This window comes from Zalophus californianus, chromosome 3 (genome assembly GCF_009762305.2).
Source record: "Zalophus californianus isolate mZalCal1 chromosome 3, mZalCal1.pri.v2, whole genome shotgun sequence".
NCBI lineage: Eukaryota > Metazoa > Chordata > Mammalia > Carnivora > Otariidae > Zalophus > Zalophus californianus.
In genome coordinates this window covers 58,922,756-58,977,497 of record NC_045597.1, presented here as the reverse complement: position 1 = coordinate 58,977,497, position 54,742 = coordinate 58,922,756, and the positions used below count along the sequence as shown (strand labels likewise).

At 38.3% G+C, this 54,742-nt stretch overlaps 1 protein-coding gene across 2 annotated transcripts; it reads right to left on the bottom strand.

Moving 5' to 3' along the window:
* Positions 1 to 3,681: 3,681 nt before the first annotated feature.
* Positions 3,682 to 53,684, bottom strand: CDADC1 (cytidine and dCMP deaminase domain containing 1). Of its 2 annotated transcripts, XR_003519016.1 has the most exons (13): positions 53,498 to 53,684; positions 52,660 to 52,757; positions 45,786 to 45,860; positions 34,681 to 34,858; positions 27,986 to 28,555; positions 22,978 to 23,027; positions 19,561 to 19,730; positions 17,578 to 17,767; positions 13,160 to 13,220; positions 10,996 to 11,181; positions 7,530 to 7,656; positions 5,970 to 6,134; positions 3,682 to 4,095 (listed from the first exon to the last, which is right to left on the bottom strand). XR_003519016.1 is itself a non-coding variant. In XM_027588625.1 (10 exons), the coding sequence occupies exons 1-10, from the start codon at positions 53,577 to 53,579 to the stop codon at positions 11,108 to 11,110; spliced, it is 1,548 nt and encodes a 515-aa protein (XP_027444426.1). In that variant the 5' UTR covers positions 53,580 to 53,684; the 3' UTR covers positions 10,071 to 11,107. The 2 variants fall into 2 exon arrangements, 1 of the variants encoding a protein (XP_027444426.1); XM_027588625.1 differs by lacking the exons at positions 3,682 to 4,095; positions 5,970 to 6,134; positions 7,530 to 7,656 and having other exon boundaries at positions 10,071 to 11,181.
* Positions 53,685 to 54,742: the final 1,058 nt, after the last annotated feature.

Here is a 54,742-nt window from a genome sequence, read left to right as displayed (position 1 = left end):
CTGCCACTGGTCATCATCACAGATGAAACCAGTTTGGCCAGAGGTGGTGGCATGCTACACAGGAGCCTCACTGCTTATGAGCTTAACATTCTTGAGATTTCATGGCATTAGGTACCCACAGTATCTTTGCATCTTCTGGTTTAGCTCTTGCTTTCTTTTTTTGAAACTGTGGAGATTGGCCCATCAGACTGTACAAGGTACTTCAAACTGCTCAAACCACCTCACTGTCTCCATTTATTAGGAAGAGCCAGCTCTGATTCCATGTTCTCTATAGGCAAACAGTCTCCTTACTCCACCTTGTGCCCTGGGGATACAACCCAAGCCGAGCATCTTTTTTTTTAAAGATGTATTTATTTATTTTCGAGAGAGAGAGAGAGCATAAAAGCAGGGGGAGGGGCAGAGAGGGAGAGAGAATCCTGAAGCAGGCTCCCTGCCAAGCAGGAAGCCTGATGGGGGGCTCAATCCCAGGAACTCAAGACCATGACCCCAGCAAAACCAAAAGTCGGCTACCCAACCGACTGAGCCACCCAGGTGCCCCCCCACCCCCGTGCTGAGCATCTTTAGGTGTGGGTGTCAGCATTGGGAGGGATCATAGCTTTTCCTGTTTCAACTTGGCCTGGACCCCAATTTCTGAATGTAGAAGCTTGCAGAAACACAATTGCCTTAACATCTAGAGTAGCTGGGAGAGAGGGGGAGAGTTATTCCAGAAAAGTCCTGGCTCGTGTCCTTCTGAAAGACATGTGCTTTCCCTAACAAATTACTTTGTGCTATATCACCAAAGAGCTTCTGTACCAACATGGACTCCCCTTATTTCTTTCTCCTCCTCCAAAAGCTATATGGGTTTAGAAATAACATTTAGGAAAATGAGAAGCAATGCTCATGTATCTTAGTGTCACTAATGATAGAATTCATGTTTATAACGAAAAGTGTTGGCACAGAAATAAAGCCAACCAAACCGAAAAGATCTGGCAGATAAAGGAAGGCAGGAGAGGTTTTCAGGAACAGTAACTTGCTGGGTTATAGTCATTCTTATAGAAATGAAAGCTATAACTCTATGATGTGGTAAATTAAAATTAAAAACAGCTACATATTGGTAGATATATATACTTGCTAGTCTTTTGAGTTATTTCTACCACCACATAAGGAAACTCAAGCTTGATGGTATCATTGTAAAAACAGACAACATTTCACTGCTTTTCCATTGTGCGTACTCATTACAAATCACTGAAATTCCATGAATTTGTTGCATACTGAAACTTCACTCGAATATCTCAGAAACATTTTTTGAAATACTATAGCACTCCCTTGACAATATTTTCCTTTTCGTATTGTGAGTTGTTGTCTAAAGTGTTCATAAAGTAAATGCTCAGGCTTCAGGGGAGGTTTGGTACCCAGGGTGGATGGTTGGGAGGTGCAGGGTGAGCCAGCCAGAGTCTGAATCAAACTGGAGCCTGAAGCCACCTAGAGGACCAATTCCAGCACAGATCAGAGTTCAACACTAGAACCAAAATGAGAAATCAGAAATGACAAATGGAAATACGTCCAGATGCTACAGGGATGGCGAACAAGATTTGACTCTTTATCCCCAAAGGCTGCTTTTAGGAAATCTTTCTCAGGTACTCCTCATCTCCGTCAAGTCTTAAAACTAGCCCTTGGTGGAAGAACACACACTGCTCTAACACAATATCTTTGGGGTTCATCCCCAAGGAAAAGATGTAGAATGATGTTATGGGGTGGCTATTGGTACTAAATATATTAGTGAAAAATATTTAAAATGACTGTGGGAAAGGAATTTGATGGTTAAAGCCAAAAATGATACAGAAAAGACAAAAAATGGAGATGGGCACCTATGAATTTACCTCTATTTTTCTTCACCAAAATCACTGAAATCAAAGTAAAGGATTTTTGTTTTAGTTTAAACATAAGCTTGCAGGACAAAAAGGATGGAGGAATAAACAGCAACATTTTGGAAGCTGTGCCTGTGAAGGTGAGGCCCAGGAGCCTGCCGCTCTGCATGATGCTCTGCTCTCTGTTCTACACTGTTCCAGAATATCTGGTGCTGAGGAACGCTAGTTTCCAATAAGTTTCCAACCCAAACCTCAAAACTCACTCTAGTAGTGTAACGAGGATCATGAAACAGTGCCTCCCAATTTCTATGGGAAAATTATTCCCAACCTACAATTCTATACCTAACCAAACTATCAATTAAATGTGAAGGTAGAATAAAGAAAGATACTGGCAGATACCCACTCATGGTATCAAAACTGCTCCTCATCAATAGTCTTATCTGACAGTCATCCTGCTACCATGTACCCTTTCTCAGGAATCTTCTGAAAACTATGCCCCACTAAATAGAGAAAGACATGGGTTCCTAGAAACAGGGAATCTCCGGGGATAGTTGTGAAGGGTGGGTCCCAGAAGACGTACCTGTGCAGCATGTCTAGTGAGCAATTGGTCCAGACTGGAGGTGGACAGAGGCTCTAAGAGGGATTTCTTCAATAAGAATTTTTTTAGGCTACCCAATGTGATTGAGTGTATTGAGAGAAGTTTACACAACTTCAGGACAAGTTTGGCCACAGATTAGTAGTAAAATAGAAAACCAAGCCAAAAAAAAGGCAATTTTTTTTTTTTTTAAAGAGAGAGAGAGCATGCAAGTGGGGCGGGGAGGGGCAGAGGGAGAGGGAGAGGGAGAGAATCTTAAGCGGATTCCATGCCCTGTGTGGAAGCCCAGTGCGGGTTATTGGGCTCCATCCCACAACACTGAGATCATGATCTGAACCAAAATCAGAGTCAGTTGCTTAACCAACTGAGCCGCCTAGGTGCCCCAAAAGGCAATCTTTAAATTCAGGAAAATTCAATAAGGAAAGGAAAAGGAATCCTAGGGCACAACAGGATGAACTGTGATTAGCATTTACATAGTCATAATAACAGTGAATACTGGCGCAACCAAAACAAAAATGTAACAGTATCGAAGATGGAGAAAGGGAAGTATGTAGAGAGGGGAGTGAGGAGAAAGAAAGCTCTTCCTTGATGGAAATTCAAAAGACAATGCCTAAAACTGAAAACTAGTAAGGGACAACACAGGCATATTACTGGGACATATAGAGATAATGCAAAAGAATCAGTTAAAATACTTAAGCCTGGTTGCCTTTGTGGAGGGGTGATGTATAGGATAGGGGGAGGCTATTGTTTTGAAGTAAGGCTTATAGAGCTATTTATCATTTAAAATTGTAGGTATAATTTTACTAAAAAATGACTAAATTGACAATAATGGGAGTCCTTGAATTTATTATTGTAAAATCAACCAACATGTCAAATGTGTGCTTACATTAGAAACAAAACTGAAAAAATGGGGGGGGGGGAAGTCCTGACACTGTTTGACTAGCCCCTTGAGACATTCTTTTTTTTTTTTTTTTTTTTTTTAGATTTTATTTTTTCTTGACAGTGAGAGACAGCGAGAGACGGAACACAAGCAGGGGGAGTGGGAGTGGGAGAGGGAGAAGCAAGCTTCCCATGGAGTGGGGAGCCGATGCGGGGCTCAATCCCAGGACCCTGGGACCCTGACCCAAGCCGAAGGCAGACGCTTAACGACTGAGCCGCTCAGGTGCCCCAGCCCTTGAGACATTCTTAACTAGTATTTAAGAAATCATTTCACTTCCCAGACTCTCCTATTTCCAGATTTGGAGAGAGTGTGCTACACAGAGATCTGAGTTCCTTTGAAATTTGAGTCTATTTAAATGCAATTCATTGAACACAGTAAAGACATTTATGGACCAGCTTCTACATATTTTAATGTAGGATGTTGCATTTTAAATGGGCCTCATTTTCAACGGGTACTTACTAATGGGGCTTGTTTTACTCGGGGACAGGATATTAAAAAGATCAGCCTAAATGATAGAAAAGTTCTGTACAGTATTAAACAGATCCAGCTATGACCAAATCCCATCCCACAAGTGAACTTTTGACTGACTGATGACTAGCCCAGCTAGGTGTAACTCTGTAGATATTCCATTACCTTTTGGATAACAGGTGGAAAAAATTATTGCAGGTTGAAGGTTTACAAAATGGTCTGGCTGATTCATATGGATCAGTAATCTGAAAAACGAACAAACAAAACCAAGCAGAAGCTATAGGTTATAATATTTTCCCCTCTATATTAAAACTGGAGAAGTAAGATTACAAACTGCTTTTGATTTATTCACCCTACAGCTAAGTTCTTTAAAAGATCTGAAGATGATACAGGGGGATTTGTCATCTTTAAATTTGGTACCTGGTCATAAAAATGGCCTCAGGTGTCAAGGTTTTACTAGATGAAATGATCCTTCCATCTGATATAGTAAGGCATGTGTAGTGAAATACACACTTTCACTTGATGGTTTATGTCAGTGGCTTGCAGCTGGGGGTGACTTTATCCCCTAAGGAACACCTTTGATTGTCTTCTGGATGGGGAGTTGTTACTGACATCTAGTGTGTGGAGACCAGCACCACAGCTAAATGTTCTACACCGCAGGGGACAAGCCCTCACAGCAAAGAATCACCTGGCTCAAAATGCTAATAGCACCAAGGTTTGAGAAACCCTCACCTACGCTAATTTTCTGGTGTTCAAAAAATGAAAGACAAAAATCTAGCGAACCTAGTGCCACCTTTCTAAAATATCAGTAAAGGGTTTTCTGGTACATCATTCAGGTAGAATTTTGAATATAACACACAGCTTTATACTTGTGCTTAGAAGTAAAGTAAACGGTCAACTCTGGAAAATAAAGATTATGCATTCAGTCTGCTGCTGAACAGATTCCTTAAACTTCTCAAAATTTAATGTTATGATTTTTGACAGTGAAAACTTAATTTCTTCTATTTTAAAAAGTGTGCAAAGCAAATTACACCGTTCCCATTGGGGGTGGAGAATCTCACATAGCGTTTGGCATGTAGGTGCTCAGGAGATGAATAAATGGTAGCATACATCTACATGTTGGCCTGAGATAACAGAGGCCTAAGTTCCAGAGTCAGTAAGTTGTAAGGTGGCCTGAGCTGTAACCAGGAGTCCCTTCTTAGGGTGGAGGAGGAGGCAGCCATCCATAATCCAAGTTAGGACACTCCCTTGACTGTGTTAGCACAACGGCCACAGTTTAACTGGTAGACCAGTCTGCTCAACTACAAAGAATTTAGAAAACCCACAAAGATTTGGGCCCAATAAAAGCCTTCTCTGTGAACCAGAACTGGGTTACCCAGGTTAGTGCAGCTAGTTCCCTTGTGCCAATAGGAAAAGTATCACAGGCTAAGGAGAATGAAGAAATTTGACAAAGGATAATAAAGTAAATGAAAGAGGCTGGCTCTAAGTCTTTCTTAGAAGGAGGCATAATCATAGCTCTCTGGGTAATGGTCCTGGGAGGCTCTCTGGTTGGCCTTTAGAACAGTGCTGCTCTGGCAGGAAGCATGAATGTTCTTTCAGGAACCCACGATGTGCCCTTGAAACCAAATGTAGAAAAGATGTGTAAGGAAAGAAAAATTCTCCCTTCTTCCCTTCTAGGTTCTTTGGCTGGCCTAAGAATTTAAGCATTAAACCGACTTAAGACAAATTAAGAGGAGAAAAACAAATTCTGTACAAACAGGAGTGCATAGAAATATGAGACTCAAAGAAGTGACCAAGCAGGCAACATTTATACCTTTTGAAAAACAAAGAAACAATGACTTGTGAAGAACTGACAAAGGGGCTTGGGGTTGGGGTAGCAAATTAATGAAGAAGCGACAAAGCGGTGTATACAGCCTTCTCAGTTCTGAGTTCCCCTTTTGGGTGATGAGGGTCCTTTTACCCTCTGGGTGCAGGGAGGGTCCCCTTCACATAGGGAATTTATTTCCTGCTTTCAGGGGGACCAAAGAGTGTCCTTCTTGCAATGGCTATTTCTTAAATAATTTTAATTCAACATAATCCATATGCCAAAATGGCATATTTTGCTCCCCTTCAGACCCACCTTTGAAACTGCAAGAAGATCATAATCCGGAAGCTAAGTTGGTAGATTGTTTTACGATTTCATTGAATTAATCTCTAAGTCTTGAAAATAGCTCAGTTCAGTTAAACAGTTGTGTCTCGTTTTAGGAGGTGTTGATGTAACTGGGCTCCCCACATTAGGCCTATACTGTGAGAGAAATTAGGTGTTGAATAAGGCATTTCTATGGAAACAAACAAAAAAAACCCCCCAAAGGTTAATGATTAGAACAAATTATAAACCAGCTTCTGAGCCCAGGGGCAGCCAGTCAAGAAAATTTCTAGAAGTCAGGGTCAAAGCATCTTTTGCAGTCGGAATGTCTCTGATAACATCACCAGGTATTCAGGTGAACTTTCTGAGTGGCCCACACAGCAGCAGGCATGAAGACTGCCTAAACATGAGTTATTGTGGCCATTTCTCTTAAGTTTATATCAAGTTGGTCACCTTCAGTTTGCCAGGCTTGGGGGAAAGGGCAGTTTTTGTTCTTCACGATTCCAAGTCAAAAGTGGGAGAAAATTGGAAAGGTTTGTTTTGAGAGCTATAGCCAAATATTGGAGGAAACTAGAATTCAGGATCCAGTGGATCTTTCCATCTTACAGGTGGAAAACAAAACCTCAAACTAATTAACAGCTCTAGAATCTGATATTTCTATAGTGTATTACTGAAACATAATTTTTCGGTCTATCAAAGATAATCACGGTAAGACTAATTTGTTTGCAAATTAAATCTAGTTTCAATACATTTGGCCCATTTATGTAAGTACAGCAAGAATAACAATTGATGAGATAGGCTCTTCTAAATCTGCTTTGCTGAAATTTTTCATAAGGAATCTCAGATGGAACTCTTAAAAGCTTCTCAAGGCTAGGAAGCCAAGCCAGGGACTTGCCATCAGACTTCACCTGCAATACCTATAAATCTGGGTGAATTCCTCTCTTCTCAAGGTCCCCAAAATATCCTGAGGTTCCTGAGTCTGCCAGGAAGTGACCTTCCTCACTCACCTAGTAAGGTTGCTAGGAACCCTGTAAGCAAGGTACTAAAACTCCTTTTCCAAGGGGCTTTGTTGTTTATCGGTTCTATAAAGTCAACCTTAGTTTCTTAAACTTGTCTGGTCATATCTGAGTCTATGTATAGCTCTCAGATATGACATTCCAGTCAAAGCCTCAGTAATGTAACCAATGTTTCCACTCATGCTCATTATAAGAATAGATTCTTATTGAACTTATGCAAATAACTGTATTTCCAAAAAAATAAGAATACTCACTAACAGTTTTTAAATTATGGAGGCATGAGGTAGGGAGAAAAAGTAATTGTTTCAATTCTGCTTATAAAGGAATAATAAAACAAATTGCTGTAAATCACAGATAACTTAAGAGAAAAGAGAAGTTTTCCCGAAATCTGGAAAAACCAAACATTAACAAAAACAACAGCAATATCCAAACAAAAAAGTCATAAACTATGATCATCTTCCTCAGTTGATTCAGTCCCACGTAATTAATATTCGTTCTGTTTGAATCCAGTTTTTCTGTTAGTTCTGGAAATTCTTACCCAGATCAGTTGGATGCTGTTAAAGTTATCTACAGTACTTGTTAGAGTCCATTCATGAATTCCCTTGAAGATGAAGCACTTTTGCAGGAAAACTTTTACAAAAGCATCCAAGTGAAACAATAACTGTCTGTAAATGATAAAAGACTTAAAAATGGCCATAAAGATCTGATAGAGTTCATTACAATGCAATTGACAAGAAAATCTGATTATACCCGAGACATACAACATTTTAAGATAATAACTAGGATTAGAGCAATAACATTATCCTGGACATCTGATTTCTAGGAATTTCATATAATTTCTGAAACACTTGGATACCTGTACAAATACAACATAAAGAAAGCTTGGTATTTCTTATTTGACAACACTTCCCATGTAATTTAGCGTATCACATAAACCAATTCATATAGCATCTCTCTTTTATAAAGAAAGAAAACAAATCTTTTCAGATGTTTCAGGGACCCCCTGGAAAATTCCAACTTACTTTCCTGGTCAAAAAAGTTTATTTAGAAATTGATTTTGAAAAGTTTGTCAAAAATATCAAAAGATTGGGACATTTGACTAAATAGGATCACAGATAATTTGAAATAATAATTATCTATTTAACCAGTGACAAAAGATTTTAAAGGCAAATACAAAAGGCTACATCGTTTTAAGGAAAATTCAGCTCTTAATGTTAAGACTCAGTTAAGTAATCAAAGATCTGATAAAGACAACATGAAGTACAGGAAATTAGTACAACAAAACATCTTTGCTTTCCAGGCAGATTACTTAAAAGGTAAAGAAAACCATTCATTATATCTTATCAAGAGCAGACTGAAAGTCCAAGAAAACTTTGTTCTTTTAGCAAATGAAAGAAAATTACATTAGCAAGCTACTAAAACAAAAAAGCAAGTTTATTATTTTTAAAAACCCTTATAACAATTCAATTTTTAACCAACGTGACTACAAAAAGTAAAATTTTCTTTTTTCTTTCTCTTTTTCTTTCTTTCTCAAAAGTTTTTTCCTTCCTTCCTTCCTTCCTTCCTGTCTCTTTTTCTTTTCCCAACTCCTATGTCTTTAGTTTGTCCTTTATTTTTCTCTTTTCCATTCTGTAATGACCATTCTGAAATAACCAGCTTTAGTTTAGGACAAAATTTACTTTCTTTTCCCTTAGCTAAAACACATCTCCATACCTCATACCTTTTCTTAGCTAAAATCATATCCTAATTTCCTTGCAACACAGAGTTGTTATTATTTCTAGTAGCTTTAATTTACATATATTAGAACCTTCCTATAGCGGCATTCACAGGGTGGTTCTCAACCTCTAAGGTTATCAGAAGCACCTGGAGAGCTGTGAAAACACAGATTGCTGGGCCCCATGCCCAGTTTCTGATTCAACAGGTCTCAATGGACCTTAAGAATCTGCATCTCTAACAAGTCCCCGGGTGATGCTAATGTTGCTGGTCCAGGGACCCCACTGAGAATCAGTCTCTATTACTTGGTTACATGCTTCTCTCTTCCACTGACTGTGAGCTTCTTCTTATATATCTCATCTCCAGGGCCTAGCCTGTGTCCAGCAGTCATTCAATCAATCAACAAATAACTTATTGAATGCCTATTATGTGCCAGACACTATCATAGGCACTGGATTCATCAGCTTAAAAAATTTATATATTTTTATATATATATAATATTTATATACATATAACTTATATGTATATATGTATATACATATGAATGTGTGCATGTATATATATATATGTATGTGTGTGTGTGTGTGTGTGTGTGTGTATGTGTATTCCTGCCCTCATAGAGCTTTCCTCTGGTACTACACAGGAATTTCTTAATAAATGTTGAAAACTGATCAGTTGTAAAGAAGGAAATATGGCATTATCACGAAAATTTTCATAGTGCTTGGAAATATCAATTTTCCCATTTCCCAATCCTAGTTTCCCCCATTTTAGGTCTCCCCCTTCTGATATCACCCTCAACATCCAACACATAAATCCATAAACCTGACAGTATACCAGGCTTTGGGGTCTTAAGAAATATTTGCCGATTGATTTATAAAATATTTGATGTGGATGACATATCAGTTAAAAAAACAATTCTAACATGAATTTAAGCCCCTTGTATAAATTATATATGGAAGCAACTGGGAGGATGTAAGCAAATCTCAGTATTTTCATATTGATAAATATTTTAGAATACTTAACTACTAGTTTTCGAATTAGCCTTAGTTATCTGTAAGGATATCTTTCCTCCCCTCTCAATATTTATGGCAGTTCTCGAAGGCCTGGTATGAGGACTTTGAACTCCCAGTGGACCTAAGTGGACTGCTGTACAAACAGGGACATCAGCCAACATTTGGATTGTCCTGTGAACAATTCTGAGAAACTGGCAGGGGGCCTTGTGAGGCCATGTGGTGCTGTGGAAGGGTTGGGAATAACAGCAGAGGCAAATCTGATTATCTCTACATCGCCAAGGCAGGTGCTCCACAGGATGTCCCACCCAGGCCCGCGTGGGTGGGACATCCTGTGGAGCACCTGCCTTGGCGATGTAGAGATAATCAGATTTGCCTTTGGACTAACTCTCTGAAAGTTTCTCTGGAAATAAAAACGAGAGGTCTCACAAATAGCAATTTGGAATGTAAAGGAATTGATCATAATGTTTACTTGAGATTTTCAGTATTCTTAAGGTTTACGAATATTTTTAAAGATCTTCCAAGCCGCGAGACACTCTGTTAACTGTACGAAGGGAAAATGGGCAGCATTTATAAACGGAATTTGACAAAGGGTAGTTTCAATATTCCAGACTAAAATATTTCCTCACTGTTAACATCATAAGCAAATTTGGTGTTGTTAGTGATTTCAAGAGTCAGTGATATCAAACAGCAATACTGCCTCAGAATAATATGCTCTTTCTACTGCTACCCCAAATCAGTGATTTAACACCCTAGTCCAACAAATCACTGTTAGTTCTATATATCGAAAGATTTTTTAACAAATTAATAACGCTGTTAGGAATATACTTTTATAATGGGGATCAGGTATGCCAACTTCATTTTTTATGATTCAATCCTAATTAAATTCTGATTATTAAAAAGCTTTAGATGTAAAATGTGAGCTTTTGGTGAGCCATATACTGACTGAAAAATGGCCAGGTTATCATTTATTTCCCTGCAACAGTTTACTAATTATCACCTTTATAATCTGAAGGAATTAATATTTTTTAAAAGGTGTATAAGTTTCTGCTGAGATGTGACCTCCAGTGAACCAAACCCTTTAAAAAAACTGGCTAATATAAAGATAAGACAGGGAGAAATTAACCTCTACAGGTGATTAAATTTGTCTCATTAAATCATTGCTACCTCATTTAATGTAATAAAAGAGCACACCACCATATTCTGGAAAACACACAAATCTAAACTAAAGATATTCTCATTAACATCATCCATATGGTAGTAATAACTTATCTTCCTTACAATTTTTCTCAGTTATTCACAAAATCCACCCTTATTTTCTGAGTTAACAAGGTTGAATTTTAAAAGTGCAATGCAAATTCTCGAGGCCTCACTCCAGTTTAGACAGGACTTCTTAGTGGTTTCCAAGACACAGCTTTTTGTTTTGGTGCTGTTCTTCACCCGAAGGTAAGGGTCTCAACACACCATCTAGTGTTCAAGAATAACTTAATATTAGGAAAACTTCACTTCAAACACATGGGTATTAAAGTCATAGCGGTTGTAAGATCAAAATAATGTTTAAGTTAAAAAGGAACATTCGTTATATTTCATCTTCAAATTCTCAACTGTTGAAGAACAGATTCTAGATAACCCTGGCTATCTAGAATAGTGTCTGCCTATTAAAAAGTGGATTCACTCAACTCTGAAATCTATACTTTAAAAGGGCAAATTAATGATATATGAATTCTATCGCAACAAGGCTGTTACAAAATTGAAAAAGAGATAGGAAGATTTTTTGTTGCTATAAAACATATGTTCAAAAATATATACAAAACATGACCTTCCAGTTCAGTGAACAGTCACAGAGCAAACCTACATTTGACCATCACCCAGGTCAATAATGAAAACATTGCCAGCAAAGCAGAAGCCTTCCTCTTGCCCTCCCCTTTCACAACGTCTCCTTCCAGTCTCAGGACTGCTAAGGGCAGCATGTCTTCCTTTCCTTAGTGACCGACGAACAATAAGCCCTGGATACGCATCCTTTATTGATTTTAAGTGGCAAATATCTCCTAGTCTACAGCTCGCCTTTGTACTCTTTCAGTGATATCTTTTGATGACCAGATGTTCTTAATTTTAACATAGATAAATTAATTCATCCCTGTATGGTTAGTGCTCATTATGTCCTTTCCCTAGCAGCAGGGAATTATTAATTGACCCCCTCAAACACTGTTACTGAAAGCACATTCTTTAATCAGATCCATATATATTTTTCTTTCTATTTTTTCACTTTTTTTCCCTGATTAATTTTTTCAAAAGATGGAGTAGGTAGGTATTTTTTTTTCCAGATGGCAAATAAAAAAACATACTACTTGAATAAATAAAGCTAAATTCAGAACACAAAAAAATCAAGGTATCTATATGGAAACTATAGAATAGAAATTATTTTCGTAAAGACCTCTTCATTTCCTGATTTTTCAGGGTAATCAAATCATTGTTATCAAAAACTTTTTACTTATTATACTAAACTTCCATTTACCTAGAATCCAAACAGATAGATAACACAGCTTATATTTAAATATAATACTGTGGGGGTGCCCGGGTGGCATAGTCGGTTGAGCCACAGGTTTCTGTTCAAATCATGATCGCAGGGTCTTGAGACTGAGCCCCATGCAGGCCTCTGCACTCAGCACAGAGTCTGCTTAAGACTCTCTCTCTTTCTCCCTCTGCCCCTCCCTCCCCCCTCCTCCTGCCCTCCCTCTCCTTCTGCCCTCTCACTCTGGCCCACCCTCCCCACCCCGCCTCTGTGCTCTCTCTCAAATAAATAAATAAATCTTTAAAGATAATACTGTATAGCAATAACTAATGTTCAAAATTATATACCTAAGGAATTGCAAGATCTCCCCAAGATGACATTACATTAAAAATATCTGTTAATATGCAAATAATAAAGCTTTGAAGACTAGTAATTCATTTATGGTAGCCATGATGACTTTAGTTAGATTATTCAAATAACCCGAGGATTTCCATTCTCTGACCCTACAAATCTCTACAAATATGGCTTTACACAAATAAAACATCCTCTAATTTGGCCCTATAGCCATCTGTATTAATTATACACATTTTTCCTTTCTAACCGTCCAACAAGTTTTAGTTTGGTATAGAAGAGCACTGTTGTTTACTGTTTCATATACATTTAATTTATATATTCAATGTGTACATGATCATTTGTATTAAACTGCAGATTCTATAGGACTGATTATAAACCAGCACTTTCCATAGAACCTAGCATATAGTAGATACACAACAAATGTTTGTGAACAAATTGAATGGCAAAAATCTAACCTGCGAAAAGAACATGCTTATCTACGACCACAACAATTTCCAACACCTGATCATTAAAACTCGCTATATGTCCTTTCTTCTCAACAACAAAGTTAAGCTTAATAAAAGACTTTTAAATACTTACTCTCTTTGCTTTCAGGCTCATTATGTTCATGAACACAAGTTCCCGATGGATTCAGCTGCCACTGTAAAAGGGCAAAAAGATTTTATATGTATGTTTAAGAAGGATTTAATAAATAGCATCTTAGCACCCTGCTGTCAAATATTAAAACTTTTTTTTAAATGTAAAGAATAAAGAGTTAGCATGTTCATACCAACCAAGCCCTAATAATGACCCTGAATGATAGGACTTCTGGGATCAGAATCAATATTCTTAGAGAAGGAAGGAACTTTAAAATCCTTTACCTTCATTTTAGAGGTAAGGACGTGGAAGACCAGCGAAGTATAGTGACTTGCCCAGGGTTACACACTGAGGGCAGCAATAGAATTAAAACCTGAGTCAGCCTGTGCTCAACACTATAGGATTTCCACCATTCCACATTCCATCTCCAGGTCCTACAGCATCTTATGATAGCTACAGAAGGCCTAGATATTAAAGAATGAAAATATGACCCAGATTATCTTGCCTTTTAATATAGTCATATCACATCATAGATCATATCATATCTCCTCTGATTTCAGTTTTCCGCCTCAACCATTCAGAAGGAAATAGGGAAGCTTGAGGGTTCTCAGGGACTACCGAGAAGCCTGGAGCAGCTGAGAAGAAAAACTATGTGTAATCAGTACCTCAGGGCACAGCCCTTCCTTTCTCACTTGGCTGGAAGTCCCCATCATCAGAATCACTAATAACTTGACTGAAAAGGCCTCATTAGGCACTATCTCTAGAGAGGCGCAATTCAGTGTGCAGTACCCGGAGTCTCTTCCGCAAGCACCAGTGAGTTCAACAGATCAACTAGCTAATACCATGATCCCTGGGGATGGAATGAGATACCAGACAAACATTTCGCCGTGTGTGAAAAAGTCTTTGGAAAGGAAGGACATCTAGAACCGGCTGGTCGCCTACAGAAATGTGGGCGCCAGAAAAAAGAGGATTTATACGGGGTGATTATGTATAAACTTAAAAAAAAAAGACATGTTTCACAACATGTCAAACCACTAAAATCTATTAATTTGGGCAAAGTAAGAACTAATAACCCTGAATGTATATTTAAGGATAATCATAAAAAGACTATTTCTAACTGTAAGAGACTCAGAAACCATTTTAGGGAACTCACAACAGGGGAATGGGTAAATAAGTTATATTATATGTTAGAATATTGTTGAATCATTAAACATTATTTTTGAAGAATTATCAATGACACAGAAAATGTAGCAACATGTTAACATTAGTATCTATGAGTTATCAGAGAATATTTGTTCTTTTTTATGTTCCTAGTCCTCTACAATGAGCATATATTACTTTCATAATAAGAAAAAAGTAATATGACCTAATAGAGAAAAATCCACATGTATTAACAGGAAAAAAAAGTTTCTGAATAAATGGACATGGGCCTACACTGGTAAAATCTACTCTTGAAAATACTGTTGCTCAGCCCTAATCTAGTCTGCAACAATCCCACAGAACAGAACCAACTATCTCAAGGTATGTGGTAACACCTCAAAGAGAAAAGCAAAACTTTTCAAACAAAATTAATTTCAATTTGCTTTAATCTTAAAAATATCAGTTTTGGGGGGTGCCTAGGTGGCTCGGTCGGTTAAGTGTCTGCCTTCGGCTCAGGTCACGATCCCAGGGGCCTGGGATCAAGCCCCGCATCAGGCTCCCTGCTTAGCAGGGAGCCTGCTTCTCTCCTCTGCCTGCCGCTTCCCCTGCTTGTGTTCTCTCTCTCTGACAAATAAATAAATAAAATATTAAAAAAATATCATTTTTTGGACACTCCTATACTACTCTTGACAATCTAAAAATAAGTATAATCATTACTGACATTCAAATTTAGAATGAATATTAGTTCATGTTAGTCACTGGTATTTACAAAACTAGGCATTTAGCGAAGCAGGTAGTTGAAATCATTTACATAATATTGCGAACCAAGCCAGAGGAGGGAAAGGATGGGAAGGTGGAGAGAGCTAACTGTCACTGGAAGGAGCCCTGAGAAGAACCATGTGCACCTGAGAAGGGTACTCCTGGCAGGTCTTGGCTCATCTCTGCCCAGGGAACTCATTCCCTCTGTTTCTGTCACTGTATCTTCCTTCCTTCCGATCTCTTCATGCTCTTTACAGTGGCAAAGCTACTCAAATCCACCAGTAAGCAACAAATTTCAGAATTCACTTAATCTGTCAGTCACAGTCCTGAAGAGCTAGATCATTTAATCTTTATGGAGAGAATGTGAAACACCTATTTCTTCCCACTTCTCAGGAGGAATGAAGACACACAAAACAAAAACACAGAACTGGAGATTTCCCTTTGACTAGCTGGATGTAAGCTTCTGTTTACTTTTACAAAAGAGGCACCTCTCCCATCTCTCCTTTCTTTCAGGGCCCTCTTTTTCTTTTAAAAATCATGATAAACTTTAGGGGCGCCTGGGTGGCTCAGTCATTAAGCATCTGCCTTCGGCTCAAGTCATGATCCCAGGGTCCTGGGATCGAGCCCCACATCGGACTCCCTGCTCGGTGGGAAGCCTGCTTCTCCCTCTCCCACTCCCCCTGCTTGTGTTCTCTCTTTCGCTGTGTCTCTCTCTGTCAAATAAATAAATAAAATCTTAAAAAAAAATAAAAATCATGATAAACTTTAAATAAAACTGGAAATAAAAAACCAAAAATCAATGACAAAAATAAAAAAGGTAAACATTTATGATACTTCACACACACGCAGAAACTAGACAATATGTTTTATAATTTTAAACTTTTAAATATAAATTAAAAATATAAATATATAAGTGTATGTATACATATATAGAGACAGTTTAAAAAATATCTTTTTGGGGGCGCCTGGGTGGCTCAGTTGGTTAAGCGACTGCCTTCGGCTCAGGTCATGATCCTGGAGTCCTGGGATCGAGTCCCGCATCGGGCTCCCTGCTCTGCAGGGCGTCTGCTTCTCCCTCTGAACCTCTTCCCTCTCATGCTGTCTATCTTAAATAATAAATAAAAAATAATTTAAAAAAATATCTTTTTGGTGCCTTATGTGTTCCAGGCACTGTGGACTCAAAGCAGGAATGTAGACTGGAAATTTTTTTTAAGATTTATTTATTTATTTTAGAGAGAGAGAGTGAGTGGGGGGGAGGGACAGAGGGAGAGAATCTCAAGCAGACTCCCCACTGATGGCAAAGTCCAACATGGGGCTCAATCTCATGATCCTGAGATCATGACCTGAGCTGAAATCAAGAGTTGGTTGCTTAACCAACTGAGCCACCCAGGTGCCCCAGTAAACTTGAAGTTCATAAACAGTTATATGCCTTTTATACCTACTGCAAGTTCTTGTATATAAGTGTTACATTAAATGCCAGAATTATTATTAAAAAGCAGCATATGATTCTGGGCAGGATCCTTTTGCTCTATAGAACACTGGGACAACTGGTGAACTTTGAAACCTGTGGATGAAACAGCAGTAATGTATCAATGATAATTTCCCGAGTTTTGTTGTTGTATTATGGTTTTGTAAGAAAATCTACTGTTTGAGGAAATATATAACAAACTATTTGAGAGTGATCTGGTTATCGTGTCAACAAGCTACCCTCAAAGGTTTCTGGGGAAAAAAAAGTTCTTTGTAGCATTTTTGTAACTTTTCTGTATGTTTGCAATTGTTTCTAAAAAGAAGTTTTTTTTAAAAACCTACATAGTGAAATAAAGTTCTAAGTTTCCCATGAACTATCTTAGTACTTTTTTTAAAATATCAAATATTAAATCCCTTCTTTCTCTGATTTTTTTCCATGAGAGATGTGTGTCATGAGTGCCTGCGTGTGTGTGTGTCCTTGTCTTTTGGGTAATCCTAAACTATTTTCACCTCTATTTACCACCCGAACCAGAAGAGCGAGGGAAGAGGTAGGTCAAGGATTTTCTTTTGTTAGCCACCAGAGGGCACCAGAGGGACGATTAATTCAAGATCTCAGGTCCAGAATATGCAACTCTCTAGAGACATAAAAATTCATTAAGACAGAGATTTTAAGCTGAACATTTGTTTTTTTGTTTGTTTGTTTGTTTGTTTTTAAAGATTTTATTTATTTATTTGACAGAGAGATAGAGAGCACAAGTAGGCAGAGTGGCAGGCAGAGGGAGAGGGAGAAGCAGGCTCTCTGCTGAGCAGGGAGCCGGACATGGGGCTCGATCCCAGGACCCTGGGATCATGACCTGAGCCGAAGGCAGCCGCTTAACCGACTGAGCCACCCAGGCGCCCCTAAGCTGAACATTTGTAATCAGGTGAGTGCTTGCACACAAAAACAAACTCAGTGATAATAGTTTAAAGTGTGGTAATCACTAATTTAAAATATTCAGCAGGGTACCTAACAATATAATAGAAAATATACTTGAATAAAATGTGTATCTACTTACTGTAAATTTGCTAACACCCTCAAGTTCCCCAAATCTCATGTAAGAGATGTCTGCCTTCTTTTTTCCAACATCTACGTCCCCGGCATAGATCTGTTTTATGCCTGCACCTTTAATTAAAGGTACACACTCATCACATGGGCACTTTGTGACAAAAATCATAGTTCTTTCTTCTGGTTTTATTTCTTGACACCTACAAAAAATTTATAAATATTAGAAAGGTAGCTTCCAAAAGGGGAGTTATATTTTAGAGAAATCCTTAAACACTAAAATTGAGCTGATTTTAAAACAGATTTACATTATAAACAATAATAAACTTTATTCTTGCTGAATTAGTGAATATACAAAATATATAAACTCATAAAATGTTAATATACAATCTGAACATGACAATTGTTATAATTAAAATTCATTTATTTATTCTAAGCAATCAGTAAGATGTTCGGTATTATATTATAAATAAAAACGGGAACAGACAGACACTGAAAGAGAGAGGAGGGAAGGAGAGCAAGAACAATGCTCTCTACATGAAGAACTTTATAATGCCACAGTTAGGGGCTAGAACGAACATCTTCCTTATGCGTTTACCGTGAGAGATTAGACATTAGCTCATCACAGGAGCCAAAAGATCTGACCCTTATCTAGTACCTACTGGATATTTAATAAATGCTTGTTAAATTGATAAATTAATAATAAAATTCTGCTTTGAGTTACAGTTCCTTTAGCTCCTCCCTGAGATAGGATACTTTAACAAATATTTGCCTCCATACAAATGAAGCAAGTAAACCTGTAACAAAGAGCACAAGGACAAGAACAGAGGAATTGTTTGCTGGGGTAGTTTAGGACCAAGGAATGGCTCTCATCTGAGGCCACAGGGGTTGCATTTGCCGGTTCTGTGGTTTCCACTGTTCTCAGTCAGCTGTCTTACACCACCTCCAGGCTTCCAGATCCATCTCCCTAGTTCAGACTCATTCTGTTTGCCTAGACCCGGGCAACAGAATTTTATGCATCTGGTCTATTTGAACAATATACCTGCAACCTAAGTGATCAGTAGGGTGGCCATCTCCCTACGGCCTATCAAATGGAGTATAAACTCCAAGTCCTCCCCCGTCCAGCCCCAGCCTACTTGCATGTGCTCCATGGTCCAGACTAACTGGAACACTCATGTTCCTAAACACACAAGCATTTTCCTCCTTCAAGATGGTCTTGAAGCATCTGGTGCTATCTGACGCAAAAATGGCTTCCCTTCAAGTAAGCAACTCCAATTGCCACAATCCCACCAGACCTTCAAACCTCAGCTCAAATGCCAGTTTCTCCTTAAAGCTTTCCCCTCTCACTGCCCCTCTGTCTGCAGCAGCCCTTGCATTCCCACAGGATTCTGTGTTGGCCTTGCCCAAAGAACCTATCCTCTTAGCTTGAATGCAGCCTTACACTGAGGAGTACTATAAGCTCCTCAAGGACAAAAGCCATGTCTAGCTCAGTTTGAATACCCTAAGATCACTCCTTTAATAGTAAATGCTGAGAAATGTTTGTGGAAATGATCTAGAGTAACATCAGAAGGGAGGTAGTAATGCCAGTTATCTCCGACAAAAACCACATTAAAGCAATTTGGTTCATAATAAAATCTATATATTCATAGATACATGTGCTCTAGATTTAGAAAATAGAGGACATCTCACAAGATGTCGTTACAAGACCCTAATGACACACTTCAAGCAATTTTATATTGGAGACAAGGAAGACAAGAAAAAAATAGGCTCGCTCAGCAAATTTGAAGGCCCGGAGGACATCTGACAATGGCCTCAGGTCTGGCAGCAAATTCCAGGTATAACCAAAATTATACTTCTGAAAAGAATATTTCTTAGAATTTAAAAAAAAGGAAATAAACTAAGGTAAAAGAAAACTAATTTCAACTAACCCTGGCTACATTTTTTTTTTAAAGCCTTGCTACGTTTTCAAGAAAAGACACACAAACAAATTTCATACCTAAATGTCAAGGCATTCTGCTCCGCATGTACAATGTATCTGAATTTCCTTATTTCTCTGTCTTTCTGCTTGTCATCCATGTGTGGGAAGTCAGCATACTCAGATCCGACAGGAAAAGCATTATAACCGCATCCTATGAAGTACATCGCGCCTGTTCCATCACAACTTCTCTGTGATAGTGAGCAAACCAACAAAGGTGAGTTGTCAACACTCTAAAAAAAGGCACCTGGCAGTGTATTTTAAAGCCTCGTATCATACTTTATATAACTAATTCCATTTTCTATGACCAAAAAAACACAATCTTACATCTTCCTACTGCAGTATGGTCTTGTCAAAGCTAAATTCCAAGAAGGCTGATCATTTCTAATACATAATCTCAAGGCAGTCCTTGGTTTTGGCTGTTAATTAAACATTAACTTGTTTAATTCACAAATTACTTCACTTGATTCAGACATCTCTCCCCAAATAGGTTATAAAATCCTAGAGAACAGAAACATGTTTTATGTCTCTTTTCTATGCCTTAAAGTACACCTGTTAGAGTGTCCCATACATAACAGGTCCTCAATAATTGTTAATTTTGTATATGCTGTTTTCTACTGGTTAACAAGTCAGAAATTGTAAAAATATTTTGAACATCAAAAACTAATGATGTAATGTATGGTGATTGACATAACATAATAATAAAAAATATTTTGAACAATTTCTACTATTGAACTAAAAATATACTATTGTGATACAGTTGAAAGATAAAAAATGTGCTTTCCTTTTTAAAAAATTTTTAAAAGAATTTTACTTATTTGTTTGAGAGAGACAGAGCAAGAATGAGAGAGAGAGAGAGAGAGAGAACATAAGCAGGGGGAGGGGCAGTGGGAGAGGGAGGAAACAGATTCCCCACTGAGCAAGGAGACAGACTCTGGCCTAGATCCCAGGACCCTGGGATCATGACCCGAGCTGACACCCAACTGACTGAGCCACCCAGGTGCCCCTCCACAAAATGTACTTTCCTTTAATCTTCATATTTATTGAGCCTCTATTGTACATTTATATATATATGTTATATGCATATAATATGTATATATTTATAATGCAACTTTTTACTTAAGTGGCTCTTTTTTAAGTCTCATAGTCAATGGCATATCACATATAATATGAATGCTTTCTCAGTTACTAGAGTGAACTATTTTATAAATCATAAGTGTTTATAGTAATTTGGAATATGCTGTAAACCTCAGTAAATTTCAATATATTATATCTATTCATGTGATAGTTTCAAAAGACTCATTAGTATGGCAACTCGATAAAAATCGTTGTTATGATAAGTCAACAAAAGCTTACAAATAAAATGTTATCTCACTGGTAATAATAATAAATTATTCTTGAGCATTTACTACATGTCAAACATCATGCTGAGTTTTATATGTATTATTTCATTTAATCACTCCTCACAATGACCTTGACAGTAGTACTATTAGTTTTTCCATTTTACAGATAAGGAAACTGAGGCCCAGAAAGATTAAAATTATCTAGGGTCACAATGCTAGCAACATAGCCAGAATTCAAGCCCAGGTTGCTGGACTCCAAACCCATGTCTTTCTACTTCACCATGCTGCCCACTACAGTTAGCCTGACTGGAAACTTAAATTCTTACAAGCACTTGAGAACCAGATGTTAAGTCGAAGACTGCTGCTGGGCATTCATATAAACACAAATGAGAGTTCCAACCATAGGCCAGGCACTGTGCTAGGTGCCAGGAATATAGCTATAAATAAAACAGAGAATCCTTGCCCTTATGAACCTTATAATCTGGAGCTAAGAAATTGTGCATATAATTTCAACTCTGATGAGTGTCACAAAAAAGTTGCACAGAATGCTATGGGAGTTTTTGGTGGAGGAACTTATTCTGGTAGGTAGTAATAGTTGGGGTAGAGATAAGTAGAGTCAGATCTTTTGAAGGTGGAATTCACAGCACTTGGTGGTTGATTATATGTGTGTAGTAACAGGGAACGGGATGGTGACCACTGATGAAGGAATAGGTTAGCAGGGAAGATACTAGATTGTTGGCCAGGTTGAATTTGAGGGGCTACAATACATCCAGGAAAACAGTCAAATTACTTGCTATAAAGTCTAGTGAGGCAAAACCTAGGCTCCCTACTCATCTTTGAGTCAGCCTTACAGTTACTAAGTGTCTCTTGATTCCATGCCCTTCCAACCCACCCCCACAACTCCAATCCTCATCACCTCCTTTTTATTAACTCCCTATTTGCTGTGTAGCCCCACTTCATTCCCCTTATAATGTAAATCTGGTCAAATCATTTTCCCACTTAAAATATTCTTGGATTGTACTGTCCAATACAGTAGCCACTAGCCACATGTGGTTATTCTGAATTGAGAGGTGCTGTAAGTGTAAACTACACACAGGATTATGAAGAGTTAATAGTCCCCCAAAATGCAGAATATTTTATTAATAGCTTTCATATTGATTACATGTTGAAATAATATTTCTGGACATTTGATTAAATAAAATTATTCTTAAAATTAATTCACCTGTTCCTTTTTATTTTTTTAATGTGGCTCCTAGAAAATTTACAATTATGTGTGTGACTTGCCTTTTATTTCTACTGGTTAGCACTAGAGTATCCCACTGTTAAAAAGATAAAGTTCAAACTCTTTACATGGTATACAAATTTCTTCATGGCCCAGTCTAATTTTTTGCTCCTCTACTATAGAGTACAGTACGTAGAGTACATACTATACACCAAATCACTTGAATTTTCCCACATTCTCTCTCATACCCTCTACCTCTGCATATTGTCATCCCAGTCATGCTAGTTTACTCTGCCTGATGCCTTCCTATGCATTCTTCAAGACTAATAAATAGCACCTTACCTCCTCCAAGAATATTTTATTCATTTCTCCAAGCAGCATAGAGATTCTTCCTCCATGCTCTCCCAATGTCATGTTACAATTATCGTTATATGCTAGTCTCTTTTTTGTTCCGCAGTCTCCATTAATAGACTAAGGCCAGCAAGAGCAGAAAATGTGGACTTTAACTCCCCACTGCCCACTGTGGCACAGTGCCTACCCTGTGGAAGATGTTTAATAAATGTTTGCTAAATGAATGAATCTATCTAGACAATTGTTGAGGGAATGATCAAACGTTTATAAAATTTAGTAAATGCACCAATACAAAATATTAACCCCATGGGTCAAAAAAATGTAATGCACTTAAGATCAAACTATGTTTAAACAAAATCAAGATTAAACGTTTAGAGAATTATTTTCAGGGGTGCTTGGCTGCCTCAGTCAGAACAGCACACAACTCTCAATCTTTGGGTCATGAGTTAGAGCCCCACATTGGGTGTAGAGATTTCTTAAGCAAATGAAAACTTAAAAAAAAAAAATTCTTTTCATACTTACAGATTTTCCTTCTGCCCAGATGACTGCTCCAACTCCAGTTTTATGATCCTCTGAAAGATAAATGTCATTTAACTCAGTAAAGATCAATAATTTGTTAGTTTCAGAAATACACTTCCAAAAATAATACATATTATTGAAACATAATTCATAATGTGGCAACAATCCTTGACATCTTAACTAATTATAGAAATAAATACATTTTTATTACTAAATAAATTTATTTAGTAAAAATTTACCACTAAAATAAATATTTTAAGCATGGAATATGGAACTAGGTGCTAAATAACTAGGCAGTGTCACTATCGACCCAGTCACACATGATCTATATGCAGAGCTCATTAAAATGGCAGTACCCACAGTCAGATCACTTCAAAGCTGTAACTAGAACAGAGTGTAATTTTATAGATTCTCCACTAAGTCAGCTTCTAAAACATTATTGCTAACAGATGATGAAACTGATTTAAAAAGAGATTTCCGAACTAACGAATTTAATGTTACAATAATTCACAACACTCAAATCTGTCTTCTACCAATTTTTTAACAGTATAATCATGGAAAACACATTTCGTGGAAATGTTCTTGCTAAGAAAAAAGTTCAAACTTATAATACAAAAAACAAGTTTTTATGGGCTTTCATATATATATATATGAAAGTCCTTTCCCTGACCTTCAGAGTTTACCTGAAGGGGAAAAGCATGCCAACTTAGTGAATGATGCTCATTTCTGAATCAAGTGGCAGAAGTTATAAACATGAGATTATAATTTCCCTGCAGAACCAAAACCTCTGCATCAAATAAAGCTGTATTTCTTAAAACCATTAATCTGAAACAGAAAGCTTCAAAAAACCAAAATAGAAATTCTGCATATCAAGGATTGACTTTTTCTTTCTACTAATACAAGGGTAAGTTTCAAATTTCTAAGATAATTATACACTAATTATGAAAACAGTATTTATCAAAATCTTAATAAGGGACTGATATAGTTAATTAAGTAGGTACACTTACACAGAGACAGTACCAATCATCTGTGGAACTTACTCTAGGGCATTTTCATATTGGTAAGGATTAAATGGAACTGTAGTTTCACCCTACAATTTCCTAAAAGTTAATCCCCCCCAAGGATAACTTTACCCTACCTAGGCATTAAAAGCGAGTTTGCCTTATAAGTAAGTTTTAGAAGTTATGATAACATAATGAAATCCTCCATCTTCAGTTCAAGTAAGCTCGAGTTTTCAAAACTGTATCACAAAGCATCTGTGTAATTTATTTGAAGCATTTTTGACCCCGTCATCTCATTTTTACCCTAAAGGTAAAGCAGCTATTTCCTTTTCTAGATGAGAAAACAGGCAAAAGAAATCAAGTTACTAAAATTTAGCTCTCCAGACGAAACCTACCTCTCCCTTTGATGTTAAGAATTTCGTAACAAGGATTTCCCTCTACTGAACGCGCAAGTAGACAGCGGTGAGGGAAGTCCCTGTATTCATGAAATGTATAGCCCGATGTGAGAGGGAGACAGGAAGAAGCAAACACAGAAGCACCTGTGTGCTGTGCTGTGCTAGGAAGGAAATGAGGAATGGAGGGTATGGGAAGGCTTCTTCTAGAGTGGAGATTCATGAAAGAGATTTTGGTGTAAACAAAATTTTGTTCCTTCCAAGACCTTCAGATCACAATATGAAGGGAAAAGAATACAATTATGGCTTTACGCTTATTTCTAAGGCAAGTGGCAGGAGTTAGAAACGTAAGATTATATTTGCCTGAAAAACCAAAACCTTTAAGTAAAATTATCCTTAATACATGTATAAACCTGAAACAAAAAAATGAGACTGAAATAGAAATTCTTCATATTAAGGGCCTATTTTTCCTACCATTGACACAAGTGTTTTTCATGTTACGTTTTTTTAGTCTCAGGAGACACTTTTCCTGTTTCAGTCTGGGGACAGACTAAAACCTTGTCAGGAGGGGGAAAATGTAATTTTCCATCAGTATGTAGCCCTACTGCCTAGCTAAGTTTAGTTACACCAACAGAATATTCTTTACTCTGTCTTTTAAAATCAGAATAAAATTTTATCCATGTTAGATGGAGTAGATGTCACACAGCTCCAAGGCTGGATGACAGATGAAGTAATTTCTCAAGAATCTTTTCATGTCTGTAATTTTTACAGAAATTGCTCCCCCATGATCTGCTCATTCACAAGGTTTTCTCTGTATACCTTTGAAGGAAAGGTCAACTTGTAATCACTGAGCCAAATTCCTGAGACTCTGATCACTGAAAGTCAGAGAACTCTTTATCCCATGGTTCTGGAACACAGGTGTGGTTATTTAGCTCCTGATTCTGTGGTCATTTGTCCGAGTGTGGTCCACAGCCCACTTCCTCAGAATCACTGGATGCTTGCTAAAAGGGAGGCCTCCGGGCTTCCATGGAAATCTCCTGAAGCAATCTCTCCAAAGGAGTCAGGCAGGGCCCAGGAACCCGCATTTTTCATGAGCATCCCCTCTGATTCATAGGCATACTACAACTTGAGAATCATCAAGTTATGATTTGAAACGGTTAACTTTTGTGGCTACTCCAACCAATTCATCATCAATGTCGTGGTTTAGGAGGAAGGCATAATCCTCAGCTTTGGAAAACACGTAGTCTAAGGGAAAAAGAGGACCCCCAAAAAGATAAAAAATCACACTTGAACCAGATAGATAAGATGCAGTGCCCTCCTCTTTTTTCCCCTCTAGAGTCTAAATGAACATTGTCATTTTTTTGCTACCTCAAAATGTCCTTTAATGACATCTCTGTGGATCCAATTCATCATTCAAAAAGCAATTAATAAGCACCTACTTCTTAGTTACTTTTAGAATTCTGTTGTTAGAAGTTTTGGAATTCATTTTACTCCTATGTATATTTTTAAATAAAATGGATTAAGGAAATGGCGTCTTTACCTCTAGAGTGAAATAAAGTCTTCAAAGAAACTGAACAGCGTGAAATTAAAAGTCTGAGTTATTAGGAGCACACCCTATCATGGGGATCTCTACCTTGCTGGATTAGCCTTAGTGTTAAATGAGATACATATATAAATTGCCTGGCTCCATGCAAATGTTTTTTGGGACAGCCTGATGTACTTATTTTGTGGCCACACCTGACTAAATATTTAGTGCAAATACTCATACATTTTATTCCACATGTATGTGCTTGATGACAATGTACTGCCTCAGGCCCCTCCGGAGTGCTGTGTAATATACAATATATGTAACCGTATTACCTTTCTAAAATCTGACAAATTCTGGACTCCTTTTCATCTGGCTCCAAGAATTTTGGATAAGGGATTGTGGACCATCTACCTTTGGATGTAAAAAGATTTCCTTTATCCATTCAACACACTATGCTTAGTGCTAAGGAAAAACCAATGATGAACACATGGTTCTCTTCCCTGGAAGAGTGGACAGTGGAGCGGAGTGCATGCCAGAGAGTTGCATCCTATTCAAGATTTGGGTTCCAGGCAAAAAGTCATATACAATCAAAAAATTAACCTTGAAAAATCTTTTAAGTTACCCATCAAGTGCAGAAGCACACCTTTATGTACAAAACTCTGCACAGAAATAAAGAACACAGATGCATATTTGTATCTATACATTACCACACCTTTAAACACTGGAGTCATACCTGGTATGATTCTCCTATGAGAAGCAGGAGGTACTGAGATCAAGTAAAAGAATAGCACATTCCTATCTCACTCTGGAATCAGTTGAATTCTTATTAGCAAAGGGGAATTAGTGAATTATAGCCATAACAGCTATACCCATTTATGTTTCTGTCCTTCCAGAACGGTTTAGAGAAAAATTCTTTATAAAGCTGGTTTTGGCCAAGACACTAACGCCTAGCCCACGATACAACATAATGACATTAAATCAGACTTTTACATAATAGTTGTTTGGAGTCATAAATTTGCGCCTGTAGTAGAACCAAATTCTTTAATAAGAATTGAGTGATTATTAACCCTGCTGAACATCAGAATCCCTTGCAGAACTTTAAAAATACATTAGCTAGGCCACATCGTTATGGACTCAGTTCAGTAGGCCTGGGTTTGAATTTAAGCCTTGGTACTTTTAAGAAAAGTTTTAATGGTGATTCTGATATGCTGTCAGTTGAGAATCTCCATTCTGCTGAAAGTACTTTGATTGTGGTCTTTGATTAGAATGCAGACCAGTGGCATTTGTATGGACCTCTTCTTAAGATTTTCTTTCTTCTCCTTCTTTCTTGGGAAAAGCTAAAAAAAAATCCTCCATTCCCCAAATCTTACTCTACTGCTCCTCCTCCTCCATTTCCCCCCCGTATTTCAAAGCTGCATTTAAAAAAGTCATCAAGATTCTACTTTGAAAAATCTTACCTCTGGTAAGGTGTGAAAACATTGTTCTATAATTGGAAATACAGATGTCATCTTTCAACACAAAAAAGAAAATTCCCAAGTAACATTTTCCTTTTTCACATATACCCTCATGCTCAACTTAATAAAGTAAAAATGTCTGATTTCTCAACTTGCTGATTAAAGACATACCAGCAATTGGAAAAATTTGTCAATATGCCTTTACTTTAATGCTGTTATTTTGAATTCATATTTTTATTGTAAAGATTTTTAAAGTTTTTATGAAATACTGAATACATACAAAATATTGAAGAGTTAACTAAAAATTAATGATTTTGCTTCTCCTTTCTCTTTTTGTCCCATCTCTAGTGGAGGGCTCAGTGATCAATGAGATGACAAAAGCAGGAAGCAGAAGGGTCTAGATAATCAGGCCCTGATTTATAAATGTAGCACTGAATATAAGGCCACAGGAACCCAAATACTGCTCTAAGAGGTGTCTACTCAAGGATCTCACTAACTTCTACACATATAATGACCAGCAAAACTCTACTATCTAAGAGTAAATGAACTCTACGATAGATGAGATGAATACCATTTTACTTCTGAGACAAATACAACCCAGTCAGCCCCAATTTATGCACTAAGCATATAACTCACCAGTTCGATATGCCAATAACCTGGCCTGAACCATGCAGTGCCTTGCAATTTCTTGTGGCAAACTTTGATTGTGAATTTCATTAATCTGTTCGGTATTACCACAATAAAATCCGTAGTGCTTAAAGTTGGGCACACTGGAAGCTACTGTGGCCAAGAGTAGGATAAGGTCTTTCATGTTTTGCCTTAGATTGCTAAAGTATGGATTTTCACATAGGTTCTCCAAGCCTATAGTCATCAGTATTTGCTTATGCATTTCTTCATTTGAAACCAAAAATAACATTTCATATTCCTTTATTCTTTCTTGTTTACATTCAGAATAAAAGTCAACGTTAGCATCCGGCAATGTTTTTGCAATTTTTTGAATAAAGTCACATTTGTAAGAGGTCTCCTCTACAAACTGCACCATATAACACACCAAAGGCTGAAGTAACACACACACATGGGCCCGACTGTTTGACTTCAATCTTTCCACTGCTTTGGCATCTAGCTTGGCATCTTCAGAACTAGAAGCCTCAGCAAGCAAACTTATTTCTGGATCAGCAGGCCAGTATGAAATTCGGTTAACTCCAGCTGAAATATAAAATATGAAAGGCAGTTATCAGACACATGTTGAAATTAAGGGTTTTCTTGACAAGTCCACCATATTATTGTGGTAGATCCAGAGGTCCCAGTCTGATAAATGTTTATTATGAAGTCAATTATAATATAGCCCAAGGGTTGGCAAACTATGGCCCACAGGCCAAATCTGTCCCATTGCCTGTTTTTTTTTTTTTCCCCAGCTTGCAGGTTAAGAATGGATTTTATAGTTTTAAATAGTTGGAAAAATCAAAAGTAGTATTTTGCGACACATGAAAATTTTATGAAATTCAAATTTCAGTGTCCAGACTCACCCATTCATTGACACAATCTCTGGTTGCTTTTGCACTACGATGGAGTAGCAGAGTTGAGTACCTGTACGCACACCATATGGCGTGCAAAGCCTGAAAGATCTGCTAACTAGCCCTTTATGGGAAAAGATGCCTGACCCCTAACAAAGCTCAAGGAAGATATTTCTGGAATCAAATCACGGGCATTGCTCAGTGTGGTCCCAAAGCCCAGTGCCAGGACTGGAATTCTCAGTACCGGAATCTTCCAAGTAATCAAATGGCTGCTTTTAGAAATATCATAGCCGTCAACTGATATTGTTGAGAGTTTTGTATTTGAAATAAACAATTCATCCATGCATTAAAAATGTACCTATGCTCTGAATTCTTCCTCTGGGAAGCTATTTAAAAAAAAAAAAATCCTAAATAGAAACAAACAAAAACATCATGCATGCATATATCTAGTGCAGCACTGTCTAAAACAGTAAACACATAGGGGTGTCTGGGTAGCTCAGTTAAGTGTCTACCTTTGGCTCAGGTCATAATCCTGGGGTCCTGGGATCGAGCCCTCGTGTTGGGCTCCCTGCTCAGCAGGGAGTCTCCTTCTCCCTCTGCTCCTCCACCCTGCTCGTTCCTCTCTTGCAAATAAATAAATAAACAGTAAACATAGGAAAAAAACCTAAATGGCCAAAATAATGTGAGGGCAGCAGTTTATGTGTGTGTGTTGGGGGTGGGGAGCAATATCAATTTTTTTAAGCCCACAAAATTAAAGACAAAACAATAAACTAGAATTTTCAATTAATGTGACAGAAGGTTAGTAATCTTTAATATACAAAAAAGATTTTAATTCATTAACAACACATATGAATTGACAAGGTCTCAAGACAGACAAAACAATATGATCAGACAATTTGCAAAAGAGAAAACAAAACTAGATAACAAACAGATAAAAAAAATATTTTGTATTCGAGAGGGAACAATGAGATGCCTTATACAGGGTTAAGCACCCAAATGTTCATCAATTAATTAGTGTTTTACAAAGAGACCCATTTGCTAATATCTCATGCAGTTTCAGCTAGGAGACATTTTTATGATTGTGTCCAGAACGGAAAAGACAGATGGCCCACAGGGTGTCCTGCATTCAAAGTAACAGATGAATTAAAAAGTCTTAGTTGAATAAACCCACATTTCTATCTACTCCCTGCTCCTCCTGACTCTTACTGTAGCTTGGGTTATAAATCAGTTTTGAAGGCCTTAAAGCTAGTATCAGAATGTTTCCTCTGGTTGCATTTCACCTTCCCTCTGTTGGAGTTCTCACAATCCATTTCCTACTCACTGGTGATAGTCCATCTTTCATCTAAGCATCTGGCTTGCTTCTAGCAATCCTGATTTAAGGAGAAGAGGGGATGACTAGTCTTGGAACAAATGTTCATGTAGCAGTGGCAAATGCTACAGCAGGCGTTTTCAAATTTTTTGGTTTCAGACTCTGTTACACTCTTAAAAATTCATGAGAACCCCAAAGATCTCTGTTTATGTAGATTATACCTACTGATATTTACTGTATTAGGAACTTAAAACAAATTTCAAAAAATATTTATTAATTAAAAATAACATCAGAGAATCTACTATACATTAATACAAATAACATGGTTTAATAAAAAATAACTGTATTTTCCAAAACAGCAATGAAAACTAGTTGAAAAGAATGGCACTGTTTTAAATGTTTACAAATCTCTTTATTATCTGGCTTAATAGAAGACAGCTGGATTCTCAAATCTGCTCCTGCTTTCAGTCTGTTGTGATACGTTGTTTTTACTGAAGTATATGAAAAGTATCCAGCCTCACACATGTGTATGGTTAAAAAAGGAGTATTTTAACAGACATTTTAGATAACTGAATATTTTTCTTTGACACTGCGTAAAAATTTGACTAGGGATAATTTCTTAAAAGTTAGTTACAATGTGGAATCTGAAATATATCAACAAACTTTTTGTATAATTATGTTTAAGTCCATTGGTTTATTGTGCAACAGTCTCTACCAGGCCTGAAAATAGCCTTATCATATCGGTCACAAAAAATCAGTGGGTAAAAACTCCTAGTGCTGTTTCAAAAGTAAACAAGGCCCTGCATTCCTTAGCAGAGATAAGGAGCCCAAGAACCCATCCTGTTTATATCAGCTCTAGGTGCATGCCCGTAGCCCCTTCACCTTGTCTGACGGTTACCTCTGCCTCATTATGTTAAAATCTCTGCCCAAGGAGGAGCACAACCCTCATTAACAACGTATAATGTAAGGCTTGTCTCCTTAAAACCAATGCACAACCTTATGCCCGCCTTTGTATATGATGACAAAACCCCCCTTTCTGAATATTCATTCTAAACCTAAATAAAAGGAGCCCATTCACCCAGCTCAGGGAGTCATGGATTTGGAAGTTATTCCCCATGATCTCCTTATTTGCTGCAAATAAAGTTTCCTTCCTTTTGGAGTGACAACTCCACCTGGTGCAGCTCCTATCTGTAACTCACCAAGGCCAACATGAACCCATGTTAGTTGGTTACAATAACTCAAACAACTGCACACGTAAATGGTTTTCCTTAAGGCAACCTTTATACTTTGTAGCGAAAGTGCTTTAGGTCCGCCTCCTACTATTTTTTCACACAGAATATTAAAAAGATGTGTACTCAAGGTTTGGGATTTATTAACATTAATTTTTACTGTTTCATCAAGGGCATTCTTACATGAAACCCTCTTTTTTTTTAATATGTTATTTTTCTTTTTTCTTTTCTTTTTTAAGATTTTATTTATTTATTTGAGAGAGAGAGAGAATGAGATAGAGAGCATGAGAGGGAAGAGGTTCAGAGAGAGAAGCAGACTCCCCGCTCAGCAGGGAGCCCGACGCGGGACTCGATCCCAGGACTCCAGGATCATGACCTGAGCCGAAGGCAGTCGCTTAACCAACTGAGCCACCCAGGCGCCCTGAAACCCTCTTTTTAACTCCAAGTTTATGGCCATAAAGAGTACAAGGACTACTACTGTCTTGATTCATAATACAGGTAGTTTTACTCACCATTGTTTGGTACTATTAGTATAAATGTACTGTTATTATGAAAATAGTCTGACCTTGTGGACCATCAGGAATCCACAGACCGCACTTTTTGAGAACCACTGTGCTTTAGAAATGCTTCCCTTGTAACTGACCTAATAGTAATTGTTGCATGAGGTTAAACCATGACCCTGAACAAGGTCAAATTTATAAGCCTAACATAACAGCAATTGTATTTATACATGGGCCTAATATTAACATAAAAGCATCTCTATTGTAGGTCCTTCCTGATTTTCCACACTTCATTATTTGCTTTGCAAAGTTCAAATGTCTTAAAGACATCAAGCAGTGCTGAGTTACTTGCACTCCCCTATTTTTCTAATTCTTCCTCATTCTGATTCTCTAATAGGTCTGAGGCTATAGCTTAGCCTCATAGTCAGCTCAGCACGAAACACAGCTATGTTTTATTCATTTTTCTCCTTTGCTCTAGAAGAGATCAATCAACAATGTTTTGGTCCTTTCACATTCTTTTTCTATTATCAATGCCACCATCTCAACCCTATTTCACACCCTGCCTAATGCAAGAGTCTGCTCATCAAGCTCTTAACCTCTTATCTTTCCATGTTCCAATTCAATAACAAAAAATTAAAAAGTAATAATAATAAATTTAAGCATGTTAACAATCTGCTCAAAAAGCTTCAGTGGCTCCATATTATCTATAATGGGATTTATAGGTCAATTAACACAAGTGATAAAATGAATATCCAATCCGCACAATTAATTGGTAAAAAAAAGGAAAGAAAGAAAGAAAGAAATGTCCCCACCACTCTCGTAGGTATCTTCTCTACCCATAATGACAGGGAAGACTATGGAAGCCAGCAGTATCCCGGCTCTACCTGCTTGAAATACCTGCTGCAGGCAGGAGGCTCTAGCCACATGACCATTTCTCCTGGAAGTGCTTCACTTGTGGCTCAAGGGCACTGTCTTTACTATGGATCTGATCACTGCTCTTAAAACTTTCATGTAAATAAAAATCGCCCTTCCTCAAAATAAGTTTAGGAACTCTGGTCTATAAGATAAAGCTCAAAGGCCATACAGTTTTTCAAAGTCCTCCACTTCAGTCCCAACGATCATTATCATCCATCTGCCACTATTCTTTCCAAGAGTAATTCTCCATTTCGAACACTGACCCCCAGGAACCTTGCTTCTCATAAACAGATGTGAGAAGGGGACATGTGCTGTCCCCATAACCTAGGAATGTGTTCTTCCTCCTTTCCATCTGACCCGTCAGGATCCAGCTTAAGCTCCAGCCTTTCATTACATGCCAACCTGCATAGATCACTAGTTCGCCTCTGAATTCATATAACACTTAACAGCCTTTGTCACTCATTTTGGTACTAGATGATGTGTTACATTAAGTTGTAACACAAATAACCCAAGTAGCAAGTTGAGGGAACAGATTAAAACTGCATAAGTCTTTTCTGGGATGCTTGGGTGGCTCAGTCGGTTAAGCGTCTGCCTTCGACTCACGTCATAGTCCCAGGGTTCTGGAATTGAGCCCCACATCAGGCTCCTTGCTCAGCGAGAAGCCTGCTTCTCCCTCTCCCTTTGCCTGCTGTTCCCCCTGCTTGTGCTCTCTCTGTCTCTCTGTCAAATAAATAAATAAAATCTTAAAACAACAACAACAACAACCATATAAGCCCTTTTTTTCCCCAGCTCTCCAAACCCCATCTTGGGTTTTTAAGGAGGCCTCATTACATAGGCATGATCGATTAAATTATTGGCCACTGGTAACTGAACTCAAACCCCAGTCTCTCTCTCTTTCCCAGAAGTCTCAGGAGTGAGACTGAAAGCTCCAACCCTCTAATCACCTGGGTGGTTCTGCTGGCAAGCAGGCCCCCATCTGCGGGGTTTTCCAGAAGTCACTTCACTAACACACTCAGGTGTGACTGAAGGGGGCTTGTTAAGAATAACAAAAGACACCTCTATCACTCTCATCACTGAGGAAATTCCAAGGGTTTTAGTTGCTTTGTACCAGGAATGGGATGAAGACCAAATATATAACCCATATTCTAAGTCACAATATCACAGTGCCTATGTAAAAGATGCAATATTTTTAAAATGGGAGAATGGGAAAAAAAAGGGTATTACCTGGGTACAAAATAGAATCATAAGCATAAAGAGCTTTAGTGAGTAGGCTGGTGTAGCAGAGATGGATAGTTAAACATTAATAATCTGTTCTTCTTCTTCCCAAGTACAGAGCAGTCCCTGGGAGATAGCCGCTCAGCCAGGAGCTACAAGCCCACAGTAGATGTGAACAGAAATGATGCATGTGACTTCCAGGCCAACGTTTTTAGGAGCAGTGTGCCTTCTCTATTCTCTGTCTCAGTCTGCCTCTGGATGCAGAGGACTCAAGGCTCTAGAAGAGGACAGTAGCAACATGACAGAAGATGCCTTCACCCATGAAACAGCCACATGGAGAAAAACCACCTGCCGTTCAGCAACACCTATGTTGGACTATTTACATGGGTGATAAAGGTCTAGTATATTAAGCCACTGAAATTTTATTGTTTGTTATAGCAGCTAGCATTAGTCTATTAATACACGAAGGGTCATCTAATTAGTGACAGGGCTGAGACCAGAATCCATGTTTTTTGACTCTTCTTACAGTGTATCAAACTATATTCTGATATGTATTTATATTTCTAAATGATCTCAGTGGTGTTTAGGCAATTAATCTTGGTTATTCTTAAATACTATTAATTCCCAACCAAGCCTTATCTACACTTACCATTCACAATCATTTTCAAACAAGCAGAACATGGTTTTCTGGAAAAATAAAGATCACAGTTTTTCAGCCTTGACCCATGTTTTATAAGAGCAATTTTTCCAGCATGTAAATCTTCACTAGAACAGTGGAGACCAACAATTTTCGTGTTTTTCACCACCACAAGACCAGTTCTCTTCACCTACATTGAAATACAAAATAATAATGTATTAGTTATAACATCTGTTAAAAAAGAAACAGGCCCCAAATGGAGTCACTTGTGCTAAGTCCACATTATCAGACTGAGACTTAATACCTAATTGCAGTTTTGGCCCCTCCCAGGAATATAACATTAACCAGTCAGACTGTAATTTCCTGCTGAGCTAGTGAGGAAATCCACCTGATAAACTCCTGTAGTCCCCAAAAGGAAGGTCACCTTGCCTGAAACAATCCACTTTTTGCTAGCAACTTCCTTTTCCTGCCCCTTCTGCCTATAGAAGCCTCCCCTTTTTGCAGCTCTTCAGAGCCCCTCTCTATTTACTAGATGGGAAGCTATATGACTCATGAATCATTGAATAAAGCAATTAGATCTTTAAGTTTACTCAGCTGAATTTTGTTGTTTTGTTTTGTTTTTTTAAACAGATTTGGTGGCAGCATTTGGACCCAAAGGAAAACTGATGGCTTCAGGGACAAGAAACACAAGCATGGTACCTGTGAACCCTTTGAGCTCTCTGTCCTTCTTGCCATATCTAAGGGCCATAGATAAGTTCCTCTTGCTTCTGAGCTCTGCTGTCTTTGCACTGAGCTCCTAATCTGATTGGCTTTCCAGTCCAAAATTCCCCATTTGATTGGAACTCCCATTCCCTGATTTAGCCCCCAGATTCCACATTGTGGAATCCCAGGCTATGGTCCCCATTTCTTGAGGTCTGCTGGTTCAGTCCTCTCCCCAGTCCCAGATTCCATGTTGAGAATTGGTAGTGGTGTGCACAGGGCCTTCTCTTGGCCAGGCTAAGGTAACATCTCTTGATTACTGTTGGTGTGTTAAGGTGAACATGTCTCTATTTTGTGTAGGTAAAGGCTATTGCTAATTGGAATCTTGGGAGACCAAAAGCCACAAAATTAGTGGACGCAGGTTGAGCACTTAAAAGCTATTACAGCGATCGCCACTTAACTCTAAGACTCCTGTGTTAGGATAAGTTGGTCATAGAATGGGTTAGATTGACACTAGGACACCCACCAGCCTCAAGAAAATTTTGATGCAACTAGGTACAGGGTAAAACACTGCACAACTCCCAACCCCAACTCAGCAGCATGTCCCTCTCAGGTATTAGTTTGGCTCTGAGAAACCCACTTGGCTTTAAAAAAAAAAAAAAAAAAAAAAGAGGGGCATGACTCAGTTGGTTAAGTATACAACTCTTGGTTTCAGCTCAGGTCATGATCTCAGGGTCGTGAGATCAAGCCCTGCATCGGGGTCCACGCTGAGTGTATAGTCTGCTTGTCCCTCTCCCTCTGCTCTCTCTCTCTCATAAATAAATAAAATCTTTAAAAAAGAGAGAGAGATCTTTAAATTCCAAAACATACCACCTTCTGGCATACTTATGTAAGTCTAAAAATTATAATCCTGGGAGCTATAAATATCTACAAAATGACAAAATCTTACTAAGCCTTTTTGTGTCCTAAGAAGTTGGCTTGGTAACAATCATCAGGTTGGGGGCCCCAAAATATGGCCAGACAGAAATGTGGGTTGTACCTCCTTTACCACTAGCTACGGCTGGATAGAAAATATGGGTTAAACTCCCTTTCTGGCTAGGGCCATACCAAACTGCTATAAGCCCTCAAGTAAATAACAGCCTAGAATGTGATGGACATTAGGAGGTATGGTCCAGTTAGATAAGATCATTCAAAAAGCAAGGGTCCCCAGGGCGCCTGGGTGGCTCAGTTGGTTAAGCGACTGCCTTCAGCTCAGGTCATGATCCTGGAGTCCCAGGGAGCGGGGAGCCTGCTTCTCCCTTTCCCCTCTGCCTGCCACTCCCCCTGCTTGTGCTCTCTCACTCTGTCAGATAAAGAAAATCTTAAAAAAAAAAAAAAAAAAAGCAAGGGTTCCCAAATCAAACAAACAGAATGGTATATACCTGTTTTAACTGGCATGAAGAAGCCTCCAAAAGTCTTCAAAATTCCAAAATACCTTCATTGAAAGATTTGTTGCAAATCACTCATGAAAAATTAAAGACACAAGAGGCACATAAAACAGGACTATAAAACTGAGGTAACTCCCACCATTATCTTCTAGCCTCCTTTAATTGAAGATTCATTCCAGTAATCCCCTGTCTGAATCTTTCCACTCTGAGGAGACTACAAAACCATAAACAAAAGTCCACCAAGTTAGTGGCCTTATAGACACCCCATATCCAGCCTTGAAGGAGGGCTGACAGGGCTCCGAGGGAGTGTCAGGTAAATTGCTACCTTATTCCCTTAAATGGCCAAGGGAAACTAAAATTAAAATGAATGGAAATCCTTGCCAAATTTTAGTAGATACCAAAGCTATACCCTATTTTACACCTCACCAGGAGTCTGCAGACGGGATCCTAGGAAAAACTGGCTGAAGCCGGCTAAGGGAGAGAACTCTTACCAGAGTCAGCTCTCTGGATATCTGTCTACAGTAACTGGTAGAGACAGAGAGAGAGAAAAGATCTTTTGAACCCTCTTTGGGGATGCCTTTGAGTTCAAGGAGTTATTTAATACTGCCAGGAATATATACTGTTTGTCTCAGCTGAGAATTGACACGATATTTAAAAGGATTTTTTTTAAGTAGTTTGTCCTGTGGTCAGAAGTTGGCCAGATTAAAAGATGATATTCAAAGCCTGATCGGAGTTTTTCTTAGGCATCCTCCCCTAAGCTAAAATAAAAACTATGAACCTAGATGGAAAGAAAAAAACCTTCTCACACTTTTGTGGAAGGATTTACTAAAACATTATAACGATAAGCAGCTCTAAATCTGGAACACAGAAGTCTTTTGATTTCTATCTTAGTTGGAAATATTTTCCTTGATATATAAAAAAGCAAATTGAAGATAATGTAGTTGGATGGGGGGACCAACCTATGATGTCATTTAAGTTACAATCCAATTCCTTGAGAAATTAAAAGCAACTGTTCTTATCTTACAGATCTTTGCAAAACCAGAAATGCCGCTCTAGAAACAATTCAAAGTCCACCTATTCTTTTTACCAATCCCCAAACCTCCCATATTTATCTCAAAAGGCTTATAAGTAGTTTTGGAGGAACTTAATGTTCTCTCCCTGTGCCTTTGAGATGTACATGTTTTACCAGGTCTTCCCCAGGAACTCTAATCTAAACCATTCCCAATTCCTAAGACTGAAGAAAAAAAACTGTGTGTGGCAGGGTTCGGTGGGGGGGTGGGGTGGGGGGCCTTTTTATAAATACAAACTGCTACAGAAGCTCCCTTGCCCAAAATTTAGTTCACAGCTTTCATAAAATGCTTGTCAAGGACAAATACAAATCTTAAATGTCTTCTCCACAAATATTATAGAAAAAGCCTTAACCATCTGAACAGGTAAATCTAACTTATTCCAACTGTTCTTTCATAAACCAGTGAGTTTTGCATTATCATACCCATCTCATGGCTAAAATTTTATTTTTATTTTTATTAATTGATTTCTTTTCATGGCTAAAATCTTCAAATGAAAGCTCTAAGGTCTCCGTTTGCATCTCCCTATATGTTTATATGCATCTATGTAAATGTGTTGTAGATGTGTGGTATTTTCTACCTCTGGATAGTATTGCCAAAATTAATTTGTAAAAAAGCTCCATTTAATTGGCTTAAAGAAAATTAAGCACTTAAATGGATTATTCATAAAATTCTCCAAAATATAATAGAAACTAACCCAAATGCGTTTCAGGTTCACATGATCTGGAAAAATATTCAGTATTAAGGCTAATTTAAGCTTGTTGGTTTAATTAAAATAGACATGCCTTTAGAGTTATCAACACTGAATGTAATGCAGGCATACAATTTTATTCTACCTGGCTTTACTAGTCAAAAAAAGTTCATGTTATCTCTGTTACAAAATCTGACAGGTAGAAAAATAACTTGGAATGATGAAATTTCATAAGCAATCTAAATATAATTGTTCAAAATAAGTGAACTAAATAAATGTGAGATAAAAGTTTTTAGGCAAACTTTTTAAATAATTTCCCCAAATCTTATTGGTAACCTGAAACCTTAAAGTTTTGCTAAGTTAAATTAAATGATGGATAGTCACTGAATATCTAGATTATTTCCAATAACATAAAAGACTGAAACAGTAATTACTGAACATAGGTTTATCTACTTTTTGGCTTCCTTTTACAGAGGAACTAAAAATTTTAGGGTTTGTTATTAAACATGTTTTTTGCTACCATGAAAAATTTACTATGAGAAGGCATATATTTCTAGAAATAAGATTTATAAATTTGCCAAGTCACAGAAAGCTAATGTAAAAGATAATTCACAAATGTTTACTTCTTTATTTTTATTAGAAATTAAGGTTTTTAAGGGTTAAACATTCTAATATATTTAATTAAAGCTACTAAAAAAAAAAAACCCTCCATATGCAAGGAGAGTAGGATGTGTATTTCAGTAAAAGAAGGCATTAGGAATTAGGAATGCATTTTTTTTTTTTGTTGAGGAAAAAGAAAGTAATTTTGTCCTAAAGTGAGATTGGTTATTTCAGAATGGGAAAGAGGAAAGACATAGGACAAAATCTGAAGGGCTACTAAAAGGGTTGTAGAAGATTTGTGGAAAAGGAGTCTTTGGAAAGGAATATTGTGCATGATCAAGCTGGCTAAGATTAAAATAAATTAAATTAAGGATTTTTTTAAATCAATGTATTTTAATATCAAAAGTAAGCTGGCACAAAATTAAAATTTAGTTTTCTCTCTGTTAAAAGGACAAAGTTTTCTTGGACTACTGGTCTGTTCTTGATAAGAGATTGTAAAAGGTTTTTCTTTACCTTTTAAGTAATCTGCTCATAAAACAAAGATTTTGTGTCTTCTCAAAATAATCTTATGTGTTTCATGTTGTCTTCATCAGGTCTTTGATTACTTAACAAAAAGGATTCTTCGCTATTAAAAGAGCTAATTTTTTTTTACAACGATTTAACTTTCTGTATTTGCCTTTGAAGTCTTTGTCACTATGGTTAAAGTAGATAACTAAGTATCGTTTGACAGTGACCCATGATCCTATTTGACCAAGTGTTTTAAAACTTTTCAATATTTCTGACAAAGCTGGAGGCCTCAAAATCCAATTCACTAAGAAGAGGAGCCAACACTGAGGTACACTGCTCTCTCTCCCAAGATGTGGGATCAAGAACATTTCTTTCCATTCCTTCTTCCCTCTCTGACCATCCTTTTTCCTAATTCTTACAGCATGAAGGTCTTTATGATTTGGTCCACATTTTGCCTTGCTCTGGTCTTGAAAGATAATGGTATCTCAGGCCATTACAAAGGGGTTAAATCCAACTTCCAAACAACTGTTGGACCTGCCTCGATGCTGGTGATTCTGCAGTTCTGCCTATCACAAACTTCTCCCTGATTTCCAGTGCCTCAGTTTCTCCGGAACAAACCCTGTCTCATTAACCCCAAACCCAGGGAAACTTGCATCTAAGCTCTGCACAAAGAGAGGGACATGAGGCAAGAGTAACCAGAATAAAAACTGCATGTACAGTCTACAGACTCTGAAATTGTACTGGCTTCCATGGCTGTCACCTTTCCAGTTCTGAGCCACAGACTCAGAAAATTAGCTCCCTTCCCTGGTTAGGAGTGAGTATGAATAAGGCTATGATCAGGAAACTCTCCTTACCTCTTTAAAATACTACAGAATCTGCTGCTTAAAAAAACAGCTGCCCAACAAAATCCTCAGACCCTCTAACCAAAGTTTTCTCTGTAACAGGATGGCCCTTGATTATTTTTTGGCTGAACAAGGAGATGTCTGTGCTGTGACCAACACCACTTGCTGCACATGGATTAACGCTTGTGGGAAAGTTGAAACTCAACTATAAAACCACTGAACGAGCAACTTGGCTCAAGAAAGTGACTCCTTCAGCAGGGTCTCCTTTAACTTATTTAATTTTGATTGGTTTGGGTGTTGGGACCACAGCTCCAAATGCACTCTAGATATTGGGGATTACCCTGCTTGTAATAATCCTAGTGGTCTCTCTGGCATGCTGTATTCTCTCAAATACAGCTTTAAATGTGTGTTTGCCGCCACTAACCACCAAACAAATCATCTCCCTAAGACTGGAACATCAGAAAAGGAATGAAGAGAATGACCGGTTTTAAAAATGTGAACCTGAAGTCATGGTCTGTGAATACCACAAAGATTCAGGAAAAAAACACCAAAAACAAAACCAAAACTCATGACCTGTGAATACCACCACAGAGGATCAGCAAAACTGTAAGAATTTTCAGAGCAACAGCCAGGGGTGGGGCTAATGCCTTAAGTTTTGATCACATCTCTCAGGCATAGGGGTCAGGGCAACTGACAACAGGCCTCATATGGAATCACTCATGCTAAGCCCACATCATCAGACTGAGACTTAATGCCTAACCTGACTGAGGTTTTGGCCTCTCCCAGGAATATAATCTTAACCAGTCAGACTGGAATTTCCTAGTCAGTTAGTGAGGCAACCCACCTGATAAACTCCTGCAGTCCCACAAAGGAAGGTAACCTTGCCTGAAACAATCCACTTTTTGCTAGACACTTCCTTTTCCCACCCCTTCTGCCTATAGAAGTCTCCCTTTTTTGCAGTGATTCAGAGCTCCTCTCTATTTTCTAGATGGGATGCTGCCTGATTTATGAATCTTTGAATAAAGCAATCAGATCTTTAAATTTACTCAGTTGAACTTTGTTTTTTAACATATCTAATGATTTATATCATAGATTATACTTGATTTATTAATAAAATGAAAAATTTTATATAGTTATCTGAACATAGTTTGAACAAAAGCACATTTCTCATTAAGTCCAAAAACTTTTCTGAAAGTTTAATGTTGGCTTTATACCAGAAATTTTCTAAATCTAGGCATTCTTAACTGAACAGTGAAGCATTTAATTATCCATTAATTTGTCTGACTGAAAAATAAATACACTTTAACCTAGGAAAGGGCGAGAACCAAGTTGATTTGACTTGTTTCTTACAGCATCCAGTCTGTAACTATTTAGTATTAAGCTTCTACGTGGTAATAATGAAAGAGGTAGAAAATCCTCTGGTTTTATACATGGATAAGGGAAGTCCAAAGAGATCATGTGACCTTCTGAAAGACCCCACAGATGGTAAAAGGCAGAACTAAAGCAGAGGTCATCTTAAATTTTAAAATATTTTAAATACTGACTAAATAAAGATAATTCTCAACTTCTAAAAATTGGCTCTCCCAATTTTTCGCACTATGGCAGTCTAGACTAACGTAGGTAGGTCCCACCTCCCACAAATATATAGATTTACAAAAAATAAAAAAGTTTTAAATGCATAGTCAAGCTCAAAAGAAGACATCTGCTCAGGTGTTAAAAATGAAGAGAACTCAAAGCCAGAGCAGTAAGCCTGAGCTACCTCAGCAGTATCCCACCCACAGGTAGGGGACTGGGCTGACTCTGCTTCTAAGCCCTGGAGACTGGGGATGGGCTGGGATTCTAAAGAGGTGTTACTTTAAACCTAAAGTGTCCTAACTTACACAGATACTAATCGAAAAAGTTGGTGTGACAATATTAGTATCAGATAAAATAGATAGTTAAAAATCAGTTCTATGTAAGGCACAACGTAGTTTATGCCGTTTTCATAGGAAAGGGCTCTGAGGTAAGGAATGTAAACCCAATCTTTGGGTTTGGGACTCATTGTTACAGTATGTGGGGAACTTGGGCTGAGAATAGGGTACCTGTTATTCCCTACTCCCTTTCAAAGGGATTTTATTCTATAGTTATCCCCAATAGGACACATCTTGAAATTATTTTAAAGATCAGAACAGAGCTTTATTAACTAGAACAGTCAAGTTTCAGTTTCAGTTACAAGTATAAATGTTTGCAACTATGGAGAATGATATTTTGTAAAATGCCTAAAACGACAGAATAGAGAAAATTTTATAGAATTCCTTTTCTGAGTTAACCAACCATTTCCTAAACTAGAAGGACATTTAAAAGGAATACAAAAAATCTTTCCTTTACAAACTATACTTCCAAAAATATATCTAAAACATGAAAGATCTATATTGGCTTTTAAAACAAGCTTTAAATTTACCGTGAATTTATAAGCCCTTTCCCCTTCCCATCCCAAAATTTCTTAAGAGTTTTATGTTCCCCAAATACAAAGTATATGTTAGTATTTACTTCTAAATAGTTCCAGTGAGTTTTTCTTTTTAAATTATAACTTTGGAAAAGAATTGATCATGCCTTATCAAGAGATCCCAGCATGCTAGAGCTCATTTTATTAAAATGAACCAATTGTGGGGCACCTGGCTGGCTCGTTTGGTGGAGCATGCAACTCTTGATCTTGGGGTTGTGGATTCAAGCCCCACGTTGGGTGTAGACATTACTTTAAAAAAATAAAATGTTTAAAAGTAAAGTAAAATAGGGGCACCTGGGTGGCTCAGATGGTTAAGCGACTGCAGCTTAGGTCATGATCCTGGAGTCCCGGGATTGAGTCCCGCATTGGGCTCCCTGCTGAGCAGGGAGTCTGCTTCTCCCTCTGACCCTCTCATGCTCTCTCTCTCTATTTCATTCTCTCTCTCTCAAATAAATAAATAAAATCTTTAAAAAAAAGTAAAATAAAATAATAAAATAAAATGAACCAATTGTGACAAATGAAAATGGCTGCAATTAAATGATTTTAGCTTTAGGTTTTCTCAGTAGTTAAGCAGACAGAAATAAAGCCAGAAACTGTGGCCACAAAAGACTTTTTTTTAATTTTTATTTTTTTAAAGATTTTATTTATTTATTTGACAGAGAGAGACACAGTGAGAGAGGGAACACAAGCAGGGGGAGTGGGAGAGGGAGAAGCAGGCTTCCCGCTGAGCAGGGAGCCCGATGCGGGGCTCCATCCCAGGACCCTGGGATCATGACCTGAGCCCAAGGCAGACGCTTAACGACTGAGTCACCCAGGCGCCCCTTAATTTTTTTTTTTTAAGATTTTATTTATTTACTTGACAGAGAGAGTGAGAGAGCACAAGCAAGGGGAGTGGCAGGCAGAGGGAGAGGGAGAAGCAGGCTCCCTGCCGAGCAAGGAGACCGATGCGGGACTCGATCCCAGGATTCTGGGATCATGACCTGAGCTGAAGGCAGACGCCTAACCATCTGAGCCACCCAGGTGCCCTCCACAAAAGACTTAAAAAAAAAAAAACTATTCCTAGGGTGCCTGGTGGCTCAGTGGGTTAAGAATCTGCCCTTGGCTGAGGTCATGATCCCGGGGGCCTAGGATCAAGTCCCACCTTGGGCTCCCCACTCAGGAGGGAGTCTGCTTCTCCCTCTCCCTCTGCAGCTTCCCCTGCTTGTGCCCTCTCTCTGTCAAATAAATAAATAAAATTAAAAAAAAAAAAACTATTCCTAAAAAAACCTCCGAAGACCCAAAACTATTCCTAATAAGCGGGAAGCATACTCATCAATTTATTATCAGAACAATCTTTTACCCCTCCCTTGCCCCTCAGCACAGGCGCAGAGACAAAACAAACAAACAACAACAAAAAACAAACAACCTTTTAGGCCAACTTTAATTTATCACTTTTTTGTCTAGAGTCCTCTTCACCTCAGAAAATATCTTTTATCTTTCATTTGTTTTTAGCTAAGGCCAAAATGTCAAGTTTGAGACAAAGATTTTTCCATCCCAAACTTAAAACAAAGCAAATAAAAAAGCCTAAGTTGCATTCCATTTTGCACTTCCACTGACTGCAACTCCCAAGAGACTAAATCTTTTTAGTGAATCACTGTTCTGGATCCCGACTGCTTCACTTCACTAACATCTTAGAAAGCCCTCTGTATTATCTTAGTCACAGGGATTTACAGTAAAATGTAAGCAAAAGAGGACAGTCTGCGTTTTGGTAAACAAATTAGTATATTAAGTGGTGAGTCACTATTTTTTTGCCTTCGCCTTTCCTAGAATTAAAAACATCTAAATATTCGGAGACAAATTATTTCTATATTCTTGTTGGGCATTTTAGAGACTCACTCTCAGAACTTATCAGGAGATCTCCAGGAATGCACATCAGAATCACGAAGGTAACTTTTTTCAAAATATACATGTTTTGTCTCCACTAGACACCCAATAAATCAGAATCTCTCTGGAAAACTCAAAAGATTAAAATAACAAGGAAATACTGTGCAATATTAAAAAGAACAAAGTTCATCTTATCAGGTCTGGGTTTGATTTTACCCTTCTTACAAGCTAGTAAATTAGCCTGCTACGGTTCCATGGATGCTGACAGAACACATGAACCTCTGGGCTCAGAGACTACTTGATCATTCACAGCCCGGCAAGCAGTATGAGTACCATGTTTGTGATGTTTCCCTTGCCCACAAGTACCACGGGTGTCATGCAGATGGCCCAGATGGATTCCTGAACAGGAAGCGGGTTGTGTTATAGGAAAGGAACACCAAGCCTGGGGATTGCTGTTTTATCATAGACAGTAAGCAAACCTCCTTTCTGTCCCAGAGGGAGACATTAGCTCAACCCTCAAGGTTGCTTGCTGCAAACACAACTCTGAGAAATGGCCTAGATGAAGAACAGTTAGGGCCTTGCATTCTTCAAACCAGCAGGATGTGCTGGAGTGAGAGAACCGTGTAAGAGTGTTTTTCAACACATTTATGCAAACTAATATGGAAATGTATCAAGAGTTAACTCTGAAAGTTAAAAAAAAAAGATGTAGGAGCATATTATAAAATAATCTGGGTTTGTTTTGTTTTTTAGAGGAGAGACATGTATAGTCTTGTAAATACATAGAAAACTTTTAGAAGGATAGGAAGGGTATATAAGAACCTGCCTTGGAAGTGGAAATGGGAAACTTGAGTATAAGAAGGACTTTTAGTCTACTTTATACCATTGATTTTGCTTTGTTATTACAAACACGACTTTTTAAAAATCATAAAAATTCACCTGTTTTTTGTCAGTAGATGTCCTGGCCATCTCTTCATTATCTCCTAAGGGTCCATGCTTTCCCTCTTCCTTTTCCTAATTAAAAGCGGATTAAGGGGAAAAAAAGATTAGTGCACAAAACATAGAATTAACTCAATATTTCCTATTTGAAGGCTGGTTTTCTTGGTTTTGGATCATTCATTTTTTTTTTCCTGATGAAAGTCTGCATTGACTTCACGCTTTGTTCTGGCTCAAGTTCAGACTATTTAAGTTAGTAAATAAGGCCCCTACATACTTTTGCAAAATCAGGCCCCTACATACATTTGCAAAATACAAAAGGACTGAAAGTTGTGGTCAGAAAATAAAATTCTGTAGTTTAAGATTTTGGAGTTGGGCAGTTTTAAGGAGCAGTCCAGAGTGTGGCCATAGCTAAAAAGGGCTAAAGGGGGGTAGGGGTAAATTAACTGGAATTGGGAAGATAAGGAACTATCTGTAGATATGGACTGTGGTAGGCAGAATAGTGGTCCCCTAAAGACTTGCCTGTCTCACTCCCTGGAGACTGTTATGTTACTATGTTACTATGGCAAGATTGTAAATGGAATTAAGTCTGCTAATCATCTGACCTTGAGATGGACCCAATGTAATTACAAAGGTCCTTATAAGTGAAAGAGAGGCAAATCAGTGCCAGTGTGATGCAACACGAGACTCAGTCTGCCACTGCTGGCTCCAAAGATGGAGGAAGAGCCTTGTCCAAGGCAAGTGGGCAGCCTGGAGAAACTGGAAAAGGCAAGGAAATGGAATCTGCCCCGAGGCTCCAGAAGGAAAACAGCCCTGCTGACACTCTGATTTTAGTCCAGTGAGACCCATTTCAGGGTTCTGACTTCCAGAACTGTAGGACAATAACTGCATATAATATGTGCTTTAAGCCACTGACTTCATGGTAATTTGTTACAGAAGCAAGAGGACACTAACGCATGGAAGTCCACGAGTCTCTTCTAAAAGTAAAACTTGAAGTAGAAAGTTTTGAACCAGGGCAAGATTCCCTCATTTATTGATTCCACAAATATTTACTGAATGCTTGCCATGTGCCAGCCAGAGACCTAGTTGCTCAGGATGCAGCCCTTATCGAGCTTATGACACAGGAAAATGACTATGAAGTGAGCAGATAATTAAGACAGAATGATACAGCAGGCTTCTGGGAGCCCCAAGGTAGGTGGGCTATGTAATAAACTGGAGAAAGTTTCCCCAAAGTGGGAATGGTAAACTTGGTGAATATTGAACTCTCAGTATTATGAAACAAATGCTGGATGCTAGAAAAGGAACAACCTCTAAAAAGTTTACAAGAAAAGCCATGTCCTGGGAATCGCGTTTCTATTCCAGCAGAACAGGAAGTGGAAGAAGTGATGATGCTGGTAGTGGAATGGTGCGAGTGAGATGGTAGTAGTGGTGGTGAGGACGGTATGAGTGATAATAATAAAGTACCTAAGAGTGTTTCCCAAGCACCAGGCTCGAAACTATCTCATTTAAGCCTCAGAACTTTACAAAGTAGCCCCTATCGTTTCCATTTTAGAAATGAAGACATTGTGGCTGAGAGAGATTAAATAACTGCATAGCAGTCAATGGGAAAGCCAGGACCTGAGCCCCAAGTCCATCATCTTAACCATTATGCTACCCTGCTACTGTTCTGGAAAAGTACAGTGAGTACACAGTGGGAAGAATTGGGAGAGAGGGACAGTACATGATGTGTAAAAAACGAGGCAACAATACACTTATTCTAATTCTTATACTACAGTACCATTCAGGCAATTTTGATATGTTTAACTTAACTAAAAACTATGAACCACTGGAGAGATTATTATTTTAAAACGATGGCCATTTTTAGTAGTGCCGACTTCTATTCTGAAACTTTTAGTTAACTGTGCTTTTCCCAAGTCTCATAAACAATTAGTTTCTCTCCCACTCATTTATCTAGTTTTGGGCTGGATTCTTAAAAATGCTTGGATTTTATACTTAATGTAAACTTTGCTGAACAATCTTCAAAGAGCATCCATACAGTGTAAATATTTGACAACATAGAAAATCTCAGATCTCAGTCATATTTAGAAGTGGTTGTAAGTTAAAATACACTGAGGGGGCGCCTGGGTGGCTCAGATGGTTAAGTATCTGCCTTCGGCTCAGGTCATGATCCCAGGGTCCTGGGATCGAGCCCCACATCAGGCTCCTGGCTCAGTGGGGAGCCTGCTTCTCCCTCTCCCTCTGCCTCTCTCTCTGCTCATGCTCTCTCTCTCTCTCTCTCTCTGTATCTCTGTGTCTCAAGTGAATAAATAAAATCTTAAAAAATAAAATAAAATAAAATACACTGAGGTTGGTAAAATGAATGACAATCTAAACGTCCAGTGCTAAGGGAATACACATGGTACATCAATACAATGGACTGTTATGCCAACATTAAAATGATAATAACAAACACATATAGTACATAGTTTGTGCCAGGCACTATCTAAGAGCTTTACAAATACTAACTCAACCACTTTTCATAAAAGCCTCCTGTAGTATGTACCAGTAACATTCCATTTTATGGATGAGGAAGTTGAGAGAGGGAAAGTAACTTACTCAAGATTACACAACAGTAAGAGGTGGAGTCCAGATTTGAACCCAAGCAGGCTAACTCCAAAACCACTGACTACTCTTAAACCATTAGACTAAGTTGCTGCTCCAATGTGTATAATAATATTACAGCATAAGCTTTTTCCTATGTTAAGGGAAAAAGACTAGATCCAGATGTAAATGATCTCAAATAACTCAGAGAGAGAGAGAGAGAAAAGATTGAGAAACAGTACAACAATGTCAGTAGTCGCTAGATAGTGAAAGTGTGAAAAAAAATTTTTTCTTCAGTCCATTTTGTAAATAATAGACATACATTAGTTTGGTAACAAATAAAAATGTTTTAAGACAAAAGGTTGGTAAAGTGTCAAAGGCAGTATTTCCGATATAATTACATGTCAAATTGCATCTTAAGAGTTTCTGTGACTTACTTTGTATAGCAAAAGCAGAATAAAGAATTTAAGTGAAACAAACTTAATATTTTAGCTTAAAGAACATTTTTCTTCTCTTAAAAGGAAAAAGATCTTACTCAACCCTGTGAACATAATGTGTAATTAATACTGAATTTATTTAATTTAATACACATCCCTGTTGAAAAAGAACTTAATATCAGCAGAGGATTTATTCTTGATATATAAATATATACACATATATATACACACACATTTAAATATCTAAATATATAAGTGTGTATATATATGAATTAAAATGAGATCAAATCTTCATATTAAAAAAAAAGTGTCTTCAAAATTAGTACTCAATCTCTAAGAAGCCCAGCTTTTTAAATATGCTTTTAAAAAGTCTTAAATCTCGGGGCACCCGGGTGGCTCAGTCAATTAAACAACTGACTCTTGATTTTAGCTGAGGTCATAATCTCAGGATCATGATCGCAGGTGAGATTGAGCCTCACGTCCACCCTGTGTAGAGTCATGTGACCGGCTCCATGCTCAGTGGGGAGTCTGCTTGAGATTCTCTCTCTCCCTCTCCCTATGCACCATCCCCACTGTCACGTGCATGTGTACTCTCTCTCTAATAAATAAATAAAATCTTCTAAAAAAATAAAAAGTCTTAAATTTCTAAGCATTTGCTTCTAATCTGTCTCTTCAAGACAATTTTATCTGCAAAAAAACAAAAACAAACCAAAAAACCCAAACAGTTTGGAAAATCTTCCACTTTCATAAAATAATATTAAGCTACTAAGAGGCAGAAAGAATAAAAGACTTCAAAATCATGAAGGAAATGACGACTTTCTCAAAGTCATTAATAATATATGGAGCCAGGGTGGGGGTTGAGGGAGTGATTAACAGGACGTAAAAATGCAAAACATTTTAAATAATGTTTTACTATTTATTAAATATTTCACATAGTAGCTGAAGAAGAAAACTACTCCAAGAGATATCATTTTATCAGGAAAAGTGAATTCTCTATATACACAAAGACTTTACACCCTTCACAAAAATCAACTCAAAATGAATCATAGACCCAAATGTAAAATGTGAAACTAAAAAACTCCACAAAAAATTACATAGGAGAAAACCTAGATAATACTCGGTATGGCGATGGCATTTTAGATACACAAAGGAACGATCCAGGAAAGAAATCAGTGATAAACTGGACTTTATTAAAATTGGAAAACTTCTCCTCTAAGATACTGTCAAGAGAATGAGAAGACAAGCAACAGACTGGGAGAAAATGTTTGCAAAGACACATCTGATATAAGACTGTTATCCAAAATATACAAAGCTCTTAAAACTTAACAATAAGAAAATAACCTGACTAAAATATGGGCCAAAGATCTTAACAGAAACCTGACCAAAGAAGATATACAATTGACCAATTAGCATATGAAAAAATGCTGCACATGTCATGAGAGAAATGCAAATTAAAACGAGATACGACTACATGACTATAAGAATGCCCCAAATCCAGAACACTGACAACACCAAATACTGGAGAGGGTGTGAAGCAACAGGAACTCCATTCATTGCTGGTGGGAATGCAAAATGGTACAGACAGTTTGGTAGTTTCACGCAAAACTAAACATACTCTTCATCATACAATCTAGCAATCATGCTCCTTGGTATTTACCCAAAGGAGTTGAAAACTCATGTCCACACAAAAATCTGCATACAGATATTTATAGCAGCTTCATTCATAATTGCAATAATTTGGGAGCAACCAAGATATCATTCAGCAGGTGAATGGATAAACTATGTGTGGTATATCCAGGCAATGGATCTTACTCAGCACTGAAAAGAAGTGAGTGATCAAGCCATGAAAGGACACGGAAGAACCTTAAATGCATATTGCTAAGTGAGAGAAACCAACCCTAAAAGGCTACGTACTACTGTATGATTCCAACTATATGATGTGCTGGGGAAAGGCAAAATTATGGAGACAGTTAAAAAAAAAAAAAATCAGTGGTTGCCATGGTTGGGGGTGGTGGGGGAAAAACAAATAGGTGAATCACAGAGAATTTTTAGGCAATGAAAATATTCTGTATGATACCATAATGATGGATACATGTCATTATATATTTGAGGTACACAGTATGTACAGCACCAAGACTGAACTATAATGTAAACTATAGTCTTTGGGTGATCATGATGTGTCAATGCAGGTTCATCAACGGTAGCAAATGTACCACTCTGGAGAGGATGTGGTTAATGGTGGAGGTGGAAACTATTCATGTAGGGGGGAGCAGGGAGTATACAGGAAATCTGTGTACTTTCCCGGAAATTTTGCTGTGAACCTATAAGTGCTTTAAAAAGATAAAGTTCTAATTATTAAAAAGTTAATTCCTTAATTCCCTGTTAAAATTCATCAGTGTAGTCCCTACTTATAAAATCTAAACTCTCTTGCAAGGCATACAATATTTTTTATTTTCTGATTCCTGTATATCTTTCCAAGCTCATCTTCAGTCTCTTCCCTTCACCCAACTTCACCCGCCCCCATGAGGACCACAAGTTCTCTCACTCCTTCAAGCTTTTCCATATGGAGTCCCCTGGCTTGGTAAATATCTACTCATTCTTCATGTCTCAGTGCAAACGGAGCCTCCCCTGTGCATCCTTCCCTCACTTCCCCATGCAGAACCCGGTTTGCAGTCTTCAGTCTTGGTAGCATCTCTGCTTATTGCATCTTGTTTAAATACCTAACTTTTGTCTCCGTTTAGAAAATAAGAACCAAATCTCTCTTTTTGTATCTCCAATGCCAAGCACACAACCTTATCCACCATAACGAAGATGCCAAAAAGAAAAAAGAAAAAGAGACTGGTTATGAATGACCTCATAAGAGTACAGTTGTGTTTAAGGATTTACAAAAAGTAATTTTGTAGAAAATGTGAAGCAATCTTTCAGCACAATTATTGGCAAGTTGGAAACTTCCATAAGCATATGCAGAATACAAGCACAATTTTGTAAGAGAAAAACAAGCAAAAATCCTGTGCTTAAGAAAAGACTGAAGGAAAGTACCAAAATGTTAAAAGTGATGTTGTTAGAATGGTGAAAAGCCATGGGTAATTTTTCCCCCTTTCTCTTCTTCAAAAAATGTCTTAAATGCTTAAACAACTTAATACTCTTCTCCCTATATGGCTTTGGCCCCCTAAAACATTCTAAACTTACTAATCTACCAAACCAACTGGTGAGAACCTAACACCATGCCACTCCAAGCATGGAGGAAAAAGATGAGAAGGTAAGCACCTTGCTGCCCAAGGGTTGGAGAAAGTAAAGATGTAGGCTTTCATGATTATTCTTTCTATATATTCCTAACCTGTTTTGATCACCTCTTTTAGATCCAAAAAAGAGACTATTTACATGGAACAAGAAACCAATTAGCATTCACAGATTACCTATTCCAAGAGTAGATGCTAAAGGGGTATAAATAAGACATGGTAAAATAAGACACATTAATAAAAATAAGGTAAAATAAGACATGATCTCCATCTTTATGTAATTTACGGTTCAGTGGGAGAAGAGAAAAACTACTTACATGAAACATCAATAGTATACAACTGGGTGATAAATTATGCAATCTAATTGTCCAAACCAACAGATAAATACCATTAATACCTGATAAACATGCACAGTCTGAGAAAGTAACAATTCTATTTTTAGATTAGAAAGATGAGCTATTACAGCTATGTGATATATATATGTGATACAAATATCACACTAAACCACCGAAGTATTTTGCAAATTTTAAGGTTTTTGAGTTTGCTTTTAATGTGACAGAAACTGGAAAAACCAAATTTAAACCACGGCTCAGTGGGAAAAACTAAGGAAACAAAATATACCTGAGATTTTTGTCTTTGGGCTTTTACTGCTGGGAAGAGCTCCATCCAGAGACTGAGCAGAGTGAAAAGGTTGACTTTAGAAAGCCTTGGTATTTGACCTACAAAAGAGAGGGCAGACACTTTAAAATTTTTACTAATGATGAAAATAGGAACTCATGCTCAGTGCCACTTGGGTGCTGCAGCCTTAACTCAGCTGCTTTAGTAGGAGACAGAGAAAAAGGTAAGAGGACAAGGGGAGAATCAAAGGGCAGGAGCCTGGCTCCAACCTCACTTTCGGCGACCTCCTCTGGCACTTTTCAAAGTTGGGCCCTTTCTCCAGCCATCACATGACAAGGAAAAAAAAATGGTACAACTGATACATTTAACTATGGGATAATCCAAAGGAAGTTATGAAAAGTCCTTGCGTCTGATGTTATCGTGGAGCACGATTTTCTTTAAATTGTGGTGTGGCAAGAAGGGCAGTGCGGTGACCTTCGCGGGGAAGGCAGCTGAAATACAGGAAAGCGTCGTGTGTGGTTAATTCGGAAATCAAGTCAAAAGCACGGAATTTTCAGGCTCAATACCTGAGATTCCAGCTCTAGGTCCTGGGAGGAAAAGTAAAGGGCGGGGGCGTAGGGGTGGGGGGTAAAAGGGAATGAGCGCGACTTCAAAAGCAGGTGTTGCCAAGCCAGGGGTTCCTGGTGACCGAGGCGAGAACGCGCCTAGGGCGGGAATGAGACATCTCGGGGCAGAAGCGCGGGCGAAGAGGGGTAAGCAGGGAAAGCGGAGTTACACGGAGGCAGAGGCTCAGGGCAGAGCGAAAGGCTGGGATGGCAGCAGCAGGGTCCGAGGCACTCACCAGTCATGCTGCCAGTCTGGGTGCTGACTGACCGCCCGGCCCCCGCGCTCTCCAGATTTTGCATCTGCCCTGCTTCTTTCATCCCAAGCCTAGCGGCCTCTGCTGCCCAGAATACCTCTCGCTGCCTGGCATGATCTTAGCCCCAGCGGCTCCACCTCCCGCCTCCTCCCAGCAACTATACGGCAACAGCCAACTGGGCGCAGCCAATGACGTAGGAGCCCGACCGCCACTTCCGGGCGCCTCGTGTGTCGTATTAGCTAGGTGTGGGCGCGGCGGCGGGGGGCTGCCAGTCTAGGGGTGGCTGCGTAGGTAAGAAACTGGGCAATAAATCATTTGAGGCCTGACTTTAACTGTCGATGTTTTTGGCCTGGAAGTCCCAGGTTGTGCGGACTCTGATACAGAGTGAAGAGGCCTGCGCAGACTTGAGAGTTTTGATGACAGAGTGACGGGGAATTGGAATGGAATGCTGCCCCATCTGTCACGGTGGAGATCTTAGAGAAGGGGGAGGTGGAGTTGGAAAGGTAGGACCTGGGCGGTCCAGGTGGTTGTTACCATCAGAGATTGGCCAGCCCTTAGGAACTCAGTGCCAGGCTACCATAGGGACATTCTGCTTCTCATCAAACGTATCACCTCAAGAAGTCCAACTGTAGGGGCACTTGGGTGGCTCAGTCGGACTCTTGGTTTCAACTCAAGTCATGATCTCGTGGTCGGGGGATCGAGCCCCCTGTCGGATTCTGCACTCAGCGTGGAGTCTGTTTCAGATTCTCTCTCTCTCAAATAAATAAATAAATAAATAAATAAATAAATAAATAAATAAATAAAGCCTTAAAAAAAAAAAAGTCCAACTGTGATTATGAGAAAGGTGGGGGTAGGAGGAAGTAGCAAGTGGCCCCTGGAAAATATGGGGAGTGCCATTTCGACATTGTAGGTTTGTGCCCAGTGCATTTTATTTGATTATTTTGTAAGTGTCCCAGGTATTACTCAAAATGAAGTTCCTCCCTAGTGACTCAGAGCCCAGTTTCCCTCACCAACCCGCTCTGTTCTCACAACTTGGAATACTGATACATACCAAGGCATGAAAACAGCTTTTGTCCTATTCTTTTTTTTTTAAGATTTTATTTATTTATTTGAGAGAGAGAATGAGATAGAACATGAGAGGGGCCAGGTCAGAGGGAGAAGCAGACTTCCCTGCTGAGCAGGGAACCCGATACGGGACTCGATCCTGAGACTCCAGGATCATGACCT

What these genes read in the sequence shown, in the direction of transcription:
- CDADC1 (XM_027588625.1), bottom strand. Translation starts at nt 53,579, where the DNA reads ATGAAAGAAGCAGGGCAGATGCAAAATCTGGAGAGCGCGGGGGCCGGG. An exon ending in TCTGGGCAGAAGGAAAATCT is followed by an intron (nt 19,731 to 22,977) that starts GTAAGTATGAAA and finishes TCACTATCACAG; the next exon opens with AGAAGTTGTGATGGAACAGG. An exon ending in AGGGTGTTAGCAAATTTACA is followed by an intron (nt 13,221 to 17,577) that starts GTAAGTAGATAC and finishes GCCCTTTTACAG; the next exon opens with TGGCAGCTGAATCCATCGGG.